Raw genomic sequence first — 72,089 nt, 5'->3', positions numbered from 1 at the left:
TCCACTGGTACGGTGATTTATCCCATTTAACCACTTTCTGATAAGTGGGGCCAGATTGTAAGAGAAAAAAATTTACACACACCCCTTGATCGAAAACAAAAAAGCAATCAGCCCCCCCACCCCCACCCCTGCGCAGAGGCGCGTTGGGCTTTGGGTTCCTGGCCTCCGCCGCGCTGCTTGGCTTGGGACGCCGGAGCGACGCGCTGGGCTGACGGCGGGCGGAGGCGCGCTGGGCCACAGGAGGAGGCGTGCTCGCGCTGGGCCGGGGATGCTGGAGCGACGACGAGCAGCAGCAGCCGCGGGTGGCGGCATCCTAGCGCACGATGCCTCCGCGTCCGCGTGGCTGGGCTTCTGTAGATTGTGCCGGTGGCGGCGTCTTGGCGAGCAGCGGCGGCGTCTTGGGGCACCGCAGCCTTCAAGGTCGCGAGCAGCTGATTCCAGCGAACGGCAGGGCCACGGCCGGCACCATGCTGCTGGGCGTCCCGCCCACGAGCTCCGATCTCCTCCATGGAGGAGGGTGGCCGCCCCGCCCACGAGCAAGGCCAGGGAGGAGGGAGGTCGTCCCGCTGGTGGCCGCCTCGCCGTGGCCAGCCACCACCTGAGGGTGGGAGGGGGGCTGATTGCTTTTTCATTTTTTGAATAAGGGTATCTTTGTGAAATCCAGGGAGTTGTATGTCAATTTTTTACCAAATCATCTCCTTACAATCCGGCTTTATTTGTCAGAAAGTAATCAATCGGGCTAAATCACCTGATCAGTACAATTTGCAAAAAGTTTACTAGAAACACGGTGATTTTTGCATAAAATTAAGGACTAGGCGGTTTTCTGCAATCGATGCTCCAAATGTGATGGTTTTTTGCAATTCACTCAGAAAACTCGATGTGCATTGCCGCCGCATCGCCGGGCAACCTTCCTCCCGCGCCGCATCTGCCATTCGCGCGCCGTTACACCCCGTCCCACAGGAGGCCTCGGACGGCGCGGCGGCCTCGTGTCCGGAGACTGCCGGCTCGGTTGTAGGGATATCTCGCAGAATTACTGGCTCCTTAGCCCTATCAATTGTTGCTGAAGATTCATCAACCTCATCAGGTTGTACTTGCATCCTACTCACTTTTTTAGCGAGAAACTCTTTCTCAAGAAAGACTTCGTTCTTAGTGACAAACACTTTGTTATCGCAAGATTGGTAGAAGGAATACCCAACTGTTTCCTTGGGATATAACCTACAAAGTAACATTGTCCAGTTCTTCCTCACGACTCATTCCCGTCTTCACCTTCTCCCCCATAGACCCTGTCACAAGAACTCAATCCTCAACTTCCAATTTTCCGTCTACCAAAATCACTTTCTCCTCCTTATTATCTAGTCCCGAGGAAATCCTCCCGCTGGTTTCTTGCCTGGATTGCGGCAACCGTGTCATCAGCTTCATATCTGTAGGTGGTGGCAATACGGGGCATCGTTTCTACAAGTGTGTCAGAAAAGATGTAAGCCTCGTGGCAAATCTGAAATTAATTCATGTTTTTTTTTCTTTCCGGTGTACATCCATGCCACACTAAACCTGTGAGTCTCTTAATCACAGGTGGACTAAGTGGATTCCCCAAATCTACAGATACATACGGCAAGCAGCTGATTTGGATGTCATCTCGGCAGCAGTACCAAGTCGAACAGCCTGCACCTCCTCACTCGCCCGCGCATCGATCTGCATAGCAGAGTCCGGCGGGAACAACAATTTGAGGACGGCAAAATGAGCGGCATTTATTTCTGCAGGTAAAGCCAGTTATGCTAAAACATTTCCTTGTTTGACTTCCTTGCTTAGCTTCATGCACAGATTATGCAGAGACTTCTTTGTGAATGGAAAATTCTCCATCGAGCCAAAAACTACCAGTTACTCCCTCTGTTCCAAATTACTCGTCGTGGTTTTAGTTCAAATTTGAACTAAAACCACGACGAGTAATTTGAAACAGAGGGAGTACGTTGCATCTTGTTCGCTTCACATTCAGTCGGCTCCATATCGGATCCCAAAACCCTTCTCCCAAGAATACAGGTTGAAGAAATCGTAAGCCTCGCCAAGCAAGTTGAAGCTTGTCCCAAGCACTGGAGTAATAACATTTTCGGTTGGGTTATCAGTAAAACACCTTGCTCCTTTCTTGGAAGCACTCACAAAGGACAGGCGGGGTGCCCTGCCGGGGGCAGCAGCACAGATCCTCAACCTGTAGAATTTTCAAGACAATTTTCAGTAAAAAATCTTACCTCAACAAACAAGCTGACTTTTATGAACTGAAGTACTAACCCACCCAATGATCACTCTACGCGAAGTATGATATTTCATTAAGATTCAATACTTCATCTCCAGAGTTTCTAACACAGGGCAAAGATGCTTACTCAAGTCACTGAGACTCCAAACTCAGACCAAACTAGTACTGCATATTAATTAATAAAGGAGATACCAGTCTAGAGCAGTTTGGATCAGTATACAGATAATATGAATTTGTAACACAGATACCAGTATTTGAGCATCCTAGCTCACACCAAACTTCTACTGCCTACTAATTCGCAAATGAGATACCAGTTTATAGCAGTTGAGATCAGAGTTCAGATAATATTACTTTTTCCGAAAGATGCTCACCTCTTTCTTACTCCAGCCGGGTGCTTGCGACTTCATCTTCCCTCTTGAAAGCTCGAAGGCTTGAGGCGAACTCTCCTGCCTCACAGCCACTGCCACATCTGCCTACAAGATGCATGCTTCCGCACTCAACGCCGACGGAGGTTGCTCCACCAACTCGGTGCCGCATTCTTGCTCCCCGGCAAATCGCCTGGCAACACACTTTCCCCAGCCTCCTCAATAAGAGTAGATCTGTGAGCGCTCAAAATAAGGTTCTATCAAACAACAGAACCCTCCTATGGCGCTGCTAAAATACAACCTCTGAAGCACGAATCAACTCACGCCTGATTGGCTGCAAATAGGAACTCCATTACCGGTGGCGGCCTGTTGATCTGAAGCAGACCTCTCAACAGCTACAATGCAAAATGTCGTGCAATCAATCGGATCCTGAAGGTGTCGACGGAAAGCAATTATCCTGCCACGGACCAGATGGATTTTGCAATCCTGATCCACGGCTCGGTTCTGAACATCCCGATGGCCATTCAGGATTCCCATCCACCTGAAGATTGCCTACAGTGAACATGGCCCGCGCCCGCTCCTGCCGTGTACGTATAGATGGCCCACAAACATTTACAACGCTCCAGTATTCAACAACTAAAGTAATAAAGTAATTGGCACACATCCTCACGCACTAACTTCACACAGGATATCACCACTATTGGAATTCTGATGTCATGCTCTTCGCCGATCGCTAAAACACGGACACTCGGCAAAGAAAACAACACCGAGAGTCACTCTCGGCAAACCTAGCTTCACGGGAAACTGTCTTCTTTGCCGTCACTGCCTCACGGCAAAGAGGCACCGCACGACAAACCCTGCAGATGCCGAGATCAGCTCACGGCAAAAAGGAGCCATGTGGCATGTCTGTCCGCAACATACGGCTCCGTCAGTTACTGTGTACATTATCGAGAGCCGCCCAACGACACTCGGCAAAGTATATGCCACATCCTATTTTCTTTTTTGTGTGTGTCCTTTATAACTGACATGTGGTCCCACTGGTCACATTTATCAGTAAAAGTTTTAAATAATTTGCTAAATACTTTTGAAAAAAATGATGATATCTTTGTCAAAAGCTGCTCTCGGCAATTCTAAGTTGCATGAGCGCGGCCGCAGCCGCCATGCGCGTGCTAACAAGGTGCATGAGTGCGGCTGCAATCTGCGACTGGGCGGCTATGGCAGCCTAAACGGCCGCTGTTGCTTCTCAGGTGGCGACAGCAACATCTGTCTCGGGGATAACAACTGGCGAGAGCGGCACAGCAGCTGTCCGTTCCGCAGCGGCGGCCTTAGACCTGATGGAGGCCACCCATGACCATGTCGAGGCCGCCCATGCCCAGCTCCTGGCGGTCACCGCACAAATCGTACGAAGTTTCTCCGACAACGGTCGGCAACCCATGGCCGAAGAGCTGGCAATCGCCGAGAACGTTCGAGCAGCCGCCCGTTCCTCCGCCGCATACCTTGCGACAACGGAGGCCGTCCAAGCCCAGATCGCGTCCGCCCACACCCAGCACGTGGCGGCCTTTTCCAAAGAGATGGCGGATGCGGATGGCGACATGTTTGCCGAGTATGGTGCGATGGATGCCACGGAGCCCCTTCCCCAGGAGACCGTCGGGCGCGAGCTGGACATGGAGGCGGCGGCGAAGATCGACGAGCACCAGCCGTAGTAGTACTCTTTATTTTGTTTAATTAAGAACGCCGATCTTTAATTTGTTAAAGTAATGTTTAGGTCAGCTAGATCTGTTTAATTACTGAACTTGCTCGATTAAGAAGTGTGGGTGTGCTGTAGTCTTCTTTGTGTACCCAAATTATACAATGACGTGAATGACCACTGTATCCATGGAAATTCGAACCAAAATGTTTGACATTCAAACTCATCACTCACAGTTCTGAATAAGGGACCGTATCTGATGACACTTTGCGCGTCATTTTTTTCGCCGAAGCGGTTCCAAATTTTCGGCTTTCACGAAAATATCTACCTCCCTGCCCCCCTCCCTTACCAAAAGCCACATTTTCCCTGTTTTCGCCTTCCTTTCTAAGTTGAAACTTTCACTCCTTACTTGCAGCGCCGCCTCCTCGTCGGCGACCCTCCTTCACGCTACTCGGACTCGTCTATTCAGGTAGGTAATCCACACCCGACCCCCATCCTCCTCCTCCTTCCACATCCCACATGCCCCGACCGTCGGCACGAGCGTGACACCTTCCATCCAAATCACCGACCCTTCCACCAAATAAGCGCCTTTCTAAGCCATGGTGCACGCAGTATAGTCAGGATCTCAAGGAGCATTTGGCAGCGGAGAGGCAAATCGCGGCCGCACGCACGGATGAGGCCGCGATGGCTACCATTCGTGCCGACCCCCAGATCTTGGAAGAGCACCTTGTCATTCGCTAGCTACGCCGGTTAAACATGTTCGGTTTACCCGTTGCGTGCGCTGCTCCTGCCTTTCCTTCACAAATTCTAGTGAATTGTGCTATCTAATTTTACTATGCAATATGTTGCTTTAGTGTATATGTTTTATATGTGGTGCAGTGTGATGCTCACTTATTAACTGTTTTGTTAATTAGTTGTCGTCTTCGGTTAACTGTTTGGTTCAATTTTGCAAATGTGATGTTCAATTCTTCAGACTGCAATTTTGTATTGTCTTCCATGTGAGAAATAAATCAAATTTATCTTTACAAAATACATGAGAAACGAATACAATTGTTATATTTCCAAGTTGTCAAGCATGCTTGGTTTGGTTATACATTGTGCAATGTGGTGCTCAGTTAACATTTGGTTCATTTGTGTTGTGGTGGTTAGTTAACTGTTTGTTTAATTCTGGAATGTGATGTTCAATAGTTGTGGGTGTATTCTATTATTGTATACCATGTGAGGAATAAATTGATTTTGGCTGTAGTAAATACATGAGAAACAAATACAATAGCTACAATTGGCTGTAGTTAACTGTTTGGTTAACTGTCTGATTTTCTATTAAGAATATGTTATATTATGCAATGTGGTGCTCAGTTAATGTTTCATTCATTTGTTGTGGTGTTTAGTTAACTGCTTGGTTCAATTATGCAATGAGATGACCAATTGTCGTGGGTAGAATTTTATATTGTTGTGCATGTGAGGAATAAATTGAATTTGGCTGCACTTAATAATACATGAGAAACATATACAAGTGCTATATTTCCTAATTCTTAATAATGCTTGGTTTGGATAAATGAATTTTCCATGTGGCTTGAATTAATCTAATGAATCTGCAATCTGCTTATTTTTTATCAACATATTTACTGATAGCATGTGAACCCTACTTAACCTGATGACTAACTACCTTATATGTATTGCAGGGAAACAATGGGAAGCACTGAGGTTTACAATCGAGGTTAACACGTGCATGGCCCGTTGTCTAATAGCACATTATTGTGTAATTGCAGGAACCATTCTAATATTTTGGTTTTTAACAATTTGGTCTTGCACATGTAGGTCCTGTTGTCAGAGGTTTTGACCCACTGCTCGACCCTTTTTGCATATGGGAAAATGGGTTATCCATGAATATCAATCAAATTAAGAAACTCAGAAAGATTGTTAAGATAAATAAACTAGCGACAAAAAATAACAAGATCTTTGTCTGCACAATGAAGAAGATATCAGTTCACTACAAGATGGTACTAACTATTATACCTTGCCTTTTTTTATTCATTTTCCCCATTTCCAATATAGAGAAGATATTTATGCACATCCTTATTTTCAGGCCTTTCCAAAGCAGTTCACTGATGATTACCTCTCAAACCACCTCTATGGTCAGGAGGCGAGGAATGTTTTCATACAACACCCATGATTCAATATTGAAGTATTCCTGAAGAGGACGAAGGACGAACGGTCAATCATGCACAGGCATTGGCCTAAAGTTGCAAGGACCTTCAACATGAATGAAGGCTCAATATTCGCTTTCTGCTTCAGCAGTTTTCCAGATGAGATGCATCTGTCTATATACCGTCTATGATGCTAATTTTAAAAGGTTCTACATGTTACATGTGAAACTTGGTACTGGTGTAGTTGTGCAATGGGGTAGCTGAGTGCTGAAGCTATACCATGTTGTACTTTGATGTATTTCAATTATGAAATTCTGCTTCCTTAATATGAAAATGAAATATATTATGTGCTTAATATGAATGTCAATTAGATTAATAAATGGATTATTAATAATAGGGCAATCAGCTTGCTAATGACGAATTAGGCTGCTAATTGGGTTTTGTTATTGCAAACGGTTATTGAAAAAATACCGTGGGCGATGACCTCAGGCAACGCACATAGTTTCTAGAAAAAAACCGCATTGGATCAATGAACAATTACACACGACTTTCTCTTGAAAACTGTTTGCGTTAGGCCACCTTGCGCAAACATTTACCACATAAAAATTATGTGTGATGGACAGCCTTTGCCACACAGTTTCTTCTACGAACCGTATGTGATACATTCAATAACACAAACGATTTAATTAGAAAAATTGTGTGTGATGTACCTGTGAACGGAAATGTTTTCCCTGCAGCAACTGTGTGGGATGTACATACGAACGAAAACGTTTCGCAGGGACTAATTGTGTGGAATGTACTTGCGACCAGAAACAATTTCGCCTGTATAATTGTATTTTTTAGCTCTACTGTATGTATTTCCGTATTTGAGCGCTCGCCGGTCGTACAAGACCTCATTTTGTCGAGCTGGTGTGCCAGAAGGGCATATCCCCGACGGTTTCTGGGTCGTGTGGGAAGGACGCCCCTATCGTCCACACTCACTAGGTGACGGTTGCAAATGCCGTCGCGAAAAGGGGTTAAAATCGTTTGTATAGCACCGACGCGCACCAGTGATAGGTGCATGGTTTGGGTCATGAGGATTGTCCAACCAAACATGTCTACCTATCCCTAGATTACAAGCGAACTTGGCAAGATTATGAGCCTCAAAATTAAAGTTTCTAAGCTCATGGATGAAAGAACAAGAGATAAAACTATTACAATGATTCATTATTTTATGTACTATTGCTGCATTGGGACGTCCTGTCCCGTTGTTGATATCGTTCACCACCCCTTGGCAGTGCGAGGCCACGCATATATTTTGGATAGCTAGGTCATCAGCCAGTGCTAAAGCTTCTCGGCAAGCGTATGTCTCCAAAATCAGAGGGTCAATGATTCCGTGAAATACCACTGTTGAGGACTCTAGGTATAGACCAGAATGGTCTCGACACACAGCGGCAACTGCTCCCCCATGATGAGATCTTGCTATAGCCCCATCTATGTTCACCTTCACAGCACCACTAGGAGGCGTTAGCCACTGTTTTGGTTGTGCAGATGGTACTGCGGTTGTTTCTTGTCGCTCTTGCTTGACTGCCGATTGCCCAAACTCTGCAATGAAATTGTTTACAAAAGAGATTGTCTGTTGTGAGCTTTGGAAGATGGATTCATACATTGCTTTACTTATAGCATACCATATGGGTCAAAGGGTGACGGCCATCCTTGTGAAGCTCGCATGATCCAAGGAATCAAAGAGCTCAAACATCCAAGGTCTCACACTAGGCTCCATATTAGGGACCTCCTATATACCGCACTCTGTGGCAAAGTGTTGTCGCTTCGCACAGGCGGCCTCCGACTGGGTCGGCCCAGTACCGCCAGTGGACTTGTATTACTGTTGCCGCACTCTACGGAAAAGTGTTGGGTCGCTTCGCACAGGCGGCCTCCAACTAGGCCGGCCCAGTACCGCAAGCGGACTTGTACGTACTATTGTAGCTAAAAAAATCAATTTTGCGGGGAATCAAACCAGGGATCTCGTGCTACAGATTAGGATCTGCGACCAGCTGAGCTAGTGAGAGAGCGTTTCCATTTAGATAGCAGTGTCAATCTTTAAGAACCAACCCACAGGGCAGCTCCGAATTATTTTTGGAATTTTGAATGCATTTTTTAAAAGAAAAACCGAGTATTTTCTCAAACGCAAATACCTTTCAAATTTCATAATAGTTTTTCATAAACTGAAATGTTTAAGAAAATAATGAACATTTTTCGAAATCAGGAACAGTTTTCTTAATGGGAACACTTTTTGAAATTCCAAAACAAAACTAGGCAAATGCGAACATTTTAAAGTCCCGACTAAAATTTGCAAACATGAACAATTTTTTGAAATTTCTGAACACTTTTTTACATGGGAACATTTTTGAAGCTTCAAAAAATGAAAACATGAACATTTTTTGATAACAGGAACATTTTTTGGTAAGTTATGAAATTTTGGAGCAGAAATATTCCGAACTTATATCTAAAGAACACACATTTTTTTTGAATAAGCGAACATTTTTTGAAAATGTATGCGATTTTTTTTATTTTTTTGGAAAAATCATCGTATTTGAATTTTTATCTTTTCTAGAAGCAAGAACATTTTTAAAAATCACAAACATTTTTTTAACATCCGAATATTGTTTGAAAATTTTGAACAAAAGCATTCGCAACATTTTATCAAAAACAAGAACATTTTTCAAAAATCATGAACTTTTTTCGAATTTATGAACAATTTTTTAAAAACGACCATTTTTGAAATTTCGAACATTTTTCTAAATTGAAGAACAGTTTTCAAACATGAACTTAGTTTTAAAAAATAACCTTGAAAAAGAAAAAGGAAAAAAAGTAACAGAAAACAAAAAAACAAAACAAAAGAAAAGGTGGAAAAAGAAACAGAAACAAAAAAAACAAAAGAAAACAGAAAACCCAGTAAAAATGACCGGCTGGCTAGTTGTGATTGTACGCTCAAAAACTGGGCCGGCCAACCGCGTCGGTGCTCGGTCGCTCGCCTATGCGAAGCGCCGGCAATTTGACTCAAAGAGCGTCAAATAGGATTTTTCCTTCATATTATCTGTCATGCGCGAGACAAGAGCTTCATCAGACAATGCCCAAACACACATTGACATAGTGCATGGCAATAGAGCGTGCCGCCACGAGTCCTCGCAGCCACAGAGCGGGCATGCATCCTGTATTGACATGTTATGTGATGGAGTCACCTACCACTAGGTAGGCTCATTGGTAGGATTGCTAAGAGGCCCACGAGGCCCAAGCCCACATTTCCATGGTTTAAATATCAAATATTCAAGAGAATCATTTAACTCAGAAGCTATCCAGCAAGAGAATCCCTTTCTTTTCAGAACACATTAGCAGAAAACAGAACCACAACAGTTGGGCTTTAAAGAAAACTACAAAAACCAGTTTCCACTACAATCCCTTTTAAGACCGACTTTTCAAATACTGAATCCGAACAATCATCAACAGTATAACAAGTGTGTATAATCGACTTTTTTTTAGAAATGGAGGAGGATCCTCGGCCTCTGCATCTGAACGATGCATGCAATCACTTTATTAATTATTCATAAAAGACCTTACAAAGAAATACAACAGTAAGTCTGAAGCCATCGACTAGACAACATCTGTCATTACTCCTATCCAGTTGATGAAGAAATGCTGATAGTCCGGGCCTAATACCACAGACCTCACAACCAAGCCTAACATCTAAGACCTGAGACCCCAACCTAGCCACTTGCCGGGTCTCGGGCACACACTGGTCCGCGTGCTCTCAAAGGCCGCCACCGCCAACCGCCACCGCTCCATCTTCAGAATTATACTGATGCATCAACCTTGCTCGGTCTAGCTATCGTCGAGGCCACCACGGCACCTCCTCCCTGCACGCAAACAGCTGAGCACGTCGCGATCGCCACTGTTACACCTTAGCGCCATGCTGCCAAGTACGACACAACTTGAAGTCATTGGAAGATCTGTCGTGCGTACCACCTGTCGACTAGGCATGGCAAAGCGTAGCACCTGTCGGTCAGGCATGACTTGACATCTCTACCGAAGCTCCGGGCAAGACGAAGCCGCTCCACCTCCCGCCTCTGACTTCCAACGCTGCTCCACAAATGATGCTTCCAAGAGAGAAACAACACCGCAGTACCACCATTGTCCGATCTGGAACACCAGATCCTAGGGTTTCCCCCGGAGCAGCACGAGTGGGTCGACAGTAGTTACACGACGATGCCTCCATCAAGGTAATGGCGTAGAGCGCCGCCATCGCCTGCCGTTGGCTCGGTTTTCACCGGCAACCATGTTTCCCCAACTCGCAGCCGAGACTAGATGATGGATCTCGAGATCCGATCACCAAGCCTCTGGCCGGCCTTCTCTGACGAAGAAGATGACCACCACCACTGGCCAGCGAGACGACGCGAGATGTAGGGCGCTGCCAGCGTGCGTCCTGGCCAGCACCACCGGCGCTAGGCGCGTCGGGGGCCGCGCCCCATGGCCGAGGACAACGGCAAGCGCTGCCACGACAGGGACACAGACCCAAAGCCCAGATCTGGCCCACCCACGCGCCGCCAAGTGGCCACCACCAGGCGCCATTCAGGGGCAGCCCTGCCGCTATGAGGGACGCCGCCTGGCAGCAGGCGCCATCCATCAGCGGAAACCCGCCGCGCACCACCGGCCGCCGCGAGATGCACGAGGCAATGGCGAAACGACGAGGACGCCCCGCCGCCACCTTCTCTGGGGACCACGCGGGCTTCGCCGGTGGCCCCTCCGGCGGCGGCGAAGCGGGGGAGGACTTGGGAGGGGCACCTGGCGGCGCGGTTAGGGTTTCCCCCGTGCGCTAGAGGCGACGCGTGTTCTTAGTTCTCCATTCTATCTATAGCCCAACATAACAATTGCATTACCAACAATAATCAAACCAAAATAAGTACCATATGCCCCATCATAACTATATCCAACAGGAGATATTTAATAGTCAATGCTTGAGGGTTACTAGAAGATTTCTTTTGCTTAGTGCTTTAAACTTAATTATAACACATGATCCCAGGGTCCACATACACAGCATCCATACTTTACATTCAATTATTCAGTTTTCAGTGCATAGTAGAGATGAGTGGTAATAGCCGGACAGAACCAAGTAGTAGCACAAACATCTACTTTAGACTAGTAAAATGCCCGTGCGTTGCCACGGGCAATAATACATGTACAAATTTTAGACGTGTCCATCTAATTGAATGACAAAATTTAGTTGAGGATTATCTAACTCAATGCTGAGATGAAGTAGCGTACATATGTACTGAGTTGAATTTAAGAAGAGCACACACATTTCTTTTCATTTAGCATATAACTATCCACTTCACATGAAATATTTGAAGTAAGCTTGCAAAAAATAGCATTCTTCATATTTAAATTAAAAGTATATACATCAACTACATTGAAAGTATTATTTTGATTTTACATATCAGAAAAGAGTGAAGAGAATAAAATCTCGAATTAGTGAGATGTCAAGAAGCTTGCAGGTAGGTGATTTGCTTGGACATGAACCATCTTCCTCTACTCGAGAGAAAACATATCAAAAGACAAGCATAATTTTCACTTCAGTTCTGGTATTCATGCACTCAAGAATTTACACTTCGGTTCACTGGTCCGGTTTCTCTCAGCAACACATGATAACAAGATGCAAGTTAAACACAAATGACTCCATATGACGAGGTGACCTGCACAAAATAAATATCAGATAATTTAAATAAAAACTATTTCATTATCTAATTTTATCGTGAAATAAAAATATAGCCATATAGATAATAAAGAAATAGAGTGGAAATATAACTACCAAATTTCTCACCTATGATGTAAGGATCTCTTTATAGACAATGTTCTTCGTGTACGTACCAACAGGACTATCAGAGCTCTTGTTTTTGCTGCAAGTTGAACTCTTCTTTTTGCTGTCATCTGAGTTAATTTTCTTATTACCAGCATCAGGAACGGCAAGAATCTTGACGTTCTTTCTAGCGGCGGATCTAGATAGTGCAACATATAACTGCCCGTGAGAGAACACCGGCTCGGGCAAGTAAATACCGACATTCGGGATAGTTTGCCCCTGTGCCTTGTTCACCGTCATGGCGAAGCTGAGCCTTATTGGAAATTGTTTCCTCTTGAACTGAAAAGGAAACATCTCATCATCAGAGGGGCAAAGGGGGATCCTTGGCAAGAAGATCCTTTTTCCAGCATGTTGGCCAAGGACAATTTCTGCATCGATGACATTCCTTTGGAACCCTCGAATCACCAGCCTCATGCCATTGCAAAGTCCGTTTGCAGGGTCAATGTTCCCGAGCAATATGACAGGGCAGTTAATCTTGAGCTTCAACACATGCGGGGGTAGGCCATCAGGGGTCAATGTGTTAAGATATTCAGAAGGATAGTAGTTATGAGGGTCGTCCACCGCACAATCAAAACTATGGTACACCATCTCATCTCCCTGGAATCGACTGATCATCTTCAAATTAATCATATCCACGCAATCATTCCGTGTCGACAAGATTGCTCTGGAGGTGATGTAGTCTGGGTCTGACGTGTTAGCACCGAGGCTAGGAAAAGTATTGTCTATTAGTGAATCAATGTCAGTGTCCTTCCCAGTTGATGACACACATATCTCGTCTGGAAGAAGGACGTCGCCATCTCTGTTGGTCTCCTCCTTACCATCACCAATGCGCAATAGATACTCTGCAAACCATGGGTCACTATGTGCCCTCATATTGTGTACCAACTTAAGGTGGCACATGGAATCCCAAAGGTAAGACCTACGTAGCGATGAATTAATTATCTGAGCTCTAGACCCCTTACGGACAACAGGAAGGACCTGTCTGAAATCTCCACCGAACACAAATGTCTTCCCACCGAACGGCAGGTCTGGTCGGCTCATCACGTCGCGCATACTATTGTCCAACGCCTCGACTGCCTGTCTCTTTGTCATGGAAGCCTCATCCCAAATAATGAGAGAAGCTGACTGTAGGAGCTTGGCAGTCCCGCTCTGTTTAGTGAAGCTACAAAACCCACCATCATCGATGCCTAGCGGTATCTTGAACCGTGAATGAGCTGTTCTCCCTCCGGGCATTATGGAAGCAGCAACACCGGACGTAGCTGTCGCTATAGCAATCTTGTTCTGCCCACGTACCATTGCAAGCAGTGCTATGTACAAAAAAGTCTTTCCAGTGCCTCTAGGTCCATCCACAAAGAACGCAGCACCCTCATCACGATCAACATCACACATAATTTCATCGTATGCGGCCCTCTGATCTGAATTAAGTGAATCTGATAGATATGTGTCCTCAACGTTGAGCTCTATGGAGGATTCCTCGAAGATCTCCCTTGTCACACCGTTGGAAGTGTCATATTCTTCCTGAATATCGGGAAGAGGGAATGACTCTATCTCCTTGCCCATTGATTGTAGCATATTCTTGATATCTATTAGAACTATTTGCTCAACTGCAACTTTGGATGGATTGCTATGACGATAGTCTTCTGACATTGCATCTAGGTGCTTCTCCCAGAGTCCACGCACATCGGTTGGCTCACAAAATACCAGTATCGTTGCAAAGAGCCTCCTTAGAGATGATGGCATCTTATATAATGTGGATTCAGTGAGGGACTCATCTAGTGTGTTGTCTCCTTCGATCAATCCCCTTATCTCGGCAGCTTCACGAAAGGTTGGTAGGATCTCACCATTAACCGTCCTTAGGTCCTCATAAGAGGTGGCACCCGTGACATGGTTTAGGAGGACCCGCAGGTAATAGCGTTCCCCCTCGGCAGGATGAGCTGACACAATTCTTCCAATTTGTCCACCTGTATCTCGTACCCTTCTTCTCCAATATTTATTGTTCTTACTTGTCTGCTAGGTGTACCACTCAGGGAAGTCCCTGTACAAGATAGAACGAGCATCCTCATGTAACCTGTTTGCCTCAAAGTACTCTGTAAGCATCGACTTCTCAACACCTTCACAGTTAACTACTCGTTCAATATTTTGGGCCGCTTGGAATGACACCATGTGCATGTTTGGTAGATGGAGTTGTAGCTGCTTCACGGGTGGTGAGTTCTTACTCAATTCAAATCCATATATCCTCCACAATGCTTCTGGAGGAGTGACCCACCTAGCGTCTCTATACTGTTTGATCTCATCTATGTCTCCATTTTTGTCAGCCTCACTTACAACAATAGACGCTCGATCATGGCCCTTGTATATTTACTTGAATAGGTATTTAACAGCCTTTATGCTTCCGCATGCCTCAACATTGATGTGACAATTGAAGTAGCGCAAGAGGTGTGGGTTGTATGGGACGACCCACCTATTATCTAGCCATTCCTTTCGAACCATTGCTTTACATCCGTCTTCACGTCGTCTGTATAGCGGGTAGGAGTCCTTGCCTTGTAAGGTAGTCGCATTGAAAGGTCGCGGATAGTGATTCTTGCAAGAAGGACGACCCTTTGTGCAAGGGCATTCACAATTCAAAGCACCGCAAGGTCCATGCATCATATGTTTCACGACCAACTTGTACAGTTCTGGGTACTTCTTCTTGTTGGGGAGCTCGGCTGAGATAAGGCGATCATACTGCTCGGGGCAAGTGAGCTTGTATCGGCCCTCCATGATGAGCAGGAAGTGCGCATGAGGAAGGCCCCTCTTCTGGAACTCCACCACATACACATAAGCCCTCACCTTTCCCAAGATATCCTTTTTAAATAGCTTATTCTTGAGTTACTCCAACTTCGCCCTGAAAACACGGACGATGAGATCTGGACGATCTTGAGGTGTCTGGCCAGGGTACAGTTCCTTCCTAATCTCATCCCAGTTTGGGTTGCATGTCATTGTGAGGAAGATGTCTGGCTTGCCATACCGCCTAACTAAGGCCATAGCATCCATGTAGCGACGCCTCATGTCTCGTGGACCACCGATAAATGACGTAGCTAGAACTGTGCGTTTTCCAATGGAATCTGCCCTACCCTCACCGGCATGTAAGCTATCCACCAAGCCTTGGTACAGGTCCACCCTTATTTTATCTTGATGAACCCATATATAGTCCAATCGGGAGTTCTCAATCTTGATGTATGTGTCGACCGCGAACTGCTAGAAAAGACGCTTACCAAAGAGGATCGGGTTGAATATCCCAGGACGCATCTGGAATTTGTAGCAGTAGTAGTCCCTCACAGACACACATAGCCTACCTCTAGAAGCTGAATAGAAAATTGAAAACAATGGTGATGTTGATTGAGAGCACACCTCAAATGGACGGTGATGTAACAACTTATTGCAACACTAACCTGCATCATCATCAGCAACAACGTTCTCACTGATTGTGGGATTGGAGGACCTATTGTTAAGGCCACGAGCTAGACGAGCTGCACGAGCTGCCATCACGGTTTCATAGGGCACACCTTCCTTCGGGATATCAGTATGCCACCCAAGTTCACCTCTAGGGAAGAAAAGAGGGTACGACAACGCATCATAGCATCCATGGTAGGACTTGATGCCGTATATATCTCTATTCTTCCCTCGTAGGATGACGCTATTGTCGAATTGTCTTCGACGTTCACTACCCTCCACCCACACAGCGGCTACTTCTGAAGTGGTTGGCGCGTTATATGTTCTTTGATCCATCCGCTGGTCAAGCTTAAGTGTTATGCGATAGTCATCAACATCATCAACATGGCCCATACTCCGGAGGTGTTCAGAGTATGGGTTGCCACGAAGTATGTTGACTAACTGTGTGATTACTTCTTTGTCTTTCTGGCACTGCTCTTTACGGCAACTGCGATATCTGTGTTCTAAACTGGGGTCATCATCATAGAAGTAGAGCTCCAAGTGACTACGATCCAATCCATCTTGTTTGCCGAATGACCGTATGTTGTGGTACATTTGGCCATGGGCACAAAATGTATAGATAGGATGCTTTGATATGTTAGTGGTATCACTATCAAGGTGACAATATAGTGAGGTGAATGAGAAGTGGCCGTTGAAAAACCTGATATTGTCACGAAAATGCCTGGCATCAGAGTCTGCACTTGTCCATAGCCTCATGAGCTCGGGTGGCGTATCTGGGTTGGCCAGTTTGATCTTCCCCTTACGGCAGCAAAAACCCTTGGACTCACGCTCAAACTTCTTTGCACAACAGTGTTTGCAGTCCTCCACCGACTTCAGCTTGTGTGTTTCTGTTGGGAGTTTGCTATAAACCATATCATAGGGATCTGGAATGTTTGAAATAGAAGCAGAGTCGTCATCATCGTCAACCTCCTCCATTTCAAGATCCTCGTCGTTGTCCTCATCTGAAATGTTCAACGCACTTTCAATATGAGTACAAAAAACATGCACATTGTTGGAAATATGCCCTAGAGGCAATAATAAAATGGTTATTATTATATTTCTTTGTTCATGATAATTGTCTATTGTTCATGCTATAATTGTGTTATCCGGAAATCGTAATACATGTGTGAACACATAGACCACAACACGTCCCTAGTGAGCCTCTAGTTGACTAGCTCGTTGATCAAAAGATAGTCATGGTTTCCTGACTATGGACATTGGATGTCATTGATAACGGGATCACATCATTAGGAGAATGATGTGATGGACAAGACCCAATCCTAAGCTTGGCTCAAAGATCGTGTAGTTCGTTTGCTGTAGCTTTTCTGAATGTCAAGTATCATTTCCTTAGACCATGAGATTGCGCAACTCCCGGATACCGTAGGAGTGCCTTGGGTGTGCCAAACGTCACAACGTAACTGGGTGACTATAAAGGTACATTACAGGTATCTCCGAAAGTGTCTGTTGGGTTGGCACAAATCGAGACTGGGATTTGTCACTCCGTATGACGGAGAGGTATCTCAGGGCCCACTCGGTAATGCATCATCATAATGAGCTCAATGTGATCAAGTGGTTGATCACGGGACCATGCATTACGGTACGAGTAAAGTGACTTGCCGGTAACGAGACTGAATGAGGTATTGGGATACCGATGATCGAGTCTCGGGCAAGTAACGTACCGATTGACAAAGGGAATTGTATATGGATTGATTGAATCCTTGACATCATGGTTCATCCGATGAGATCATCGTGGAGCATGTGGGAGCCAACATGGGTATCCAGATCCCGCTGTTGGTTATTGATACGTCTCCAACGTATCTATAATTTTTGATTGCTCCATGCTCTATTATCTACTATTTTAGGCAATATTGGGCTTTATTTTCCACTTTTATATTATTTTTGGGACTAACCTATTAACCGGAGGCCCAGCCCAGATTTGCTGTTTTATGCCTATTTCAGTGTTTCGAGGAAAAGGAATATCAGACGGAGTCAAAACGGAACGAAATCAACTGGAGAAGTTATTTTTGGAAGGAAACCCACCTGATGGACTTGGACCCCACGTCAGAAGATACGGGAGGTGCTCATGAGGGTGGGGGGAGCACCCTCCCTGAAGGAAATATGCCCTAGAGGCAATAATAAAGTTATTATTTATTTCCTTATTTCATGATAAATGTTTATTATTCATGCTAGAATTGTATTAACCGGAAACATAATACATGTGTGAATACACAGACAAACAGAGTGTCACTAGTATGCCTCTACTTGACTAGCTCGTTAATCAAAGATGGTTATGTTTCCTAACCATGGACAAAGAGTTGTTATTTGATTAACGGGATCACATCATTAGTTGAATGATCTGATTGACATGACCCATTCCATTGGCTTAGCACCCGATCGTTTAGTATGTTGCTATTGCTTTCTTCATGACTTATACATGTTCCTATGACTATGAGATTATGTAACTCCCGTGTGCCGGAGGAACACTTTGTGTGCTACCAAACGTCACAACGTAACTGGGTGATTATAAAGGTGCTCTACAAGTGTCTCCAAAGGTACATGTTGGGTTGACGTATTTCGAGATTAGGATTTGTCACTCCGATCGTCGGAGAGGTATCTATGTGCCCTCTCGGTAATGCACATCACTTAAGCCTTGCAACTAATGAGTTAGTTGCGAGATGATGTATTACAGAACGAGTAAAGAGACTTGTCGGTAACGAGATTGTCGAAGTAAATAGCCATGGGTAGCCTAGCCGGCTTCCCCTGGCATTTCTGAAAAAATTACGAGCCCGCCCGGCTCTCAAGAATCCAAGACATGGGGCCGCCTTCCCCTAGACGGCTGCGATCAAGGCCGGCTTTCGGAAGGCGGTCCGACTTTAACCCTCATGAGAGGGCCGACTCCAAGAAGCCAGCTGTGAGAAGGCCGACTCCTTCGAGCCGGCTCCCCGTAAAGCAGTCAAGACCGTACCCACAAAGTTTGCACCCACCTAACGGTGGTGCGACGGGGCGTGGCTACAGAAGAGCCTGCCACCCCCGAATCCCGGGGCACGCCTGGCACAGTGCGCCGTACGAGGTAGGCATGACCCGTCCGGCACAGCACTGTTGCCATGTTGACCCTGGCCTCACCCACGACGGGCCGCCAGCGTGGCCCACAGGCGGTGGGCCCCTTAGAGTAGAGAGACGGCCGAAGGTGGCCCCGCTTCCAACCAGTCGGCCCGAGACGGAGCCGGCCCCCCGCAGCCGGCTTGCTACCTCCCTCGAAGAAGACACCCCATTAAGGAGACAAGACGCGGTAGGGCTACAGCGATCGTCCGACAGGCGGCGGTACTGTAGCCGCGCTTACCACGATGAAGCTCACGTCAACAAGATGAAGCCACAGTGACCAGCCGCCGACATGGCCCCGGACAGTGGGGCCTGCCTGTCGACCAAGGAGTTGGCAGCCGGCGGGACCCACCAGTCGGCGGGCCCCAGCAGCCGGCGCAGAAGCCGGCGAGCGCAGTCACAGACGGTTGGGCCCCGCGCCCAGCCGGATTACCATTGTATCCCCGGGGGGTAGGCCTATATAAACCCCCCGGAGCACCCATGCAAAGGGTTGGACCCCCTGCTAGTTCTAGACACCATACAAGGAGAAGAAGCAGGCTAGCCGTGCCCTTTCTTCCTCCTCCCCCCAAAAACAGCTCAAGGAGCGTCGTGTAGCTACTCGATTCATCTAGTGAGCATGCGGAGACCCCGCAGAGCAGCAGTAGGGGTGTTATCTCCTCGGAGAGCCCCGAAGCTGGGTAAGATCCGCCGGCGTGCATGTCTTCGCCTCATCCCGCTTCCAGGCACCGGCGATGTCTTACTGGTTCCCACAAAGATAAGCCACCCGTTGGCATATGTCACACCCGACATTTGGCGCCCACCATGGGGCCAGGCGCACCGTCGTCCGGAGACCTGTTCTGGACGGGAACCCTCTTCCTCCCCAGCGAGCGTAGCCAGCCCGGCACGCCCGATGGCGCTTGCCACGACGCGCTGCAAGGCGTCACCTGCATCTGCGCGGCAAGCGGCCTCGCCGATCTCCCCGACGAGCTCGCCTCCGACGCGGGCACTGACCGCCTCGCCAACTTTCTCGGCCAGCTCCATGTCTCCAGCGAGCCCGCTGCGGACCTGGAGTCGGTTGGCTCCACCGACCCGATGCCTGTCGACTCCGACACGGCCTCCTACGACGCCTTCCCCACCAACGTCGCGATCTACAACGACCCGCTTCCTCGAGCCGACGGCCACGATGCTGTCACCGCCGAAGTGATGGTTGTCGGCCACGGCGGCCTGGCCGACGAGAGCGCCCGCGACGCCCCGCGCGCGGCGGCCCACGACTTGTCCGCTCCTCTCCCGGCCGACGCCGACGACGAAGCACTGGAAGCACGCCGCCTCGCTCTCCTCGCAAAGGGCCGGAGGCTGGCCTCCGTAAGACGCCTCACTGAGGCCTACCGGCGCGAGGCTGACCGCGCCGCATTCGGCACGCCGGCCCCGGGCGGGCCAAGCCGGGCCGGCCTTGTCAAGCAATGCGGCGCCGTCATCGCCGACACGCTGGGAGTCGACCGCCCGGTCTATGCCACTCCGCTCGAGAACTTGCGTGCCGCCCAGGCGGCCGTAGACGAGCTGGACGGCCTGGAGGCCGAAGACCTTTCCCACATGACCCGGCGCATCCAGCAATTGATTGACGCCGCCGCACAGCGGCACGAAGCCGACGCTCGCGCGGAAAGCCTTCCCCCGCGCCGAGAGCATGGCGCGACGTCCCGGACGCCGACTACGAGCAATACCGGCGCGCGATGCGAGAAGGAGCCGGCTACCAGCCGCAGCCAGACCCGGATCTCCATCGAGCGGGACGCGGACGGTCATCCCCGAGCCATGGAGTGGCGGGGCGACCCGCCTCCGCCTCCGCCCCGTGGAGAGAGATATCCCACCTCACCGCCAGTGGCGCACCCGACTCTCAGCGGCCGGCTGGGCCGCCGCGAAGGAATCGGCGAGAACGACGCCCGTCATCGGATCGACCGCCTGGCGCGATCCCTGGCATTGGAAGAAGAAGACGATGTCGGCCCGCCTTGCTTTGGCCCCCGCATCCGTGACGAGCCCTTTCCCAAAGGGTTCTCGCTCCCAAGAGACACGCCCAAGTACAACGGCTCCGTGAAGCCGGAAGATTGGTTGATCGACTACTCCACCGCAGTTAGCATAGCCAACAGCAATCGGCGCGTCGCCGTGAAGTACGTGCCCCTCATGCTGCAGGGCACGGCGCGGACCTGGCTCAACAGCCTCAAGCCGCGTAGCATCAACAGCTGGCTAGACTTCATAGAAGCCTTCATCCGCAACTTCACCAGCACCTACAAGCGGGCTCCCAAGCCCAGACAGCTCTCCTTGTGCGTACAAGGCCCCGCCGAGTCCACTCGCGATTACCTCACGCGTTGGGCCGAGCTCCGCAACTCCTGTGAAGGGGTGCACGAGGTGCAAGCCATAGAATACTTCACAGCCGGATGCCGAGAAGGCACCCTCCTCAAGCACAAGCTCCTCTGCGACGAGCCGGCTACCCTCGACGAGCTTCTGGACATAGCAGACAAGTATGCCACCGCCGACTCCTCGATGAAGACCGAGCTTCGGGTAGACGCGTCCGGAAAGGTGCTCAACCCGGCGCCCAAGACGCCGGCTGGAGAACCCGGCCGACACCCCAACTCGAACGACAACAAGCGCAAGGGCCCCGCGCCGCCTCCCGCTAGCCGGCAGGTGGCCACGGTCGAAGATGCGCCGCCTGAAGAACGGCCGGCGCCCAAGAAGCCCAAGGGCGGCAGGCCGGCTTGGCAGCCCGCCCTCTCCTACGAGCAAACCCTCGACGCCCCTTGCAAGTTCCACAGCGGCGCGAAGCCATCCAACCACACGACCCGGAAGTGCAACTGGCTCACCCAAATCTCTAAGGGCGAGGGGCTCTTGCCACCTCCGCCTGCCGGCCCGCCGCCTCCGCTTCCGCCGCCTCCAGCCGCTCGGCCCGCAGTCAGAGCCGTGCATGACGATTTTCCTGATGAGCAAGCAACCTACATCGTCTTTACAAGCCAGCTCGAAGACCGGCGCAGCAAACGCCGAGAGCACCAGGAAGTCAGCGTGGTCGCTGCCAACCCCGCCGGACACATGCATTGGTCAGAAAAGCCCATCAGCTGGAGCCGGGCCGACCATCCGGAGGTGATGCCGTCTCTCGGCTGTTATGCTTTGGTCCTGGAAGCCACCCTTGCAACGGACAGACGCGCCGCCCGCTTCTCCCGTGTGTTGATAGACAGCGGGAGCAGCATCAACATCCTGTATCGTGACACCCTGGAGAAGTTGAACGTCAAGACAAAACAGCTCACGCCCACTCGGACAGTGTTCCACGGCATCGTACCCGGCCTGTCCTGTGCCCCCATTGGCATAATCAAGATTGATGTACTTTTTGGGGACAAGGAGCATTTTCGCCGGGAAGCGATCTGGTTTGAAGTGGTGGACCTGGAGAGCCCTTACCATGCATTGCTGGGCCGACCTGCTTTGGCCAAGTTCATGGCAGTTCCCCACTATGCCTACCTCAAGATGAAGATACCAAGCACCAAAGGCGTCATCACCGTAGCCGGTGACTACAAGAAGTCCTCCGAGTGCGCAGCGGCTAGCAGCCGGCTGGCCGAGTCCCTTGTGATCGCCGAAGAGAAGAAGATGCTGGACCGAGTCGTGGCCATAGCCGGCAAGCAGTCGGCCGTGTCCCCCAACCCCAAGGAGCATGATACTCAAGGGTCTTTTCAGCCGGCCAAGGAGACGAAGAAGATACCTCTTGACCCCGAGCGTCCAGAGAGGTTTGCCGTCATCGGGGCAAACCTGAACAGCAAATAGGAAGGCGAGCTCGCCGATTTCCTCCGTGAGAATCGGGACATCTTTGCGTGGTCCCCCAAGGATATGCCGGGTGTTCCGAGGAAATTCGCCGAGCACAAACTACATGTTCGAGAAGACGCAAAGCCAGTCAGACAACCCCTTCGCCGACTGTCGGAGGAGAAACGCAGGATTGTAGGGGAGGAGATAGCCCGGCTCTTGGCGGCCGGCTTTATCATGGAAGTTTTCTTTCCAGAGTGGCTTGCCAACCCGGTCCTTGTGCTAAAGAAGAATAACAAGTGGCGCATGTGTATAGACTACACAAGTCTCAACAAGGCTTGCCCCAAAGATCCTTTTGCCCTGCCAAGGATAGACCAAGTGATAGACTCCACAGCCGGATGCGAGCTGTTGAGTTTTTTGGATGCTTACTCCGGATATCACCAGATAAAGCTAGACCCGGATGACCGCCTGAAGACCGCCTTCATCACGCCGTTCGGAGCCTTCTGCTACCTGACTATGACATTCGGCTTGAGAAATGCCGGTGCCACCTTTCAGCGTTGCATGCAGAAGTGCCTCCTCAAGCAGCTCGGCAGGAATGCCCACGTTTACGTGGACGACATCGTGGTGAAGACGGAGAAGCATGGCACCTTGCTGGAAGACCTCAAGGAAACATTTGAGAACCTGCGCCGGTTCCAAATCAAGCTCAACCCCGAGAAATGCGTGTTCGGGGTGCCAGCCGGCCAGCTCCTAGGCTTCCTGGTCTCCGAACGCGGCATCGAATGCAACCCGGCGAAGATCAAGGCCATCGAGAGAATGGCGATCCCTACCAAGCTTCGAGACATTCAGAAGTTCACCGGGTGCTTGGCCTCCTTGAACCGCTTCATGAGACAGCTCGGAGAGAAAGCTCTCCCCCTCTACCGCCTCATGAAGAAGAACACTCACTTTGAGTGGAACGACCAGGCCGACCAAGCTTTTCACGAGCTGAAGAAGATGCTGGCCACGCCGCCTGTCCTCGCGGCGCCGACCGAGAAAGAGCCCATGCTCCTTTACATCGCTGCAACCAGCCGGGTAGTCAGCACCGTCATCGTAGTCCAGCGCTTGGAAGAAGGCCGAGCCCAGCCGGTCCAGAGGCCGGTGTATTATTTGAGCGAGGTGCTGTCTGCCTCAAAGCAGAACTACCCGCACTACCAAAAGATGTGTTACGGTGTGTACTTCACCGCCAAGAAGCTGAAGCCCTACTTTCAAGAGCATCCCGTCACGGTCGTATGCACTGCCCCGCTAGCCGAGATCATAGGCAGCCGGGATGCATCCGGCCGGGTCGTGAAATGGGCAATCGAACTGGCCCCCTACACGATCTTCTACCAGCCCCGCACCGCCATCAAGTCCCAAGCACTGGCCGACTTCCTCGTCGACTGGGACGAGACCCAGTACCTGCCGCCGGCTCCCGACTCCACCCATTGGCGCATGCACTTCGACGGGTCCAAGATGCGCACCGGCTTGGGAGCCGGCATCGTCCTTACCTCTCCCAAAGGCGACAAGCTCAGATACACGCTACAGATCCACTTTGCCGCCTCCAACAATGTGGCCGAGTACGAGGCGCTCATACACGGGCTCCGGCTTGCCAAAGAGCTTGGCATTCGCCGGATCCTATGTTATGGCGACTCGGACCTGGTAGTCCAGCAGTCATCCGGCGACTGGGACGCCAAGGACGCGAATATGGCGAGCTACCGTTTCCTGGTCCAACAACTCAGCGGATACTTTGAAGGATGCAAGTTCCTCCACGTACCTCGAGCCGACAACGAGCCAGCCGATGCCCTGGCTCGAATAGGCTCCACTCGGCAAGCAATTCCAACCGGCGTCGCTCTACAACGCCTCCTCAAGCCGTCCATCAAGCCGTCTCCGGAATCCGATTCCATCTTCGTGCCACCTGACCCCGATGCGGCCAGGTCCAGCTCGAAGAATCAAGTAGCCGACCCCAAGACCCCCGTAGCCAACCCGACGACTTCGGCAGCCGGCTCGGGGACTTCGGCAGCCGGCTCGGGGACTGCGGTAGCCGGCCTGGGGACTGCACCAGCACTACAGCTGGCGGCTGACTCCAGCACCTCACCGCCCAGCCCGCCCACCCTGGTGGCAGTAGCCACTTTGGTAGTAGAGGAAGTCGCGGCTCCGTCATGGGCTCAGTCCATCCTCAACTTCCTGGTAAACCAAGACCTGCCGGCTGACGAAACAGAAGCAAGACAAGTCCAGCGTCGAGCCGGAGCGTACACAATCGTCAACAGAGAACTACTCAAGCGCAACGTCACCGGAGTCCTCCAGCGATGCATCGAGCAAGAGAAGGGCATTGCAATCCTCGCAGACATTCACCAAGGAGAATGCGGCCACCATGCGGCCTCAAGATCACTTGTCGCCAAAGCCTTCCGCCATGGTTTCTTCTGGCCGACTGCTTTGGACGACGCCAAAGAATTAGTCAAGCATTGCAAGGGATGCCAGCTCTTCAGCTCCAAGCAACACATGCCGGCTTCGGCACTCAAGACCATTCCCCTCACTTGGCCCTTTGCCGTTTGGGGACTGGAAATGGTGGGCCCATTCAAGACGGCACGCGGCGGCATGACGCATTTGCTCGTCGCCGTGGAAAAATTCACCAAGTGGGTTGAGGCGAAGCCGATCAAGAAGCTGAATGGGCCGACTGCTGTGACGTTCATCGTGGACATAACAACTCGGTACGGTGTGCCGCACAGCATCATCACCGACAATGGCACGAATTTAGCCAAAGGAGCCTTGGCACGTTTCTGCGCAGCCCAAGGTATCCGGCTGGACTTAGCATCCGTCGCCCACCCGCAGTCAAACGGCCAGGTCGAGCGAGCCAACGGCCTCATCCTCTCCGGCATCAAGCCCCGACTGGTTGTACCTCTGGAGCGCTCAGCCGGCTGTTGGCTCGATGAGCTGCCGGCTGTCCTCTGGAGTCTGCGCACTACACCAAACAAGTCAACCGGCTTCACCCCTTTCTTCCTTGTGTATGGTGCCGAGGCGGTCATCCCAACTGACATCGAATTCGACTCGCCTCGAGTAACCATGTACACGGAAGCGGAGGCCAAGGAAGCACGAGAAGACGGCGTCGACCTGCTGGAAGAAAGCCGGCTGTTAGCGCTCAGCCGGTCTGCAATTTACCAGCAGGGTTTGCGCCGCTACCACAGCCAGAAGGTCAGGCCAAGATCTTTCCAAGAGGGCGACCTTGTGCTCCGGCTGATTCAGCGAACAGCTGGCCAGCACAAGCTCTCAGCCCCTTGGGAAGGCCCTTTCGTCATCAGCAGAGCTCTAGGCAACGACTCCTACTACCTGATCGACGCACAGAAGCCGAAGGCACGCAAGAGAGACGACTCCGGCAAGGAGTCGGAACGGCCATGGAACGCCAACCTCCTTCGAAGATTTTACAGTTGAAAGGCAGTGTGTATCACGCTAACTTTTGTATTAAGTACAAGACAATAGGCTCCCCGAGGAGGGCTCGGGGACTGCCATCCCTTATTTATGAATGAAAAGTATCATGCTTATGACCTTGTCGTATCATTTACTTATTCTGTCCGGCACCGAGTTCGACTAGTCGGCTCGGGGACTGAGTTATATTAGAAGTCCTACCCGCAGTCAGACAAGTAGTGTGCCGGCTCTCAAGCCTTCCCTTGCCAAAAGTCGCAGTTCGAAGAACCGACTGTCCGGCTGGCAAGAGTTAAAGGTAGGAACGACCGCCCACACGAAAAACGGCTAGAGACTAACGGACTAATATAACAAAAGCCGGTTTTTCCCACACCGCCGACTGGCTACCAGAGTAGCCGGCCGGCCGGTTTCCATTCACTTTACTTTAAATCCGAGAAAGCTCAAGTACTTGCCTCCCCAAAGAGGGAAGGCGGCAAAGGAAAAACCCTAAGGATAAACAAGCATACGCGAATGGAAACCAAACATGCACATGATAATATTTACATAAAAAGACCTCCAAGAGGCCAGCATTCAACATAGTTTGGATACACCCCCAGTGGGTGGAACTGCGAAACTTAACAAAAGATTGTTCAAAGCCAAATAGCAGGAAAGATAAAGACGGCAGGTCAAGATGGCGGAGCGGCCGACAAGCCAGACTGGTTGGCGGAGACGGTCGCGCCGGCTGAAGGAGCGGCCGGCTGACGAACTTCGGCTTGGTCGCCGCCCCCCGCAGAGGGCGCGCTTCCACGCGCCTTGTTGCTGGAGGCACGGTCGGCCTGAGGTCGGCTGGTTGTTCCACCAGCCGGCTCGACGTCTCCGCCGTCGTCGTCGTCGTCTTCTTCGCCCTCATCGCTGGAGGCGATCTCCTCCGCCGAGTCCTCGCCCACCACCGGGTTCAGCCCGAACCACTCCTCCGGCTGTGCGACACCGTCATCATCGATTTCGGGTGCGAAAACGCTGATGTCGGTGCACTCGGCGATCGTCGAAGCCCGCTGGGCGATAGCCGGCCTCACCGCCTCCAGCTCCGCGTCGGCCTCCATCCACCAAGTGCGCAGCTGGTCCAGGCTCAGCCCTGGGTACCAAGCCCGAACGAATTCCAACGCCTTCCCGGCTACGAGGCGGGCCGCTGACGCTTTCCAAGCCTCGAAGCGACCAACTGCGACTTCCAGCCAGTCGGCAGTTCGGCTCGGAGTGCGGGGGATCGTCTCGCCGGGCCAGAGGGCGGCCAGCACTTGCGCCCCGGCACGTTGGAGCCGGCGAAGCATCCGATGAGCCGGCTGCAACCGTGCCTGGATAGCCAGAAGCTGCTCCTCAAGGGTCCGGTTTGCATCCGGCGCGATGTCGGCCCCCGCTTGCCGGCGCGCCTCGCGATGGGCCTCAATGCTTTGGGCGGCGAAGGCGGAGTAGCCTGGGAAGTAATCTGCAAGAAACAACAAGCAAGAGCTCAAGATAAGTCAAAAAACCCAAGCGGCAAGGGGCAGGGGAGGGCCGAGGAAGGCAGCTTACCGTCGATCAAGTCCTCGATCCGGCTGAAGCCTTCGTCCAGGCCTCGCCGGGTCTCAGACCAGGTCGCCGCCGCCATCTCATACTCCGCCATCAAGGCGTCTTCGCTTTCCCGCGCCGCCTGCAGGGCCGCTTTGTGGCTTTCCTCTTGGTCGGCTAGCTTCTTGGCCAGGCGATCCCGTTCCTGGACCAAGGCAGTGCACTCGACCTCTTTGGCGTAAAGGGCGGCCTTCGCTTCGCCAAGCTCCTTCCTCAAGTCGGCGTTGGCCCCTGAAGACAAAGAAAAAGAAAAATCAATAAGAAAAGAGCCGTCAAGAAAGATCCGACCCGACTGCGCGGCAGTCGGCCCGAATCTCGGGGACTACACCCAGTGGGTGCGCTGACGCGCCCCCACAGGAGACAGACAAAATCAAGTACTTACTTCGGCTATCGGCCAGGTCGTCGGTCCGCCAGCTCAACTCTCGAGCCTGGGAGTCGAAGGCGGCAGCACGAAGGTTGTGATACTCCTGAAAGTTTAGAAAGAAAGCAAAGTAAGGTGGCCGTCGAGAAAGATCCGACCCGACTGCGCAACAGTCGGCCCGAATCTCGGGGACTACACCCAGTGGGTGCGCTGACGCGCCCCCACGGAAGAAATCAAGAAGACAAAGCAGCCAAGAGCGAAGGACTCACCCGGATAGTGGTTCGCGTTGACAAGAACTCTTGGTTGAGCTGTTGCAGCAGGGCGGCTTGAGCTTGTAGCCGGCTCCGGACCCCTTGAGCCGCCGCATCCAGCTCGCTGGTCCCCCCGCTGGGAGTCCACTCGGACACGGCGGTGCTGGCCGCCTCCAGATCTCTAGCCGGCTGGCCTGCGCCCGCGGCTCGGCGCAACTCCGGCGGAGCAGCGCCTCCTCCAGCACGCCGGCCCGTCGCCAGCTGCACCTTGAGGCCGGCCCTGATCTCCGGCTCACCTCCGGCCGGCTCCTCTGGCGCCGCTGATGATTGACCGCCTTGGCCCGCTCCGGTTGGCGCCGCAGGTGGCGCTCTCCCCGCCAAGGCCACGGGGTCCTCCTCCCTCTCCAACAGCGGCGGGTCTTGGATGATCTCCTCCGCCAAGGGCAACAGGGTGTCGGGGGCCACGGCTCGGAGAGGAACGGCGAGCAGCGGAGGCTGGCTGCGCGAGCTTTCCGCCTCCGTCTCTGCGGGAGCCGCCTCCCTCTGGGCCTTGGCTACCGCTTCAGCCTGCCCCTTTGCCGCCTGGGCGGCCGCCTTCTCCGCCGCCTCGCGCTCTTCCCGCACTTCGCGGGCGTTCCGCTCTGTGGCCTCCCTAAGATCGGCGCGGGGGTCCACGCGGCGGGAGCTCGAAGACCCTCCAGCCGGCCCCACGACGGAGCCGCCCGGGCCCCGCTCAAGGGAAAGCGGCGCCCTGTCCAGCAAGCGAGGAAAAGTTAAGAAGACATTCGAAGAAAAAGAGAACAATAACGAGACTGCGGCAAGGTAATTAAAGACTTACGACGAGACCGCCTGGGGCTGTTTCACAGCCTTGCGGAAGCGGGCCGCCTTCGCGGCCGCCTCTTCTCGCTTCGTCGCCGCGGCGGAAGGCTTGGACTTCTTCGGCCGACTGCCGAAGAGGCCTAGAGCGGCCCGGTGCTTCTGCGCGCCGCCGGCAGCCGGCGCGACAGACAAGCCCGCGCCCTGTTGGTCGGCCGCCGGCTGGCGGCGCGGAGCGACTTCGGCCTCGAAGTCGTCCGACCAGTCCTCGAAGCTCGCGGTGAACCTTGAGCCTCCGGGCTCAGCGCTGTCCCCCACGACGGCATCTTCCATGGCGGCCGCCCCCAAGTCCGGGTCGTCAACATCATCCACCGTGCGGTCGGGGGCGTACTGGCGTTCAATCCCTGCCACCCCGGCCGGCGGCGCAAGAAGAGGGTTCTGCTCAAAGAACCGACTGGTCAGAAGCCGGCCGTCACGAAGCCGGCTGACGGCAAAAAAGAAGATAAAGAGAGAAACTTACCATGGGTGGAGGATTTGCGCGAGAATACGGCGCCTTGCCGTATTGCCAGACCCCGCTGAGCTTGCAGTTGGCAATGTAATTGACCATGAGCGCCACCTCCACGTGGGGCATCTCCCATGTGCTCAGCCGGCTTGGGTCGAAGCGGCCGCTCATCTGACACATCATATGGGGCCGGCTCTGGAGAGGAAGGATCCGGCGCTCCACGAAGGCGGCCACCAAGTCGGCCCCGCGCAAGCCTTCCGACTGAATCAGCACCCGAAGCCGGGAGATGGCGGCGTTCCCGGCCGGAGACAACGACCGGGATCGGAAGCTCCACGAGGGCTGCCTCCCAGCCGGCGGGCCGGCTACGTAAGCCGGCAGGTTGATGTAGTCTTCTTGCTCGGCGACGTTCTTCACATAGAAATAAGATCTCTGCCAGACCTTTACCGACTGGATCAGGGGGATGGGCGGGAACGGATTGTTCTCACTCGCCCTCCTCATGGCGATGAAGGCCCCGCAGGGGGCGGGCACGCCGGCGACGACTGTGCCGAGCTTGCTCTGGAAGAACTCTCCCCAGAGCTCCAGCGTGGGGAGCAGCCCCAAGAAGCCTTCGCAGAGGGAGACGAAGGCCGACAGCAGCATCACCGCATTGGGCATGAGGTGATGCGGCTGGAGGTTGTAGAAGTCGAGGAAGGAGCGCAGAAACCCGCTCGCCGGGAGGCCGAAGCCGCGCAGGCGGTGCGAGCGGAAGACAACCCGCTCGCCCTCCTCCGGCGCCGGCGAGATCTCCCTCGCGGGCGCCAGGCGGACCTGTACGCGGTCGGCGCCGGGCAGGCGCCGGGTCTGGCGAAGGAACTCCACGTGGTCTTCATGGACGTTGGAGCCGTCCCAGGAGCTTGACAACGCCATGGGAGCGAGGTGGCGTGGAGACGCGACGGCGCTGAGACGGGAGGCTGCGGCGGCAGCGAAAGGAAGAAGACGAGGGTTAGGGGGGACGGAGTGGGAGGAAGCGCGCGAACCTCTGTCGCTCCCCCTCCTCCCCCTACTTATAGGCTCACGTGGCGGAGCCGAGGAGGCGTGGCATGGGGAAGCGTGGGGGTCGATCGTGCCCACTCCCCACGCCCTGCGATTATCGATCCTTAATGGCGAGACGAAAACTGCCTTGAGAAGGCGAGCGGCCCCGTGGGCCACGGGAGATCCGCGCCTGGACCGAGGCTCGCGAGTGGCGGGCCCGGGCCTGCGGCGGCGTCCCGTCGTGCGCGTGCGCTCGCAGGATCCTGCCGCCACGTGGCCGCGAGAGGGCCCGTGGTCAGCACGCAGGTCCCCTCTCCTCCCGCCTACGGGGGGCTATCTGAAGTCGGCGTACGCCCGCGAAGCCGGCTCTTCAGGATAGGAAGCTGACCAAGCTTCTCGTCCCCCTGTTCACCTCGGAGCTCGATCAGCTTCGGGGACTACTGTCGGAGTAAATAGCCATGGGTAGCCTAGCCGGCTTCCCCTGGCATTTCTGAAAAAATTACGAGCCCGCCCGGCTCTCAAGAATCCAAGACATGGGGCCGCCTTCCCCTAGCCGGCTGCGATCAAGGCCGGCTTTCGGAAGGCGGTCCGACTTTAACCCTCATGAGAGGGCCGACTCCAAGAAGCCGGCTGTGAGAAGGCCGACTCCTTCGAGCCGGCTCCCCGTAAAGCAGTCAAGACCGTACCCACAAAGTTTGCACCCACCTAACGGCGGTGCGACGGGGCGTGGCTACAGAAGAGCCTGCCACCCCCAAATCCCGGGGCATGCCTGGCACAGTGCGCCGTACGAGGTAGGCATGACCCGTCCGGCGCAACACTGTTGCCATGTTGACCCTGGCCTCACCCACGACGGGCCGCCAGCGTGGCCCACAGGCGGTGGGCCCCTTAGAGCAGAGAGACGGCCGAAGGCGGCCCCGCTTCCAACCAGTCGGCCCGAGACGGAGCCGGCCCCCCGCAGCCGGCTTGCTACCTCCCTCGAAGAAGACACCCCATTAAGGAGACAAGACGCGGTAGGGCTACATCGATCGTCCGACAGGCGGCGGTACTGTAGCCGCGCTTACCACGATGAAGCTCACGTCAACAAGATGAAGCCACAGTGACCAGCCGCCGACATGGCCCCGGACAGTGGGGCCTGCCTGTCGACCAAGGAGTTGGCAGCCGGCGGGACCCACCAGTCGGCGGGCCCCAGCAGCCGGCGCAGAAGCCGGCGAGCGCAGTCACAGACGGCTGGGCCCCGCGCTCAGCCGGATTACCATTGTATCCCCGGGGGGTAGGCCTATATAAACCCCCCGGAGCACCCATGCAAAGGGTTGGACCCCCTTCTAGTTCTAGACACCATACAAGGAGAAGAAGCAGGCTAGCCGTGCCCTTTCTTCCTCCTCCCCCCAAAAACAGCTCAAGGAGCGTCGTGTAGCTACTCGATTCATCTAGTGAGCATGCGGAGACCCCGCAGAGCAGCAGTAGGGGTGTTATCTCCTCGGAGAGCCCCGAAGCTGGGTAAGATCCGCCGGCGTGCATGTCTTCGCCTCATCCCGCTTCCAGGCACCGGCGATGTCTTACTGGTTCCCACAAAGATAAGCCACCCGTTGGCATATGTCGCACCCACCACCCGACAGAGATTGAACTAGGTATTGGATACCGACGACCGAATCTCGGGCAAGTAACATACCGATGACAAAGGGAACAACGTATGTAGTTATGCGGTCTGACCGATAAAGATCTTCGTAGAATATGTAGGAGCTAATATGGGCATCCAGGTCCCGCTATTGGTTATTGACCGGAGACGTGTCTCGGTCATGTCTACATTGTTCTCGAACCATAGGGTCCGCACGCTTAAAGTTACGATGACAGTTTCATTATGAGTTTATGTATTTTGACGTACCGAAGGTTGTTCGGAGTCCCGGATATGATCATGGACATAACGAGGAGTCTCGAAATGGTCGAGACATAAATATTGATATATTGGACGGCTATATTCGGACACCGGAAGTGTTCCGGGGAAGTTTCGGATAAAACCGGAGAACCGGGGGGGTTACCGGAACCCCCCGGGGGGTTAATGGGCCTCATGGGCCTAAAGTGGAGAAGAGGAAAGGCAGCCAGGGCAGGCCGCGCTTTGGAGATGGAGATCAAAGGCACAAGATGATGATGGCCATATCATGTCACATATTTTGATTGCATGTGATGTTTATCTTTTATGCATCTTATCTTGCTTTGATTGACGGTAGCATTATAAGATGATTCCTCACTAAATTTCAAGATAAAGGTGTTCTTCCTGAGTATGCACCGTTGCCAAAGTTCGTCGTGCCCAAACACCACGTGATGATCGGCTGTGATAAGCTCTACGCCAATCTACAACGGGTGCAAGCCAGTTTTGCACACGCAGAATACTCAGGTTAAACTTGACGAGCCTAGCATATGCAGATATGGCCTCGGAACACTGAGACCGAAAGGTCGAGCGTGAATCATATAGTAGATATGATCAACATAGTGATGTTCACCATTGAAAGCTACTCCATTTCACGTGATGATCGGTTATGGTTTAGTTGATTTGGATCACGTGATCACTTAGAGGATTAGAGGGATGTCTATCTAAGTGGGAGTTCTTAAGTAATATGATTAATTGAACTTTAATTTATCATGAACTTAGTCCTGGTAGTATTAGCATATCTATGTTGTAGATCAATAGCTCGCGTTGTTGCTTTCATATGTTTATTTTGATATGTTCCTAGAGAAAAATTGTGTTGAAAGATGTTAGTAGCAATGATGCGGATTGGATCCGTGATCTGAGGTTTATCCTCATTGCTGCACAGAAGAATTATGTCCTTGATGCACCGCTAGGTGACAGACCTATTGCGGGAGCAGATGCAGACGTTATGAACGTTTGGCTAGCTCAATATGATGACTACTTGATAGTTTAGTGCACCATGCTTAACGGCTTAGAATCGGGACTTCAAAGACGTTTTGAACGTCATGGACCATATGAGATGTTTCAGGAGTTGAAGTTAATATTTCAAGAAAACACCCGAGTTGAGAGATATGAAGTCTCCAACAAGTTCTATAGCTAAAAGATGGAGGAGAATTGCTCAACCAGTGAGCATGTCCTCAGATTGTCTGGGTACTACAATCGCTTGAATCAAGTGGGAGTTAATCTTCCAGATAAAATAGTGATTGACAGAATTCTCTAGTCACCATCACCAAGTTAGTAGAACTTCGTGATGAACTATAATATGCAAGGGATAATGGAAACGATTCCCAAGCTCTTCGTAATGCTGAAATTGACGAAGGTAGAAATCGAGAAAAATATCAAGTGTTGATGTTAGACAAGACTACTAGTTTCAAGAAAAGGGCAGAGGGAAGAAGGGGAACTTCAAGAAGAACAACAAGCAAGTTGCTGCTCAAGTGAAGAAGCCCAAGTCTGGTCCTAAGCCTGAGACTAAGTGCTTCTACTGCAAAGGGACTGGTCACTGGAAGCGGAACTACCCCAAGTGATTGGCGGATAAGAAGGATGGCAAAGTGAACATAAGTATATTTGATATACATGTTATTGATGTGTACTTTACTAGTGTTTATAGCAACCCCTCAGTATTTGATACTAGTTCAGTTGCTAAGATTAGTAACTCGAAACGGGAGTTGCAGAATAAACAGAGACTAGTTAAGGGTGAAGTGACGATGTGTGTTGGAAGTGGTTCCAAGATTGATATGATCATCATCGCACACTCCCTATAATTTCGGGATTAGTGTTGAACCTAAATAAGTGTTATTTGGTGTTTGCGTTGAGCATGAATATGATTTGATCATGTTTATTGTAATACGGTTATTCATTTAAGTAAGAGAATAAATTGTTGTTCTGTTTACATGAATAAAACCTTATATGGTTACACACCCAATGAAAATAGTTCGTTGGATCTCGATCGTAGTGATACACATAATCATAATATTGAAACCAAAAGATGCAAAGTTAATAATGATAGTGCAACTTATTTGTGGCACTGCCGTTTAGGTCCTATTGGTGTAAAGCGCATGAAGAAACTCCATGCTGATGGGCTTTTGGAATCACTTGATTATGAATCAGTTGATGCTTACGAACCATGCCTCATGGGCAAGATGACTAAGACTCTGTTCTTCGGAACAATGGAGCGAGCAACAGATTTGTTGGAAATCATACATACTGATGTATGTGGTCCGATGAATATTGAGGCTCGCGACATGTATCATTATTTTCTGATCTTCACAAATGATTTGAGCAGATATGAGTATATCTACTTGATGAAACATAAGTCTGAAACATTTGAAAAGTTCAAAGAATTTCAGAGTGAAGTGAAAAATCATCGTAACAAGAAAATAAAGTTTCTACGATCTGATCATAGATAAGGGTATTTGAGTTACGAGTTTGGCCTTCAGTTAAAAACAATGTGAAATAGTTTCACTACTCACGCCACCTGGAATACCACAATGTAATGGTGTGTCCAAACGTCATAACCATACTTTATTAGATATGGTGCGACCTATGATGTCTCTTACCGATCTACCACTATCGTTTTGGGGTTATGCATTAGAGACAGCTGCATTCACGTTAAATAGGGCACCATCTAAATCCGTTGAAACAACACCGTATGAAGTATGGTTTGGCAAGATACCTAAGCTGTCGTTTCTTAAAGTTTGAGGTTGCATTGCTTATGTGAAAAAGTTTTAACCTGATAAGCTCAAACCCAAATCGGAGAAGTGCGTCTTCATAGGATACCCAAAAGAAAATGTTGGGTACACCTTCTATCACAAATCCGAAGGCAAGATATTCGTTGCTTTGAATGGATCCTTTCTAGAGAAGGAATTTCTCTCGAAAGAAGTGAGTGGGAGGAAAGTAGAAAACTTGATAAGGTAATTGTACCTTCTCCCTTATTGGAAAGTAGTTCATCACAAAAATCTGTTCTTGTAACTACTACACCAATTAGTGAGGAAGCTAATGATGATGATCATGTAACTTCAGATCAAGTTACTACCGAATCTCGTAGGTAAACCAGAGTGAGATCCGCACCAGAGTGGTACGGTAATCCTGTTCTGGAAATCATGCTACTAGATCATGATGAACCTACGAACTATGAAGAAGCGATGGTGAGCTCAGATTCCGCAAAATGGCTTGAAGCCATGAAATCTGAGATGGGATCCATGTATGAGAACAAAGTATGGACTTTGGTTGACTTGCCCGATGATCGGCAAGCAATTGAGAATAAATGGATCTTCAAGAGGAAGACGGACGCTGATAGTAGTGTTACTATCTACAAAGCTAGAATTGTCGCAAAAGGTTTTCGACAAGTTCAAGGTGTTGACTATGATGAGAGCTTCTCACTCGTATCTATGCTTGAGTCTGTCCGAATCATGTTAGTAATTGCCGCATTTTATGAAATCTGGCAAATGGATAAACAAAACTGCATTCCTTAATGGATTTATTAAAGAAGAGTTGTATATAATGCAACCAGAAGGTTTTGTCAATCAGAAAGGTGCTAACAAAATGTGCAAGCTCCAGCGATCCATCTGTGGACTGGTGCAAGCATCTCGGAGTTGGAATATACGCTTTGATGAGTTGATCAAAGCATATAGTTTTATACAGACTTGCGGTGAAGCCTGTATTTACAAGAAAGTGAGTGGGAGCACTACGGCATTTCTGATAAGTATATATGAATGACATATTGTTGATCAGAAATAATGTAGAATTATTCTATAAAGCATAAAGGAGTGTTTGAAAGGAGTTTTTCAAAGAAAGACTTCGGTGAAGCTGCTTACATATTAAGCTTCAAAATCTATAGAGATAGATGAAGACGCTTGATAAGTTTTTTCAATGAGTACATACCTTGACAAGATTTTGAAGTAGTTCAAAATGGAGCAGTCAAAGAAAGAGTTCTTGCCTGTATTACAAGGTGTGAAGTTGAGTAAGACTCAAAGCCCGACCACGGCAGAAGATAGAAAGAGAATGAAAGTCATTCCCTATGCCTTGGCCATAGGTTCTATAAAGTATGTCATGCTGTGTACCAGATCTATTGTATACCTTGCACTGATTTGGCAAGGGAGTACAATAGTGATCTAGGAGTAGATCACTGGACAGCGGTCAGAATTATCCTTAGTAAAATAAGGATATGTTTCTCGATTATGGACGTGACAAAAAGGTTCGTCGTAAAGGGTTACGTCGATGCAAGTTTTTGACACTGATCCAGATGATTCTAAGTCTCAATCTGGATACATATTGAAAGTGGGAGCAATTAGCTAGAGTAGCTCCATGCAGAGCATTGTAGACATAGAATTTTGCAAAATACATACGGATCTGAATTTGGCAGGCCCGTTGACTAAATTTCTCTCACAAGCAAAACATGATCACTCTTTGGGTGTTAATCACATAGCGATGTGAACTAGGTTATTGAATCTAGTAAACCCTTTGGGTGTTAGTCACATGGAGATGTGAACCAATCACATAAAGATGTGAACTATTGGTGTTAATCACATAGCGATGTGAACTAGATTATTGACTCTAGTGCAAGTGGGAGACTGAAGGAAATATGCCCTAGAGGCAATAATAAAGTTATTATTTATTTCCTTATTTCATGATAAATGTTTATTATTCATGCTAGAATTGTATTAACCGGAAACATAATACATGTGTGAATACACAGACAAACAGAGTGTCACTAGTATGCCTCTACTTGACTAGCTCGTTAATCAAAGATGGTTATGTTTCCTAACCATGGACAAAGAGTTGTTATTTGATTAACGGGATCACATCATTAGTTGAATGATCTGATTGACATGACCCATTCCATTAGCTTAGCACCCGATCGTTTAGTATGTTGCTATTGCTTTCTTCATGACTTATACATGTTCCTATGACTATGATATTATGTAACTCCCGTGTGCCGGAGGAACACTTTGTGTGCTACCAAACGTCACAACGTAACTGGGTGATTATAAAGGTGCTCTACAAGTGTCTCCAAAGGTACATGTTGGGTTGACGTATTTCGAGATTAGGATTTGTCACTCCGATCATCGGAGAGGTATCTCTGGGCCCTCTCGGTAATGCACATCACTTAAGCCTTGCAACTAATGAGTTAGTTGCGAGATGATGTATTACAGAACGAGTAAAGAGACTTGCCGGTAATGAGATTGAACTAGGTATTGGATACCGACGATCGAATCTCGGGCAAGTAACATACCGATGACAAAGGGAACAACGTATGTATCTATGCGGTCTGACCGATAAAGATCTTCGTAGAATATGTAGGAGCTAATATGGGCATCCAGGTCCCGCTATTGGTTATTGACCGGAGACGTGTCTCGGTCATGTCTACATTGTTCTCGAACCGTAGGGTCCGCACGCTTAAAGTTACGATGACAGTTTCATTATGAGTTTATGTATTTTGATGTACCGAAGGTTGTTCGGAGTCCCGGATATGATCACGGACATAACGAGGAGTCTCGAAATGGTCGAGACATAAAGATTGATATATTGGACGGCTATATTCGGACACCGGAAGTGTTCCGGGGAAGTTTTGGATAAAACCGGAGAACCGGGGGGTTACCGGAACCCCCCGGGGGGTTAATGGGCCTCATGGGCCTAAAGTGGAGAAGAGGAAAGGCAGCCAGGGCAGGCCGTGCGCCCCCTCTCCCCCTAGTCCGAATTGGACAAGGAGGGAGGGGCGGCGCCCCCCCCTTTCCTTCCTCTCCTCTCTCCCTTCCTTCCCCCTCTCCTACTTGGACAAGGAAAGGGAGGGGAGTCCTACTCCCGGTAGGAGTAGGACTCCTCCTGCGCGCCTCCTACTAGGGCCGGCCGCACCCCCCCTTGGCTCCTTTATATACGGGGGCAAGGGGGCACCCTAGGACACACAAGTTGATCTTCGTGATCGTTCCTTAGCCGTGTGCGGTGCCCCCTCCACGATATTACACCTCGATCATATTGTAGCGGTGCTTATGCGAAGCCCTGCAACGGTTAAACATCAAGATCGTCACCACGCCGTCGTGCTGACGAAACTCCTCCCCGAAGCTTTGCTGGATCGGAGCCCGGGGTGCGTCATCGAGCTGTACGTGTGTCAAGAACTCGGAGGTACCGGAGTAACGGTGCTTGGATCGGTTGGACTGGCAAGACGTACGACTACTTCCTCTACGTTGCGTCAACACTTCCGCTTCGGTCTACGAGGGTACGTAGACAACACTCTCCCCTCTCGTTGCTATGCATCACCATGATCTTGCGTGTGCGTAGGAAATTTTTTGAAATTACTACGTTCCCCATCACTCCTCCCCTGGGCGCGCCCCCCTGCCTCATGGGGCCCCCGTAGCTCCACCGACGTTCTCCCTCCACCCATATATACCTACGTACCCTAAAACTTCCAGAACAGAAGAGAGATCGGGAGTTCCGCCGCCGCAAGCCTCCAGAACCATGAAAAACCAATCGGGACCCCTTTCCGGTACCCTGCCGGAGGGGGGATCCATCTCCGGTGGCCATCTTCATCATCCCGGCGCTATCCATGACGAGGAGGGAGTAGTTCACCCTCGGGGCTGAGGGTATGTACCAGTAGCTATGTGTTTGATCTCTCTCTCTCTCTCGTGTTCTCTCTCGTGTTCCATCTATGGCACGATCTTGATGTATCCCGAGCTTTGCTATTGTAGTTTGATCTTATGTTTCTTCTCCCCATCTACTCTCTTGTGATGAATTGAGTTTCCCCTTTGAAGTTATCTTATCGGATTGAGTCTTTTATGAACACTTGATGTATGTCTTGCCGTGCTTATCTGTGGTGACAATGGGATATCACGTGCCACTTGATGTATGTTTTGGTGACCAACTTGCGGGTTCCGCCCATGAACCTATGCATAGGGGTTGGCACACGTTCTTGATTCTCCGGTAGAAACTTTGGGGCACTATTTGAAGTAATTTTATGTTGGTTGGATAAATCTGAGATTGTGTGATGCATATCGTATAATCATGCCCACGGATACTTGAGGTGACAATGGAGTATCTAGGTGACATTAGGGTTTTGGTTGATTTGTATCTTAAGGTGTTATTCTAGTAAAAACTCCAGGGTTGTTTGTGACACTTATAGGAATAGCCCAACGGATTGATTTGAAAGAATAAGTTTGAGGTGGTTTCGTACCCTACCATAATCTCTACGTTTGTTCTCCACTATTAGTGGCTTCGGAGTGACTCTTTGTTGCATGTTGAGGGCTCGTTATATGATCTATCTATGTTATTATTATTGAGAGAACTTGCACTAGTGAAAGTGTGAACCCTAGGCCTTGTTTCCTATCATTGCAATACCGTTTACGCTCACTTTTACCACTCGCTACCTTGCTGTTTTTATATTTTCAGTTTACAAAAACCTATATCTACCATCTATTTTGCACTTGTATCACCATCTCTTCGCCGAACTAGTGCACCTATACAATTTACCATTGTATTGGGTGTGTTGGGGACACAAGAGACTCTTTGTTATTTGGTTGCAGGGTTGCTTGAGAGAGACCATCTTCATCCTACGCCTCCTACGGATTGATAAACCTTAGGTCATCCACTTGAGGGAAATTTGCTACTGTCCTACAAACCTGTGCACTTGCAGGCCCAACAACCTCTACAAGAAGAAGGTTGCGTAGTAGACATCAAGCTCTTTTCTGGCGCCGTTGCCGGGGAGGTGAGTGCTTGAAGGTATATCTTTAGATCTTGCAATCGAGTCTTTTAGTTTCTTGTTTTATCACTAGTTTAGTTTATAGAAGAAAACTATATAAAAAATGGAATTGAGTTTGTCTCATACACTTCACCTTTTTAATATCTTTCGTGAGTATGATGGAAAGGATAATTGTGCTCAAGTGCTAGAAGAAGAAATCTCTAAATTGTTTGGCACTAAATATGTGAATGATGAGCATGATTGCAATGTTGTTAGTATGAATTTCTTGAATATCCATGATGCTAATGATATGCAAAGCCACAAGCTTGGGGAAGCTATGTTTGATGAAGATGATATTTTTTGTCCCCCAAGCTTTGATGAGCAAATTTACTATGATGAAAGAATGCGTCCTATCTATGATGATTATTGTGATGACACGTATGCTATAAAGAATAATGATAACCATGAAACTTGTCATCTTGATCTTAATTTTCAATCACATGATAGTTATTTTGTTGAGATTGCTCCCACTATTATTCATGAGAAGAATTTTGCTTATGTGGAGAGTAGTAAATTTTCTATGCCTGTAGATCATGAAAATAATGCTTTAGGTGCTGGTTATGTTGTTGAATTCATTCATGATGCTACTGAAAATTATTATGAGGGAGGAATATATGCTTGTAGGAATTGCAATAATATCAAGTTTCCTCTCTATGTGCTTAAATTTTTGAAGCTATGCTTGTTTTACCTTCCTATGCAAGTTGATTCTTGTCCCCACAAGTTGTTTTCTCACAAAATACCTATGCATAGGAAGTGGGTTAGACTTAAATGTGCTAGTCATATTCTTCATGATGCTCTCTTTATGTTACAATTCTTATCTTTTATGTGAGCATCATTGAAATCATCATGCCTAGCTAGGGGCGTTAAACGATAGCGCTTGTTGGGAGGCAACCCAATTTTATTTTTGTTCCTTGACTTTTGTTCCTGTTTAGTAATAAATAATCCATCTAGATTCTGTTTAGATGTGGTTTTATCTTTTAATTAGTGTTTGTGCCAAGTTAAACCTATTAGATCTTCTTGGAAGATAGTTATTTGATCTTGCTGTAATTTCCAGAATCTTTGCGCTCAGTGCCCGAATTTTCAAAAATCACCAGAACGTGATAAAATAGTGATTCCAATTTCTTCTGATCAATAAACAAATTGCCCAGGTCGTCTAATTTTTGTAGAATTTTTTGGGTTCCAGAAGTTTGCGTTAGTAACAGATTACTACAGACTGTTCTGTTTTTGACAGATTCTGTTTTGCGTGTGTTGTTTGCTTATTTTGATGAATCTATGGCTAGTAAAATAGTTTATAAACCATAGAGAAGTTGGAATACAGTAGGTTTAACACAAATACAAATAAAGAACAAGTTCACTACAGTACCTTAAAGTAGTCTTTTGTTTTCTTTCTCTAACGGAGCTCACGAGATTTCTATTGAGTTTTGTGTTGTGAAGTTTTCAAGTTTTGGGTGAATTCTTTTGATGGATTATGGAACAAGGAGTGGCAAGAGCCTAAGCTTGGGGATGCCCATGGCACCCCCAAGATAATCCAAGGACACCAAAAAGTCAAAGCTTGCGGATGCCCCGGAAGGCATCCCCTCTTTTGTCCACTTCCATCGGTAATTTACTTGGAGATATATTTTTATTTATCACATGATATGTTTTTTGCTTGGAGCGTCTTGTATTATTTGTGTCTTTTCTTGTTAGTCTACCACAATCATCCTTTCTGTACACACCTTTTGAGAGAGCCATGTATGAATTGAAATTTGTTACAATACTCTATGTGCTTCACATATATCTTTTGAGCTTGATAGTTTACTCTATGTGCTTCACTTATATCTTTTTGAGCGTGATAATTTTTGCTCTAGTGCTTCACTTAGATCTTTTAGAGCACGGTGGTGGTTTGTTTTAAAGAAACTTGATCTCTCATGCTTCACTTAGATTATTTTGAGAGTCTTAAATAGCATGGTAATTTTCTTAAAATCCTAATATGCTAGGTATTCAAGAATAATAAAAATTCTCTTATGAGTGTGTTGAATACTAAGAGAAGTTTGATGCTTGATGATTGTTTTGAGATATGGAGGTTATAATATTAGAGTCATGCTAGTTGAGTAGTTGTGAATTTAAAGAATACTTGTGTTGAAGTTTGTGATTCCCGTAGCATGCACGTATGGTGAACCGTTATGTGATGAACTCGGAGCATGATTTATTTATTGATTGTCTTCCTTATGAGTGGCGGTTGGGGACGAGCGATGGTCTTTTCCTACCAATCTATCCCCCTAGGAGCATGCGCGTAATACTTTGCTTTGATAACTTGTAGATTTTTGCAATAAGTATATGAGTTCTTTATGACTAATGTTGAGTCCATGGATTATACGCACTTTTTCCCATCCTTCCACTATTGATAGCCTCTCTAATACCGTGCACCTTTCGCCGGTATCATACACCCACCATATACCTTCCTCAAAACAGCCACCATACCTACCTATTATGGCATTTCCATAGCCATTCCGAGATATATTGCCATGCAACTTTCCACCGTTCCGTTTATTATGACACGCTCCATCATTGTCATATTGCTAGCATGATCATGTAGTTGACATCGTATTTGTGGCAAAGCCACCGTTCATAATTCTTTCATACATGTCACTCATGAGTCATTGCATATCCCGGTACACCGCCGGAGGCATTCATATAGAGTCATATTTTGTTCTAAGTATCGAGTTGTAATTGTTGAGTTGTAAGAAAAATAAAAGTGTGATGATCATCATTATTAGAGCATTGTCCCAAGTGAGGAAAGGATGATGGAGACTATGATTCCCCCACAAGTCGGGATGAGACTCCGGACGAAAAAAAGAGAAAAAAAGAGGCCATAAAAAATAGAGAAAAGGCCCAAACAAAAAAAATAAAAAAATAAAAAAAATGAGAGAAAAAGAGAGAAGGGACAATGCTACTATCCTTTTACCACACTTGTGCTTCAAAGTAGCACCATGATCTTCATGATAGAGAGTCTCTCATTTTGTCACTTTCATATACTAGTGGGAATTTTTTATTATAGAACTTGGCTTGTATATTCCAATGATGGGCTTCCTCAAAATGCCCTAGGTCTTCTTGAGCAAGCGAGTTGGATGCACACCCACTTAGTTTCTTTTGTTGAGCTTTCACATACTTATAGCTCTAGTGCATCCGTTGCATGGCAATCCCTACTCACTCACATTGATATCTATTGATGGGCATCTTCATAGCCCATTGATACGCCTAGTTGATGTGAGACTATCTTCCCTCTTTTTGTCTTCTCCACAACCACCATTCTATTCCACATATAGTGTTATATCCATGGCTCACGCTCATGTATTGCGTGAAGATTGAAAAAGTTTTGAAAATGTTAAAGTATGAAACAATTGCTTGGCTTGTCATCGGGGTTGTGCATGATTTAAATATTTTGTGTGGGGAAGATGGAGCATAGCCAGACTATATGATTTTGTAGGGATAACTTTCTTTGGCCATGTTATTTTGAGAAGACATGATTGCTTTGTTAGTATGCTTGAAGTATTATTACTTTTATGTCAATATGAACTTTTGTCTTGAATCTTTCGGATCTGAATATTCATATCACAAGTAAGAAGAATTGCAATGAAATTATGCCAACTAGCATTCCACATCAAAAATTATCTTTTTTATCATTTACCTACTCGAGGACGAGCAGGAATTAAGCTTGGGGATGCTTGATATGTCTCCAACGTATCTATAATGTTTGATTGCTCCATGCTATATTATCTACTATTTTAGGAAATATTGGGCTTTATTTTCCACTTTTATATTATTTTTGGGACTAACCTATTAACCGGAGGCCCAGCCCAGATTTGCTGTTTTATGCCTATTTCAGTGTTTCGAGGAAAAGGAATATCAGACGGAGTCAAAAATGAACGAAATCAACTGGAGAAGTTATTTTTGGAAGGAAACCCACCTGATGGACTTGGACCCCACGTCAGAAGATATGGGAGGTGCTCACGAGGGTGGGGGGCGCGCCCTCCCCCCCTGGGCGCGCCCCCTGCCTCATGGGGCCCCCGTAGCTCCACCGACGTTCTCCCTCCACCCATATATACCTACGTACCCTAAAACTTCCAGAACAGAAGAGAGATCGGGAGTTCCGCTGCCGCAAGCCTCCAGAACCACGAAAAACCAATCGGGACCCCTTTCCGGTACCCTGCCGGAGGGGGGATCCATCTCCGGTGGCCATCTTCATCATCCCGGCGCTATCCATGACGAGGAGGGAGTAGTTCACCCTCGGGGCTGAGGGTATGTACCAGTAGCTATGTGTTTGATCTCTCTCTCTCTCTCGTGTTCTCTCTCGTGTTCCATCTATGGCACGATCTTGATGTATCCCGAGCTTTGCTATTGTAGTTGGATCTTATGTTTCTTCTCCCCATCTACTCTCTTGTGATGAATTGAGTTTCCCCTTTGAAGTTATCTTATCGGATTGAGTCTTTTATGAACACTTGATGTATGTCTTGCCGTGCTTATCTGTGGTGACAATGGGATATCACGTGCCACTTGATGTATGTTTTGGTGACCAACTTGCGGGTTCCGCCCATGAACCTATGCATAGGGGTTGGCACACGTTCTTGATTCTCCGGTAGAAACTTTGGGGCACTATTTGAAGTACTTTTATGTTGGTTGGATAAATCTGAGATTGTGTGATGCATATCGTATAATCATGCCCACGGATACTTGAGGTGACAATGGAGTATCTAGGTGACATTAGGGTTTTGGTTGATTTGTATCTTAAGGTGTTATTCTAGTAAAAACTCCAGGGTTGTTTGTGACACTTATAGGAATAGCCCAACGGATTGATTTGAAAGAATAAGTTTGAGGTGGTTTCGTACCCTACCATAATCTCTACGTTGGTTCTCCACTATTAGTGGCTTCGGAGTGACTCTTTGTTGCATGTTGAGGGCTCGTTATATGATCTATCTATGTTATTATTATTGAGAGAACTTGCACTAGTGAAAGTATGAACCCTAGGCCTTGTTTCCTATCATTGCAATACCGTTTACGCTCACTTTTACCACTCGCTACCTTGCTGTTTTTATATTTTCAGTTTACAAAAACCTATATCTACTATCTATTTTGCACTTGTATCACCATCTCTTCACCGAACTAGTGCACCTATACAATTTACCATTGTATTGGGTGTGTTGGGGACACAAGAGACTCTTTGTTATTTGGTTGCAGGGTTGCTTGAGAGAGACCATCTTCATCCTACGCCTCCTACGGATTGATAAACCTTAGGTCATCCACTTGAGGGAAATTTGCTACTGTCCTACAAACCTGTGCACTTGCAGGCCCAACAACGTCTACAAGAAGAAGGTTGCGTAGTAGACATCAGTTATTGACCGGAGAGGCTTCTCGATCATGTCTGCATGTCTCCCGAACCCGTAGGGTCTACACACTTAAGGTTCGGTGACGCTAGGGTTGTAGAGATATTACCACACGGTAACCCGAAAGTTGTTCGGAGTCCCGGATGAGATCCCAGACGTCACGAGGAGTTCTGGAATGGTCCGGAGGTAAAGATTTATATATAGGAAGTCCAGTTTCGGCCATCGGGAAGGTTTCGGGGGTCACCGGTATTGTACCAGGACCACCAGAAGGGTCCCGGGGGTCCACCGGGTGGGGCCACCTATCCCGGAGGGCCCCATGGGCTGAAGTGGGAGGGGAACCAGCCCCTAGTGGGCTGGTGCGCCCCCCCTTGGGCCTCCCCCTACGCCTAGGGTTAGAAACCCTAGGGGTGGGGGCGCCACCCTTGCCTTGGGGGGCAAGGCACCCCCCTTGGCCGCGGCGCCCCCCCTAGGCACCCTATATATAGTGGGGGGGAGGGAGGGCTTCGCACAAAAGCCCCTGGCCTCTCCCTCTCCCTCTCGTGACACTCCTCCATCTCCCTTGCGCTTGGCGAAGCCCTGCTGAGATCACCGTTGCTTCCACCACCACGCCATCGTGCTGCTGGATCTTCATCAACCTCTCCTTCCCCCTTGCTGGATCAAGTTGGAGGAGACGTCTTCCCAACCGTACGTGTGTTGAACGCGGAGGTGCTGTCCGTTTGACACTTGGTCATCGGTGATTTGAATCACGTCGAGTACGACTCCATCAACCCCGTTCTCTTGAACGCTTCCGCTCGTGATCTACAAGGGTATGTAGATGCACTCCTCTCTCCCTCGTTGCTAGATGACTTCATAGATGGATCTTGGTGATGCCTAGAAAATTTTAAAATTTTGCTACGTTCCCCAACACACATGATATACACGCGACATCGTGGAACATGATTAAAATACCCATCCCGGCGAACGTGTAGCCTTCCTCGTCTTCCGAGTCTTCCTCCAATATGGCATCCTCTTCATCACCTATCGGATAGTTATTTATGAGGCTCATGTATCCAATAGGTCGTGCATGAATATAATAAAAAAAGTTTACCATCGTCATTGACTCGCGGGTGTGTTGTATGTTCTTGGATAGTATCATGAATTAGAGATGTATTTTCTATGAATACAACATAAACGTATGATCAATATGATTATCAACGACTTATCTTAGAATGTCAGAACAATTAAGAGGAAACATTACCATTAGTGACAAGGACAGATTGTGAAGGAAGTTCAAAATCATTGACACCTTCCACAGTCATCGCTGGATTTTGATCTAACGATTCATTCACGCCATCGTTGGGTGCTAGATGTATTTCGCCTAGATTGCACATTTGCAATGTACTTTCTATTCATACAGCATAAAATTTTCAGTGACTAAATCTAGAGAATCAGAATACGAAGTTAAAAAGATTACTGTTGTTAATGATGACCGGTTGTGGTGGATGTTCAAACCCATTTATGCTGTCTGGGGCAATCGACGAGTTTTCATCCATCGATGTGGGTCTGTTCTTCCTACCACTTGCAGGGAAAGCTTGGTTTCGACGATCCATCAAAGCTTGCCTTTCTCCGGGTGTCACATGTTTTCTCCGTGGTTCCGTACTGACATCCATATCTGGCGTCTCCGCACATGATATATCCTCAGAAGCAGGTTGGATATAAATAGGGGAACCAATGAGCTCAGGAATAGACCAATCACGTCTGACTACAGAGCCATCGGGACCAAATAAACTTGCATTTTCGCGAACTATCTTCGGGGTGTAAAATGGGTTCTCCATGGCCAAGGAATCTTTGCTGAGAGTGTTGCGCCTTGACGCGCGACGAGCGCTCTTCGCATGCTTTTGCTCATGAGTCATACCGGCATACCGCTCCCTATCATTAGCACGTTTACTTTCCATCTTCTCTGTTGAAATCACATGATAAGTGCACAGCAACATAAGAGTACTGATTGCGTGATCTCTGCTAATGAACAATTCTGATTGGTGCCGAGTAATTATTACCTGTCGATGACTTTGTTTGCTGATAGGCTTCACGCTTACTTTCTAGCAGTGCATCCTTCTTATTGTTATCCATGTGAGCATACCTGTCCCTATCATTAGCACGTGTACTGTTGATTTTCTCTGTTGAATCACACGAAAGTGGCAACATTGTCAGAGTGCTTGTTTGCTACATGTAACGAATGAACAGTTTTGACTGGTTTGATGCAAATTTTTACCTGTCGATGATTTCATTTTTTGATAGGCTTCACGTTGTCTTTTTAATAGCGCTTCTTTCTGATTGCTATCCATGCTTGCATATCGTTCCCTATCTCGTTGCCCCCTTCGCTCTTTGGGATCTATGGGTTGTGGCTGAATATGGGATGATGTGGGACTAACAATACTGCAAGTGTTGAAGTCAATAATATCTACAGAATGGAGAATCATCATATATGTAGAACAATGAGTAATGAATAATTAGCATAGTAAGATTTATTGGTTGTCTTTATTGAAGGAAATATGCCCTAGAGGCAATAATAATGTTATTATTTTATTTCCTTATATCATGATAAATGTTTATAATTCATGCTAGAATTGTATTATCCGGAAACATAATACTTGTGTGAATACATAGACAAACCAAACATCACTAGTATGCCTCTACTTGACTAGCTCGTTAATCGAAGATGGTTATGTTTTCTAACCATAGACATGTGTTGTCATTTGATTAATGGGATCACATCATTAGGAGAATGATGTGATTGACATGACCCATTCCATTAGCTTAGCACCCGATCATTTAGTATGTTGCTATTGCTTTCTTCATGACTTATACATGTTCCTATGACTATGAGATTATGCAATTCCCGTTTACCGGAGGAACACTTTGTGTGCTATCAAACGTCACAACGTAACTGGGTGATTGTAAAGGAGCTCTACAGGTGTCTCCAAAGGTAAATGTTGGGTTGGCGTATTTCGAGATTAGGATTTGTCACTCCGAGTGTCAGAGAGGTATCTCTGGGCCCTCTCGGTGATGCACATCACATAAGCCTTGCAAGCATTACAACTAATGAGTTAGTTGCAAGATGATGTATTACGAAACGAGTAAAGAGACTTGCCGGTAACGAGGTTAAACTAGGTATTGAGATACCGACGATCGAATCTCGGGCAAGTAACATACCGATGACAAAGGGAACAACGTATGTTGTTATGCGGTCTGACTGATAAAGATCTTCGTAGAATATGTACGAGCCAATATGAGTATCCAGGTTCCGCTATTGGTTATTGACCGGAGACGTGTCTCGGTCATGTCTACATTGTTCTCGAACCCGTAGGGTCCGCACGCTTAAGGTTTCGATGACAGTTATATTATGAGTTTATGCATTTTTTATGTACCGAAGTTTGTTCGAAGTCCCGGATGTGATCACGGACATGACGAGGAGTCTCGAAATGGTCGAGACATAAAGATTGATATATTGGAAGCCTATATTTGGATATCGGAAGTGTTCCGAGTGAAATCGGGATTTTACCGGAGTACCGGGAGGTTACCGGAACCCCCCGGGAGGTATATGGGCCTTAGTGGGCTTTAGTGGAAGAGAGGAGAGGTGGCCAGGGCTGGGCCGCGCGCCCCTCCCCCTAGTCCGAATAGGACAAGGAGAGGGGGCGGCGCCCCCCCCCCCTTCCTTCTCTCTCTCCTCTTTCCCCCTCCCGAATCCTATTCCAACTAGGAAAGGGGGGAATCCTACTCCCGGTGGGAGTAGGACTCCTCCTGGCGCGCCCTCCTCCTGACCAGCCGCACCTCCCCTTGCCCCTTTATATACGGGGCAGGGGGCACCCCTAGACACAAGTCGATCCACGTGATCATATTCTTAGCCGTGTGCGGTGCCCCCTTCCACCATAATCCTCGATAATATTGTAGCGGTGCTTAGGCAAAGCCCTGCGACAGTAGAACATCAAGATCGTCACCACGCCGTCGTACTGACGGAACTCTTCCCCGACACTTTGCTGGATCGGAGTCCGGGGATCGTCATCGAGCTGAACGTGTGCTAGAACTCGGAGGTGCCGTAGTTTCGGTGCTTGATCGGTCGGGCCGTGAAGACGTACGACTACATCAACCGCGTTGTGCTAACGCTTCCGCTGTCGGTCTACAAGGGTACGTAGATCACACTCTCCCCTCTCGTTGCTATGCATCACCATGATCTTGCGTGTGCATAGGAAATTTTTTTGAAATTACTACGTTCCCCAACATTTATACCATTCTGGTGGTTTTGTTTGTTTTGAACCGGCAAATCAATCAATTGCCTCCGGTATGTGTCATTTCTACTGAGCCAGTCATTATCTTCAAGAGGAACCATATTTTCCTTGTTGCAAGAAGTGACTTCTTGTTCTAACCATGGTACATCAGGTATAGTTGCTTAGAAACATGGAACAACAGAATTGCTATATTTGCAAGTAATAATATGACTACTATTAAGCACCTTTAACAACTGACGTATCTTGACTTGATTGTGTCTCTTGGGAATGAACCGATAGTCGAGCTTCCTTTTGTTGATAGGCTTCACGACGCTTTTTAAGTAACTCATCTTTTTTCTCTGCATCCATCTGTGCATATCGTTCCCTAGCACGTTGCCGCTTGCGCTCTTTCGCATCTATAGGTTCCCCTCCATTATTAATATCAATGACACCTAAAAACAGAATAATAATTTAGTTATTTCTTGTGCATTAGATTGTACAATTACACAACATTAGATCATTAAATATTACTTTGGTTCGTAGAGTTCGACATGTCTTTGAAGTGAGTACGACCACTCGATCGCGTCGGAGACTTCATCTGCAAGGAAGATAGTATCAAAAAAAGTTTCTCTTACGTGGCCACCGTGGTAAGATTGTTATTGTAGAGTCCACGCTTATTCTACCTCATTCCAATTCATATTCGACTTATGCACTCCTGTTTATTATACCATGAATTAAAATCACTAATGATGATGATTTAAAATTTATTCATGCAAGTAGGGTTTAGTTGTCCAATGTCTACAGTGAAATTCAGTTGACATTACCTCAAGAGTATAAATTATAATTTGTTGATGCAAATTAAAATGATACATATTTTATATCCATAAAATTAATAGCACGTTGTACCACAAATATCTTGCATTCTCTCGAGTCACAACATTTCATCAGACTATTTTTTAGGACCGTTTACCATACATTAGATATCCACATGAGAAAATATAAGAAATGGAGGCATCATTGTACAAGAGAAAAACATAGCGTAGTAAAACATTTAGGGCCTCTTTGATTCGCAGGTTTGTCAAAATGAAGGAATAGGAATATGCAGGAATAGGATGGCATGTCCCATAGTATCCTACATGATCTGCAAGAATGTTTGATAGCGCGGGAAAAACAGAGGAACTTTACAAAAAGGTTTGAGTGGATGGAAATTTTCCTCCAAAATGTAGTACAAATGGATCCTATGGAAAAATTTCTAAAGATGCCAATCCTACGAATCAAACGAGCATCGTAGAAAAAATTCCTAACACTGTGTTTGGATGTCTTCATTGGAGCCTAGGAAATGGATTTGGTATTGAACTAGCAGCAATACAGCCGTTTGGATGGACAACGAATTCGTATTGGAAACAAAAGCCAATTCCAAACCGTTTTGCCTTCGACGAAAAGCTTCCTCCCACGTTTCGGAGGGGTACCGCTCCGATTTGGGCTGAAATCGCGAGCGCCCGCAAAACGAAAAATAAAAAAACAGAGCAGGGAGGTCGGCGATGACCTAGGAGCTCGGCGGCGGCGACCACCACGAGCACCGGCGGCTGCGCAGGTGCCGTTCTTCCCCGTTCTCTCTCCCTCTTCCCCATCCCAGCACCTCCTCCTTCCCCGTACCGCGCCGCATCCCATCCCCGTACCGCGTCCCCTCCCAACGCCGGTCGGCGACCAAGATGGAGGTCTGCGGCGGCCCGAGACATCTAGCCCGCGCCCCCTCTGGCTCAGCCGCGCCCTGACCCGCTGGATCCACCCTTCCCCCTATGCCATGCCCCTCCATCCTCCTGTACACCCCCTCTTTCTGCACCATGGTCGACGGAGCTGCAGCTCCTCTGCTCCTCTACACCATGTCCGCCCGACCGCTCCCTGTATGAATTCTTCTACTCTTCCAGCATGGCCATAGCCTACCTCCTCTTCTCCTCCTCCCTCTATATCCCTCTCTGATTAGCTAATTTACAATGCTTATTATATCAGATGTTAGTAACAAAGTTCAGTCATTAAAATATTTTTGCTGAGTTGTCTGATTTCATAATCAAGAGAATGTAGACGAGTGTTCAGTATGGGTATTAAGTTTCCTACCATGGCTCGTAAAGTTTAGATCACACTGGACTACAGAATTTTCTCATCTGAATTTTGTTATGGAGCTGCAGCTCCTGTTCTATAGTGTGACCACACCTGACAACTCCTCTTGTTATGCAGATTACTGAAGTTTCGTTGATCCATAAGCCTATTGAAGGGACTAGCGGGTAGTGCTTGGCGGCACGCCGCGCTTCGTTGATTCGTTTGAAATTTGCTTTCATGGAGTTCTTAAAAAATGCTGTATGTTTTGCATGTGTGTGTCTTTATAGTGAGGGAATGAAGCATGTATGTTGCTCTGTTCGACAGCAAACTGAACATGTATGCCATGTGTGCTGCTCCTTTCGACAGCAGAAAGTTCGCTTCTGCTTTGTTAGACAGCATAAAATTCTTGTTGTTTTCATCATTTTGATCTAATTCAGTTCACCAAAACTGAAAGTGTGTGTTGTTTTTGTCATTTTGATCTAGGCCTTTATAAACAAAATTACACAAGGAAGTAAGAATAAACCTGAATGTTGATCTAGGCAAAATTCAGTTCCGATATGTTATGCCTTTCTAAACAAAATTCAGAGATACAAATATTCTGATCCTGTCGGTAGAATAAACTGCAATACATGCTCTGTTCCTGATATTCTTGACAGCAACAAAACTGCAATAATTATTGAGTGGAGGAAACATGCAATATATTGTTGTCCATGTATAACCATTTTGCGTTTTCCTGATGCATTTCTAGAATATTTATTTATTTTCGTTGCTATATATTTATTCGTAGTAAGATTTCAATTTTGAGTCATGTAGAACAAGGTATAACCTGGTAATGTAGCTATGCAATTCCAAAGTTTGTCATCCAAACATGATTTGGTATTGAAATCTCAGAGACATTTCAAGGGCCAATTCACTGGACAACCAAACAGGTGAATTCGTATTCGTTCCATTTCAGTTTCCTCACTGATTTGGAATTCAGACCAATTCAATACGGAGCTCTCCAATGGAGACATCCAAACGAAGCGTAAGGGTTCAAATCCTTCAAAAATCCTATGCAATTCCTTTGAATCAAAGGAGCCCTTAGCCCACCCACGACAACTAATCTGGTCAACAGCCTATTACATCAAGTGCCACCATCCATCCATTCTAAATTGGCCCAACTTGGGCCTGCCAGCACCGTTGTGCCATTATGCGCACCGTCTGATCCTCTGAACGGCACATATCAACAACACGATCACAAAATCAGCACCGGTGGAAACCCTACCCAAAATATCCTCCAATTTTCGCCGTCATTCACGGAAAGGAAGGAGATAGCGGCTGCGTCGGCGCCGAATTCCTTGCCGGCGTGGCCGCGCCGGCAATTCGGGATGCTCGACGATGATGTCGTGTCCGGCGTCGATCTACCCCGTTGTGCTCGTTGAGTATGTGGTGCCGCCGTCCTTGAAGGCAGACGTCCTGGCCATGGTGATGGGGGCTGCGTGGGCCGTTGCCATTGATGGCAGGCGCTGTGGCCGGGAAACGGCGGCTGCGCGCGCTATGGTGACGGCGGGCCGGGAGACGGCCTCCGCCCGGAAGACGGAGGCTGAGCGGTTTCTGTGTGCTGGAGTTTGCTCCGGCGGCGTGGAGAGGAGCTGCAGCCGGCGCATCGCAAAGGGATGGAGGCCCCCTTCTCCCATCCAGTCACCGATTATATGTGGGTACGTGTATTTCTGCAACCTCATGTATTAGTCTGAAGCATGCTATTCTATTATGCTCGAAGCTCAAATAGTAAACATGATGTGCTTTGCATAGAGTCGATGCTCACAAACATGGGGCTAATTATACATGGTAAACATGAATAAACCATAGGTCTTACCGAACCAAATTAGATAGGAGTCTGCGTGCGTTTATCTTAGCCGCGTGGCACCCGGGTTGATAGTCGAGCTGATTGAATTGGAGGCGGGGAAAGATCAGTAGGAAACCAATGCCACGAAGAGTGCGTGAGGTTCGTATGCCAAGTTATCCAACATTGTGTGCGTGGAATCAGACTTATATGCAACCATGGATAGGAAAGTGATCCCGTATTAACTAATTAGAGTTAATGCGCATTATTACACAAGGAATTAGTGGGGAAACAAAAAAAATGGAAAGAACACACACATATATATATAGCAGTTGATCCCGGACAGAATCTCATCTGTCATTGATTTCTTTCATCCAGCTGGATTTATAATGATGACATACGTATAAAAATAGATCCTTGTGAAGCTGTTTTAGAGGCGACGAACACTAAGTGGCTGTGCGAACATCATTATAGAGCATCAAAGTGAATTTTGCATCAGACTTGAACCCTCCTCATTCGTTGAACGTGAACATGGCTCATTCGTTGAACAATCAAGCTGGCCCGATTCTGCAAGGACCCTAGAGCATCTCCTAGTGCCGCACGGCAGGCTGCCAGCTCGTAGGGCTGCTGGTTGTCTGGTTGGAAGACAAGCTGGCTCATGTATGTCGTTTTCCAAAACCCTACAAAATAGGTTTAATAAAACAACATACAATACATATTTTTATATAAGATGGTCATGTTAAACGTTCTTCGATTACAGAAGCACTCATGTTGTGCTCTGTTGGCCTCAAGCATTGTGGCACCTAAAGTCCAGAGCCCCTGCTTTGCTAGTCCCCACCGCATCAAGTGACGTGACACATGCTGGTCCCAGACATGTAGGTAGATAAACTCCCTCCTGGTTGAGCAATAAAATGTTAGCCCACTGCCAATAAAATGTACTAAACATTAAGTAGAGTTCTTACCGAGTGTTCATTAGGACCACATGTCGGTATGGCGTGGTACGGTCGTCTGACCTGTGTAACATTATTTTGCTGACATGCATCAGTATGCCAATGACATCTGGGAAAAAATGATGTGAATTTGTTAAGAAAGTCTGGCTCAACTACATGTCAGCAAAATTCATTGTGAAATGATACAATGCACCTGCAAGCATCTTGTTTCTGAGGCTGTATACATCTATAAAATCAATGAATCGTGGCGGCAACGAAGGGGTGTTAATGCTGGCCCTGGCAAGAAGTATTTCAGTGCGCGAGTGGAGGACGATGTAAAAGTCACATGGCACCGGCAATGCAACTGGCAGATGCATAGCTGCTGGTTCAAAACCAACTTTTTTGAATAAGTATACTGAGCCGGCACGTAGGTTGTCGCTGAAACGATATGCGATCGGTTGAAATGGATCAAATGCAATTGCATCCATTTTGACCCCCTGGAAATTTATTGCACACATGAGCAGCATGCTGAATATATTATCAGCAGATCACTTGATAGCATATCTTCTTTGAATACTTACAGTTTGGTCGATGAGGATGGCGTGAAAGATGGCTGCTCCACTCCGGGTATGTTTGATGCGAGCATACAAAACCTTTGCCGTTGCGTCCCAACCTCTACTGTATACTAGTAGAATGCCCGTGCGTTGTCACGGGCTTTTTAGTTTTTTTTTAAATTGCACATATATAAAAACTTAGTGAATTTTTTGCCACATCCAACAACGTTTCCTCAGGTCCGTTGTTGATGGATTATTTTGTAACGTCAACATAACCATCTTCATCTCTCTCATACTTTGTGAAAATAAACACAGAGGAATACACCTTTTGTATTATCATGTGCAACATATATATAAAGAAAAACAATTAATTGTACGCATATCTTCTGATTGTGTAGAACTCGATAAGTATTTAGTCCGGTCCATCATAGTTACACAGTGATTTTGTCAATTGACATTTTCAAAGTAGCAGCCGAAGACATTGGTTTTCATCTTTGATCTACGAAAATGAACATATAAAGAGGAGGCGTTCTGGCTCTCGGCCTCCACGGAGGCCTTTTTTTTTGAAAATTTCAAATTTCAAACTTGTGAGTTTCAAAAAAATCTGAACTTTTTTTGTACAAGTAAACAAGGATGTTTTGTGTATGTGTGTAAAATTTCAGAATGAAATAGGTTGAAATGCGATCTATACAAAAAAGACAAATTCATGGTTTTTGGATGAATAGTATCATGTGTTAAAAAGGCTCAAATTTGTCTTTTTTTGCACAGCCCTCATTTCAATGTATTCTGTCATGAAAATTTACACACTTGTGCATTACGCGGAGGCCGTTTTTCTTGAAAAAATCAAATTTCAAACTTGTGAGTTTCAAAAAAACTTACCTTTTTTTGTACAAGGAACAAGGATGTTCTGTGTCTGTGTGTAAAATTTCGGAATGAAATAGCTTGAAATGCGATCTGTACAAAAAAGATAAATTCATGGCCTTGGAGAATGAATAGTATCATTTGTTAAAAATGCTTAAATTTGTCTTTTTTGCACAGCCCTCATTTCAACGTATTCTGTCCTGAAAATTTACACACTTGTGAATTATTTGAAATGTAAAAAAAATAAGAATTTTGATTCATTTTGAATTTTTCAAAAACCGGCCTCATTGGAGCTCGGCCTCCAAAAGGGATTTTCGCATATACTAAGAAAAATAAGCTAATACATAATATATATTCATTGGTTAGCTGCTAGATGTAAGCGTGGACCCTGCTTTCTAGTAGAGTGAGTTGCATCCCAATTATAATAAATTGTAGGCTCACCTAAAATCATTTTTTGATAATTATTCTTTAGAAATGGCTTGTTATGGTATCTGATATTTTTTTTACTATATAAAACAGTATGTGACATTTTTTTCATAACAAACCGTCACTTTTCCCTAACAAGTATGTGATATTTTCACCATATAAAAAAGTATCGCTCATTTTTCTTCGTATCTTACAAAAGCAATTCACTCTTTCTTAGACATACCGCATGGCACAAGGCTCACACTCACATCTCATTCCCCCGGCCTGCTCTTCCCTCCATGACATCTACGCCGCCATATCTCCCTGCCACGGCTTCTCACTGTCGCCTCCCCTCGACACCACAACATTCAGCTCACACCTTTCTCCCACGGCCGTCTCCCCTTCCCTTCACGGCGTCACCCAACCTCTCCTCTAACCTCCACGGCGTCCCTTGCCGATTCTTGGTGCAAGGAGTGCACAATGTCATAGCCAACTGCTTGAAGGCCTGGAGGTGTCTCCTTCAAGTGGAGGTAGCTAGGAGCTGTGGCAGAGCCGACGATGGCATCGATCCATACGTGACCGCATCATTGTGTTTCTTCCCACGGTCTCATGGTCTGGAAGGCGAAACACGATTTATGTGTATGTATTTATATATATACACATAAAACGTATAACTACCGAACAGACGTGGGCTCTGATAGTTATTTTAGAAATACATCTGGGGTTGGACGTGTTGCACCAATGCTATTGCTGAATCAAGCAATTAATCGGTAATTGGTTTCCATGCACTGGACCTCATATGCCGGCACAAACAAAAAATAGCCATGGACTGGATTGGGACATATGAAACATACGAAAATCTGAAAGGAAGAAACACTCCTTCCTTTGACAAAAAAATATTAGGCTAGCTAAGTGCCCGTCTCTTCTGTTTAGAATAACATCAAGATCAATCACACGATCATACTAAAACACATAACTGATCCAGAATCACAACTACACAAAATCAACCCAATCAATTATGAGCACTTAACATCATGAACTTCATGCTTCAGGTCTATCATTTCATGAGTAATTGGTTCAGTTTTTTAATTCTATTCTCTCTTTCTGTAATGGTAACTCCATCGATTGTACAACTTTCCACCTCATGTAATGATAAAGGGCAGGACTCCTATCAGACACAAAATGGTGAAGAAAACCTTCGGCGATGTTTTTGCAAAGAGTGAGTGGCCGACAACACTAACTTCTCTGAAAAGTAGTACAATTTCAGCTGCTCGAAGGATTGTTTGAGTGTGCCGGAGACACATTGCATTATCAGCAACGTACCAATGACAAAATTTGTACCTATTATCAAGTTCCAATGAATGGCGCCCTGAGAAGATCTATTCCAGGATGCATGATCAGTGTGAAAGCTTAGATAGAAAAAATAGAAGAATGTTATCGTCTGAGATGCGCATTACTACCATGGAGGCATTCCTTCATGCACCTGTTCTCTATCATATCAAACATCAGGAACACTGAAACATAAATAAAATAAAAATGCATTAGGAGAAACAAAAATCAGGGAAGGAAGACAAGCGTGGTGGGTGAACCTGCCATGTCCTTCTAAAGAATCCTCAGAGCAGCTGCAACTCCGGGTAGAAGGGCACCCTCCTGCTCGTCCCGTTCCTGTCGCTGCCACCCACATGGCACACATTTGCGAGGAGGCCATCAGCTTAGCAGGCACGGTGTCACAGAGCAGGCACTTGCCTGTAAAGCCCATAATGTAGCATCATGGGTGGGATCACGCCGGAGTGTGGTCAGTGGCAAATTCTGAACTCCTGCTCCAGAGTGCCATGTTGAAACACTCATGAACTAACGATCCCATAGCAGATATACAGTAACTCCAGGGAAACGATAACTTGCTTTTTCTGAATTAATAGAAGCATCAAGAACTCCGATGGTTTCTCAGAATTTGCTTGGAGACGACAAATAATATGAGAAGACCAATCAGAGACCTATGAATCATCAATATGTCACCTGGGCTTCAACTATACTAACACAGAATTTAGCACATGGGATTAATACCCCTAAAAAATACCTTGATGTGAGCCCGAATTTGATTAGTTTGCTAATAAATTTGTTTTTTCCCCTTTGGTTTATAAAGCCTCCTACTATTTTTTTTGTCTCTACAAGGACACACCAAAAGAACCCGTTAGACAAGAAATACGTAAACATGCACAGATGAGTATATGAGATGGTTAACATATATCTGCGTACTTGCTGCAAAGATGAATGGTCAACATATAAAAAGGCGCAATCCAAAGCCTAAGTGGCACATCATTTGTAGAAACTGCAAGCCGAATCAAAGAACGACAAAACTGAAGAGCGTTGATTTTGCTTCATCATCCACAAAGTACCGAAAGAAGCTCATCCTGAACATTCCAAAGCAAGTATGGCGTAGAAGAGAACCTGTTAAAAACATACTGCCTTTTTACATGCTTTTCTTCATATTCTATTTGTAACTTCCAATAAATAGATATAGAATTGCATGTATATGCGCAGAAGCAGTTAGTAGCATGCTACAAAACCAGTTTATCCAGCTTCAAAATATTCATCCGAAAGATGACAACGATCCATTTTTTATCATCAAACAAAGTACCAAAACTATCCAAAAAGGTTACAATATATCAGCATCCTAAAATTTGTCTCTAATAGTAATTTTATCAGTATAACAATATATCATGCATAAGAGGGCTTATAGTGTTAGATGTACTGTTAAAGTTGGGATGTTGTTGCAACTCCAGAACTATGTATAACCATACTTGGTAAATCATAAAGCTCTAACTTCCAGAGTTCATAAGATTTAGTTTTTCCTAACAAATAGCTTCACCCTCACACAAGCATTGCAGAAGAAGGAAACAAACTTGTAGGCTCCAGATTTACTGGCTCTATAAGATCGTGAGGTGATTTCGCCTAGAAGGTAATAAACCAATCACCAAATTAGTTGAGATTGTTGAGAGAACACCGATTGAGTAGGAAACTGATCTCTCATCCATTCACTTGAACATTAATTAGATAAGGATCTTGCAAGCTACAAAATCTGCATGACTACGAAGGAAACATCATGTCATGGCATTCAACTACTTGTCAGCTTGTACATTAGGAAGACAACATATGCATACTAAATTACTAATGTGTCCTGCTAGGTCAGAGTTACCTGCAGCATGCAACGACCTTCATCATATCGTCCACATATATTGCTGATCGGCGCTGAATTTGACAGAACTCACATGCTTAGGTCTTAGTCTTAGCAACAAAAGGTAGCCAAAAAAATCCAACAAGCAGTGCGTGGGAACAGGCAAGTATTACATCTGGCCTTTGCTCGGAGGTGAAGCTTCATGGCTTCGTCGTAGTGGTAGATCACGATCCTGGAAGTGCCGCGGCGCCCTCGGCGACCACCTCGACTTGCACAAAGCGAGACACGTCCATGATGATTGGCCTCCACCATCCCTCAACGTCGCCATCATGGAGGAACAGCTGAGCCTCCACGAGCAGCTCGCGCTGTATGAGATGCATGAGAGCTGGCTCGGTGCGGGAGGTAGGCTGGAGGAGCAGATCGTGCGGCGACGCGCACCTGCGGAGAAGAGGAGCAGGACGGGTCGGCCTCCAGGGGGCACATGAGAGGTCGGCAGGTGATGGCCTGAGATCTGCGTTGTTCCTCGGTCATCACATCGTCGTGGGATACATGAGGTGAGGAGGGATGTGGAGAGAACCGGTGGAATTGTTAGGGTAGAAAATTCTGGTATGCTAAAAAAACTGAAGTGGTAGGTGGGATTGGACCGGAAAGTTAGGATTTGATCGTGGATTATTTCCAGGAGAGAATTGCCTTACCTGGAAACTGGGGATTACAACACGATTATTCCCTCGATCGGAAAAGACTTGAATTACGATCGAAGCGAAACGATGGAAGCGAATGACGACGTACCACGACCTACCATCAAAACCGCAGATTCCCCCTTTAGGATTGGCGTTGTATATGGAAGGGAAGGATGAAAGGATTGGTGTTTTATATGGAAGAGTGGGATCGATGGAAGGATGGAAGGGTTGGTTTGGTTCTGGTGATGCGTGAATTAAAACCGGTCCTGGTTTTCGGAGGGAGGAAAAAAATTGGTGGGAAGGAGATCGCCTGGTGGGGGAGAGATCGATAGAAGGGTGGGAACAAACTAACGAAACGAAGGAACGACGTACGTACTGAGACATTAGGAGTAGAGATATGTAGGTTTTCTATTTCGCTGAACCTTACATGTCTGCAATTGGTTGACAAAGAGCACAATTCTGTATATTTACTTATGCAAATAACTAAAAGCAGGAATGAATAAAATGTTGCCTGGCGATCGGCGATGGAGGGCCAATGGGAGCGGGAACGAAGTTCACAGGCGGTGGTGCCATGACCCTCTTCGAGCCAGGACGGCCCATCCTGGGTCTCATCGCATGAGCGCCGATACCCTATTTCTATTCAACACGACTCATGGTTCAGAACGCAGAATCATTTTTATAGCATGGTATATGGCGGGAAATAGAAGTGCTGAAATTTTGTATTGGCATGGTATACGGACGTATATTGACTGATCTGACTATTTTCATTTTCATTGGCGTGAAGTAAACCATGGTGATAGAAAAAAGGAAGTGATTGAAAGAAGGAAGGAGATTGATCACCGTTTGATTGAAAGAAGGAAGGAGATTGATCACCATCATGAATGAATTGATTGCGTTTGGATTGATTGTTGATTGATTGCGCTTGGTTGCCTTATGTGAATTATTTCTTTATACCAAAGATAGAGTCGATTGGAGGGAGAAAAGAAAATCAGCAGAGGGAGAAAACCGGTGGAGGGAGAAAAAAATCGCTGGAGGGGAGGGGGGATCATACGAAGGGGTTGGACGAAGAGGGGGAACGTAAGAGGGGAAACGGAACCTTACGTTTCTTTTAGGTAGTAGAGATTTAGGTAGTAGAGATAGAGATGTTTTAAGGACCCAAGCAACCAACCATTGTCAGTTTCTACAAAACAGGGCAACGTTGATGAGTCCTGCCATCATCGACTCGTGCCATTTGGTCATTTTCGACTGATTCTCTTGGTAGTCTCGTCTACAACGGTTTTACTTGGTGTAAAGGCATGTTTTTCAAAAAATCTGCTGTGTTACAGTTGAGTAGTATAATTCAGAAGCATATTTCCCGTTTGGAACACCAATGACTATAATCCAGCTAAAAGTAATAAGGTGAACAACAATGATATTCGACCGCAACATGATTCTGGAGAATGTTTTCACTATACTCACCCGCGATATTCCGCCATTTTCTCAAGACAACAACCACTCTGTGGCGCAGTTAAACGCCATTTTTTTTAACCACACAGTATACTTTTTTTTCGGCGGGGGCACCACACAGTATACACTACAACAGTTGTGCTTAACAGAAACTACAATACAAAAACTATCTACAAAACTACTCCCTCCGTTCATTTTTATAAGTCATTTCAGACAACTCAAAATAGCCTGTTTTGCACATTGTCTGGAATGTCTTCAAGGTCTTATAAAAGTGAACAGAGGGAGTACTAAACCTGTTTTCCCCTACAATCTCTTTAAAACTAATTTCCTTAAAATTAAAAATAAAAACTGAACAACCTTCAACAGCATAATGACTGAGACTCAACAGCATGGTGAAAAGTTGGGTCGCAAAATGGACATGGAAGCTCCTTTTTGCACCCTATGTGGAAAATATTAGAGACTCAAATACCTGCAAAAGTGAAGATATTTATCTGGCGCTGCCTACACGGAACAATTCCATGTTTCTGCATTCTCACGAATAGGCATATAATGAACTCTGAGCTATGTCATGTCCACAGAAAGGACGCTGAAGATATTCGACATATACTTCTTACGTGTGAATAGGCAAAATCTGTTTGAAAGGAACTTCACATCAAAAAGACGAGAAATGATGTCCTTGGGGTGGATCGAGCTGGGTCCTGTGTACTTGAATTTCTCCCCTATGATCCATATTGAACACAACAGTGCACGCATGTAGTAATTGAGTCAATAATAAGTAAACTAATACACAATGGGTAAGTGTGGTACGTACGTGCATGTGCAGTCTCAGCAATGTTTTCTTTTATCTAGCAAGAAAAGAAAGTGACCATTCTGCTCACATGAGTAGGTTGAATATGATTGATAAATAGTATTTTCCCCTTCAAACATACATGAAGAAGTAGCATAATGATTAATAATAAAAATAATAATTTGAATGGTTACTAAATTGCCATGATAATATCCTTTGCCGCTTTCCATTCAGCTGGGATGATTCTAGCTATCAGCTCCTTGAGAGAACAGATGGACAGCTGGATTTCAGGTGCTCATACCCATCACTTGCCATCATTGCCTCCAAATTGGGTGGAGAAGAGAGGAACTGGAAACAAGCTTCTTTGAGACGATGGAAACCATGCTGCTCAGCTAAAGCCAAGCTGGTTGCCACCATGCTGGAATCAATGTGACTGCACAGTTTCTCCTCAAGTATCACCCTCAGCCTCCCAATATTGTACCTGTCAGCCGCCACAAGTAGATGGCCGGCCATCACCACATCTACACATGGTTCACTTTTTTCACTGGCCATCTGAAGCACAGGAGCGGAGTCGGTGTATATAAAATGGAGCAAGGACTCGAATACATCAGGTTCCATGTCATGAATTTCGATAGTACTACTGGAACTCTCCTCCATGGCGCCGAGGAGCTCTGCCTTGAAGACGGGTGAGCGAGCAGCAAGGACACACCTGTGAGCAGAGAATTCCTGTCCCCCAACCTTAAAGGTGAGGTCTGCTGCATCCTTGTTCTTGAGCATGTCGCCGAAATGCCGGTGCAGGTCGCTTGGAGGAACCGATTTTTCTTCACCGTGGGTGTCCTTTATGACGGTGACATCGAACCTGATGGTGAAACAATCGTCTCTCAGATGCGCTGATGCCTCCAAATCAGCCTTCTTGATGAAGTCGTCGTAACCACAATATGAAACCTCCTTTGAGAAGGTTACAGGGTCGGAGGTACGGTTGCATGAAGCCACCGGTTCTCCATTCTTGTCAAGTACACTGACCGTGAATTTGGCCTTCACATCTCCGGCATCGGCAGATTCATGAAATAGATAAAGAGATATGAAATCAGAACAATCCTCGGGGTAACCGTTGGGGTAATATTCCACGTTCCAGTTGTGACCTCCAACACTGAAAGGGGTAGAAATGACGAACTCCCCGTTCTTCAGTAGCCCCTTTACTCTTGAGTATCCATCTACCTTTACCACATATGACCTTTCCTCAGATTCAGCTACCATGGCAGCAGCAAGCTTGCAGTGCTCTGCCATTATGGACTATGGAGGTGGGCTTGGAGAGTTGGAGTAAGGTGGAAGACTGGCGAGAGGGAAGATGCATTTGCTGCCTCTATCTATCTTTATATAGAGGTGTACAAGTACTCGGGGAAGTTAGATCCATTCGTTTCACATTCAGTCAAGGGGAAACAGTGACCTGTTCACACTTTCGATCTACTAGATGTTTGCGTTGCTGCATGTCATTTACTACTCGTTTGCCCTCACGAGGAGACGCCATTGTGTTGCAGCGCTCTGCCATTGGTGGAAGGTGAAAGGGGGCCACGATGGGGCATTGGCTGTGATTAATAATGATCAAAATCTGCAGCAGAGAACCAAGGTTGCTATTCGCGCGACCAGAAAATACGTGCAAGTGAATTACTCGAACAGAAAATACGTGCAAATGAATCGGTGATGTGAATGAACCGGCTGACATTTTTACTGACCGATGTAAGTCGTTCCTCTCTGAAGATAAACGAAGATCATGGTCGCGCGATTGCAATCGATGTACTTTGGTCTATCTGGCTAGCAAGGAATCAAAGGGTCGGCCATGGTTAAAATCTGGGTGCACAGGGCTAAGAAAGATGAACTTCTATCAAATGGATCACGAGCTGGCCAAGCTAGTCACCAATTTCCTTCCCCTTTGTTATCTTCCTTTGCACTTGTCCCTCCGTTTCTCTCCTGCTGTGTACCCTGGTATGTAAGAACTGTTGCCCCCAGTAAACGTTTTGTCCATGGGTATTTTATAAAAATCTGTAGGTATGGGTCTCCCCTCCCGTTTTACTTAAAACAAAAGGAAGTATAAATATGGCTGCGACCAGCTGAGTTGTTCTACTGTGTTACCAAAAAACGCTTTCGCCCCGCTTTATATAAAAAGCAACAACCAACCAACATCCGAAACCGATACAAACACAACACCCCACACCACACTCACATACACCCAAGGCCAGATACATATATAGGTGCCAAAGGGCTACAAAAGCAACATGGCGCACGACTCGAAGTAGACTACAGGAGAAGACATTAAGCATCACAACAGAGCCGCCGGCGCCCTTCCGATGAAGATATCACGAAGAGGTGAAGTTGAAGCTCGACAAAACCAAGCGCTCCAAGACGATGCCTTCGGGAAGGACATGACACAACACCGCCGCCACCGCCCGATCAAAAGATCAGATTTTCATCCGGAGCGCGACGAAGGGAGGGAGCAACCACAACGGAGGCTTGAGAAAGATGGCGACACCCGCAGGCGCCGTCTCCGTCGGTTTGGCCAAACCAGACAGGTTTTTCACCCTGGCTCGCAAACTCCGCCTCTGACGAGAACATCGAGATGGCAGCCACCACACCGCCTATGCGGCCATGGCCACTAGCCGCCCACACCTGAGCCACGAGCTCAGCCCACAAGCACTGCGGCTCCCACCTCCCGGGCCGCCGCCCGGGAAACAAGATGCCCCAAAGATCCATCATGACTGTGAATGATGACCAACCGGCAAACTCCGGCCGCCGAGAGAGCCGCCAGCGGCCGAAACGACCAGATTGATTGGGGAGCAACCAGGTTGAAGAAGAGGTCGGGCGGGAGCGGACTATGTCGACACCCAGCACCCTTGCCGGTGACAGGTGGCCCGACCGCATCGGCGCCACCCATCTGTCCCACCCCCTCTCCGAACATCATCCCTGATGCCCAACCAAAGCACCCTGCCTGGATCCGCACCTAGCCCAAACCTGTCACCCGCTCAACGACGCGAGAAGCCGGACCAGCCACCAGATGCAACCATGGAAGATATCTAGAAGCATCCACAAGGACCGCCCGCAGACGAGAGGACGCCGGAGCACGTCCAGCCGCCGCTGCACACGGCCCGCGCATCGCCGTGAGTTGCTACCACACCGTCGCAGCCCACCCATGCTTCAGCCCGAAGACCTCCACCAACACCCCGCGACCACCACCGCCAGCAAGAGGGACCGAAACCGGCAGCACACACCTCCAGAGCCTCCCGCAGCCGACCATAACCAGCCTAGGCGCCGCTGCACGCGCCAAGACCCTGCTGACGAGGCCCCACCCGCTGCCAGACCCAGCCGAGATCTGGATCTAGGCGCACGTGGGAAGCCGCCGACGCTGGCACGGCGCGCACCGCCGCCGCCCATAGCCCTTCACGCCACCGCCAGGAGGACGTCCTGCTGATTTGGTCTGCTCCTCTAGTTTTAGGTTTGGTTGGTTTAGTTGTGTCCTTCACCCTGCTCGGGCTTAGCACCTGTCTCTCTCTGCTCCGTACACCATGTTTATGCCTTTTTGCGTTCATGGCATGTGTTGTATCCTTTATTGTACTCTTCTATCAATGAAATGATACGCAACCTTTGCGTATTCGCAAAAAAAAAAACTAACAACTGGCAAATTAAAGGGGAGCACTGGAACACCAATGACAGTACAAGTTGAATGTATGACCGCAACGACTCTTTTTTCTGGTGATCACGTTTAACATCTTAACAAGCTGCAGAGACTTTTGAGAATGTTTTCACTGTACTCAACCACAACAACCACTTCTTTTTTCTCCCAGCGCATCATATATTTAGCGGACAACATAAGTACAACAGTTGTGCTTGACAGAAAACTACATAAACCTGTTTCCCCTAAACATCTATTTAAAACAGACTTTTCTAAAACTGAATCTAAACAGCCATCATCAGCATAAGAAAGACGCAGCAGCACTACGAACGATATTCAGAGGGAAATAATAACCAATGTCCCTTCACAACTACTCAGCGTATTAGCTATCAATAATCAGTGATTCTTTGTCGGAAAAAAATCAATAATCAGTGATTTAAACTGAACTAAAACACAAAGCTATCAAAAATCAGTGATTTAAACTGAACTACAACACAAAGCTATCAATAATCAGTGCTTTAAACTGAACTACAAAACGAAGCTATCAATAAACAGTGCTTTAAACTGAACTACAACGCGAAGCTTCTATTTTCTGAAAAACAAAACAGAGTCTAGACCATCCATGCTGGGCACTGGAAAACAGATGAAACTAATTCTGCATCCTGCTGAACCTAACCATGCACCCATGAAGTAATATGCTCAATAATTAAACTAATAGAGTGCAGTGGCGGAGCTTGACAAAAACCTATGGGGGGGCCAAAGAGAATTTTTTTAACCAACTACAACAAACCAGAACTTTTAGCCTCCAGGCAAATTTATACTTATATTACCCATATTGGTCGCAAAATACATGTATGATTAGCAATATATACATTATAAGGAGCTAACTACACCAAAATATACGACTTCTCTACATGGATATACTGCTCATCCCTCAAACTTCAAAGACATTCTCTGAGCAAACCAACAACTACAAGTTTGTGGTCGCAATGCAGGATCTCGCTCCAAGAATTCCATACCTCAAAACACAACAGGAAGAGGAACTGGATTATTTGTTCCAATTCAAGAAGCAGAGGTAAAGGTTGCGCTGGTGGAGGATCTTCTGGTACTGCATCTTGTTGATCTGTCGTTTGTCTTTTGAAGTACTACTGAATGTTGCCGCTGCTGCCATTAACCATGGTCACTTGATCAATCTAATCCCGTTTTGAGATCAAATACAAATATGTGATGCAAACACAAAAAATCCCGAGTTAGATCAGATGAATAGGCATACTAATTGCTATATGACTGATCAAACTCCTACAGGAAGCAACAAAAATAACAAATTTTGGTGCTGCCCCAGTTTCCCCAGTTTCACTATCCTACTCGTACAGATCACACGGACGGGGGATCCAAATTGCAAGTTTCCAACAGTTGTGGGCGCAGCCGCATGGAGCACTTACAAATTCGTACGGGGAGGACCGGAGGAGTGGCCGGCTGGCCGGCCGTCCGATGTGGACGACCACCAGACCCGCGAGGCCAGTGGCGAAGAGCAGCCGTCGCCCCACGACGATGCCCTTGTTCCTCCCTCCTCGGCGCCGAGATGTTCGACGGCGGCGTGCGCGGATCAGGGCGAGCTTCTAGTCGACACCGCCGCGTCGAGCGAGTGCGGCGGCATGGCGGCAGGTTGACTGGTGGCTGGAGGCGAGCGTGGTTGTGGAATGGCCGAACAGGGAATAGAGGCGAACAGTGGACGGAAGCATGTTACGCTGGCTCTCAGCCTGCGGTGCGCGTGCGTGCACGATGGTCTGATGGGGCATTAGCCCATTACTTACATTAGTAATACCTAGTAAAAAAAAGTTCCCATTTGGGCTGGGGGGGCCACGGCCCCCTCATACCTCTACATAGCTCCGCCGTTGATAGAGTGGATAAGAAAGGTACGTACATGGGGAGTCTCAATAATACTAATTCCTTTTATCTCACGTTAAAAGAAACTAACCATTCTACTCACCTGAGTATATTGAGTATGAACGATAAGAAGCATTTGTTCAGAAACATAACCATTCTCAGTACTAAAAACTTGGATGACATATAAAATAACAGTACCAAATGCATTACTACTAAATTTCCATGATAATATCCTTTGCCGCATTCCATTCAGTCAGGAGAGTTCTAGCTTTAAGCTCCTTGAGAACGGACGGCGGGACGGGCAGCTGGACTTGAGATGTTCATACCCGGCGCTTGCCATCACCGTCTTCAAATTACAAAAAAGGGTTTTCTCCCGCTTTGTATTACAAAGCAACCATACGATACAACCAACGATGGGTGTTGGGGCGGAAGAAGCACAAGCACGCCCAAAAGAAAAGAAAAAAAGGAAAAGAAACGAAACAAATGCTGATAACGGCGGATCGACAAAAACGACGAAGCCTCGTGACCGCTGCGTCCACCGGAGATCGCCCAACAAGCACTGAGACTCCGAAGCGCCGGTACCAATCAACACCTCCAAGAAGGAACGTGACGATGACGACGCTGCTGCCAAGGGTTTCCCCCGGTACGCGGCGAGGAAAGAGGCAGGGTAGCCCCGACGCCCTCCAGGAAGGTCTGGCGGCACCCTCAAGCGCCACCGCGTCGGTGTCGGCCAAGCGAAAAGGGATTTCTCCCGATCCCAGCCTCTACCTCAGGCACTTCGGAGCTCGCCACCAAACCGACCAACACCCAGCGCCAACACGGACACGAAGCTTCCCACGTTGTCTCATCACAGCACCGCGAAGATGGTCTGCACAATGAAGAAGAGGAGTCGGGACTAGTGCAGCAGCACCATCGGCATGCGGGAGGGCCCCACCTCCACCGTCCACGACGGTAGCCGACCGGACGCTATAGCAGGAGCCTACCGGGCCCGTGGCCCCACAAGCCCGGCCGGGCCCTCAAAGGCCCGAACAGCTCCCGCCTCCGCGCAGCAGCTGGCACGCCGTCGGCGTCACTGTCCCAGTCCAAGCCGCTCCCCTGCCTCCCCATACAGAGGGCGTCGCGATCGCGCCGGAGCCGACCCGCAAGAACCCAGAAGGGACCCTATGGGCCCGGATCTGGGCCGGGGACATGCCGCCGGCCGACCAGCACCACCGAACCGCCTTGCCGCCAAGAGGCGGCACCACCACGGTGAGCGCCGTCGGCCTCCGCACCAGGACGCTGGACCGCCACCGGCCGAGCAGCACCGCCGCCTTCCCCCACCCCGGGAAGGAGGAGCGCGCGCGGGGAAGGAACGACCCGCCGCCACTGACACCACCCGGCCAGATTCGGGGGCGCCCGCCGGCGGCGACGGGGGGGGGGGGGAGAGGGACGAAGAGGGGGCGGACGAGGAGGGAGGGGGTCGCGTGCCGCCCCAGCCGCCTCCTGGGGAGACGGCAGAGGCGGCGGGACGAGGAGGGGAAAGGGGGGAGGGGCGGGGCGGGGAGCCTGCGCTCGCGCGGGGCGGCGGCGGGAACGAGGGAGCGGGAGCGGGGGAGTGGGGCGCCGCGCCGGGCGGGCGGCGGCGGCGGGGAGGGCCTAGGGCCCGCCGGCGGCAGGGGAACCCTAGCGGGAGCGGGGGTCATCGCCTCCAAATTGGACGGACAAGCGAGGAACTGGAAACAAGCTTCTTTGAAACCATGGAAACCATGCTGCTCGGCTATAGCCAAACTGGTGGCCACCATGTCGGAATCAATGTGACTACCCAGTTTCTCCTTGCATATCTGCTTCAGCCTGAAGATATTGTACCTGTCAGCCGCCACTAGCAAATGGCCAGCCATCACCACATCAAGCACCGGAGGGACCGAATCGGTGTATATGAAGTGGAGCAGGGACTACCTGCACAACTCTCCTTCATGGCGCCGAGGAGCTCCACCTTGAAGATGGATGACCGAGCTACAAGGACACACCTGTGAGTAGAGAAACTCTGTCCGACGACCTGAAAGGCTAGGTTTGCTGCGTCTTTGTTCTTGAGGAGGTCACCCAGATGCTGGTGCAGGTCGCTTGGAGCAACCCTTGTTTCTTGGCTCTTGATCTCCTTCGCCACGGTGACATCGCACCTGAGAGTGAGGCAATCGTCTCTCAGGCAAGGTTTTTAATTTCGGGGACCAAATTAATTCGGAGCTCACTGTAATATGCGAAATTTCAGAAATTTCGTATATTTCAGAAATTATTTCAGATTTTGCGATTTCAAGTTTCACTTAATTTGCATCAAAATTTCAGGGTTAAAGATATTTCGCAACCCACTAAAATATGTGAAATTTCGGAATGGCCCTTACCACCGTTCGGGTAATATCTCACGTCCCAGTCGTGGCCTCCAACATTGAAAGGGGTTGGGATCGTGGGCTCCCCGTTATTGAGTAGTGCCTTGGCTCTTGAGTGTCCATCTACCTTGAGCACATACGACCGTTGCTCAGCTACCATGGCAGCAGAGATCTTGCAGTGCTCTGCCATTGTTGAAGGAATAATAGCTAGCTTGCGAAATAGAGGCCACAATCTGACCTTCCTGATATCTCGCACTAATAAAGAATGACAATAATACAAGGTACATATATATACAAACAAATGCCTACGATCCTAACCATGATAATGGCATGATTGTGTTAACACGAAGGACGTAAATATGGGAAGGAATAACTGAATATGCGAGATATTCGGTCTGCCTAATGCTCCCCTACAGACACAACGGAAGATTATCAAAGGAGATCTTGGGTCAAGTTCACGGATGGGGAGAAATCACTAGTGTATATAGACTTTTTTTGTGAACAAAATCTACAATAAATAACTTTTTTTAAGTACATCTACAGAAAATATACTCCAATAGAATGCACAGATCACGTGTTGTAGGAAAAATGGGTATTAATTCGGAAGCATCTTGACCATTTGGAACACTAATGGCTGTGTAAATCCAGCTGAATGCAGCGACCACAACACCAATGATAGAGATTTTGGAGAATGTTTCTTTTGGTGTTCAAGCTCATCTATGACCATTTGGGAAAACCATGACGATGGGCTTGATCATGGTGTAAATCATGAGGATGACTTACTTGATAGCGATACAAACAAGATAACAAAAATAATTCGGAAATGATAAATCCCGAATATTCGGATTTTAAACATGGCAATCCGAACGTTCTTTTAGGGCAACTTTAGTTCAAGTGAGGTTGGCAAAAATGGCAATTTTCTGTCAAAAAACAAACTGGGAAAAGTTCCCATATTTTATCAACTAAAGTTGCCATAAAAAAAACATTTGGGGTGACATGCTTAAAATCCAAACGTTTAGGATTTATAGGGGTCCAAATATTTTGACGCCAAAAATGCTATATCCTCATTGGCAAATCAAAACGGGTATGTTCCTATGGAGACCACCAACCGGGGTACTCAATTGCTCCTGTACATGCCAATGCCACCCTTCGGTTTTCCTCCTAAGGATTAAGAGAATCTCTAACCAATCCTCTGTAAAGCTATAACTCTCTATTTTTCATCCTCTCACTGCACCTAACCGATGTCTCAACTGTTAGTAAATTTTACTGGGAGGCCTCAAAAGTGAGCCCAACTCTCTCAAATATACTCGTCACCTCCCAGAGCAAAAGTTTCGGCACCCTCTCTTCCCGCCCAAAAGCGGCCACCACTTGTAGCCATCATTGACCATTCTCGGTGCTGCCACCGCCGATGCCCCCGATTCCAGCCAGGATGGAGAGGCAAGATCCTTCTGCCACCCCGCTGGCCACTGCTGCCGGAAACGACCCCCGCACTGCCGCCTGCACCAAGGAAGAGGTAGGGCA

The 72,089-nt window shown here is 47.9% G+C and overlaps 2 protein-coding genes, 1 long non-coding RNA gene and 3 pseudogenes across 3 annotated transcripts; 1 reads left to right on the top strand and 5 right to left on the bottom strand.

Annotated features, from left to right (window-relative positions):
* Positions 1 to 12,298: 12,298 nt before the first annotated feature.
* Positions 12,299 to 13,234, bottom strand: LOC147973209 (uncharacterized). Its single transcript, XM_087524606.1, has one exon. It carries the CDS (start codon positions 13,232 to 13,234, stop codon positions 12,299 to 12,301), a length of 936 nt encoding a protein of 311 aa, XP_087380732.1.
* A 989-nt stretch (positions 13,235 to 14,223) lies between these two features.
* Positions 14,224 to 47,549, bottom strand: LOC147973208 (uncharacterized). Its single transcript, XM_087524605.1, has 6 exons — positions 47,111 to 47,549; positions 46,745 to 46,810; positions 46,606 to 46,674; positions 15,766 to 16,767; positions 15,589 to 15,678; positions 14,224 to 14,369 (listed from the first exon to the last, which is right to left on the bottom strand). Exons 1-6 carry the CDS (start codon positions 47,547 to 47,549, stop codon positions 14,224 to 14,226), a joined length of 1,812 nt encoding a protein of 603 aa, XP_087380731.1.
* Positions 47,550 to 51,058: 3,509 nt separating this feature from the next.
* Positions 51,059 to 52,470, top strand: LOC147973207 (uncharacterized). The gene is made up of 2 exons (XR_015603595.1): positions 51,059 to 51,495; positions 52,137 to 52,470. It is a non-coding gene; the product is annotated as an uncharacterized LOC147973207 (long non-coding RNA).
* Positions 52,471 to 62,850: 10,380 nt separating this feature from the next.
* On the bottom strand, positions 62,851 to 63,996 carry LOC125532296 (BTB/POZ and MATH domain-containing protein 2-like; annotated as a pseudogene).
* A 1,109-nt stretch (positions 63,997 to 65,105) lies between these two features.
* Positions 65,106 to 65,805, bottom strand: LOC147973206 (uncharacterized; annotated as a pseudogene).
* Positions 65,806 to 68,420: 2,615 nt separating this feature from the next.
* Positions 68,421 to 70,758, bottom strand: LOC147973205 (BTB/POZ and MATH domain-containing protein 2-like; annotated as a pseudogene).
* Between the last annotated feature and the right edge of the window lie 1,331 nt (positions 70,759 to 72,089).

The sequence above is a fragment of the Triticum urartu genome, chromosome 5A, assembly GCF_056163025.1.
Source record: "Triticum urartu cultivar PI428250 chromosome 5A, HENAU_Tu73, whole genome shotgun sequence".
In the NCBI taxonomy this organism is placed as follows: Eukaryota; Viridiplantae; Streptophyta; class Magnoliopsida; order Poales; family Poaceae; genus Triticum; species Triticum urartu.
Note: the sequence above shows the minus strand (reverse complement) of the source record. Positions and strands in the feature narration are given on the sequence as shown.

Excerpts from the sequence above, each read along its gene's own strand:
- LOC147973209 (XM_087524606.1), bottom strand. The coding sequence starts at position 13,234 with ATGTGCCACCTTAAGTTGGTACACAATATGAGGGCACATAGTGACCCA.
- LOC147973208 (XM_087524605.1), bottom strand. The coding sequence starts at position 47,549 with ATGACTCATGAGCAAAAGCATGCGAAGAGCGCTCGTCGCGCGTCAAGG. Across the intron at positions 46,811-47,110 it reads ACCGGTCATCATTAACAACA|AAAATACATCTCTAATTCAT; the intron begins GTAATCTTTTTA and ends TTGTATTCATAG. Across the intron at positions 15,679-15,765 it reads TGTTGCTGATGATGATGCAG|CTTCTAGAGGTAGGCTATGT; the intron begins GTTAGTGTTGCA and ends TTTTCTATTCAG.